This window comes from Tamandua tetradactyla, chromosome 5, assembly GCF_023851605.1.
Source record: "Tamandua tetradactyla isolate mTamTet1 chromosome 5, mTamTet1.pri, whole genome shotgun sequence".
Lineage (NCBI taxonomy): Eukaryota > Metazoa > Chordata > Mammalia > Pilosa > Myrmecophagidae > Tamandua > Tamandua tetradactyla.
The window spans coordinates 21,805,623-21,867,562 of record NC_135331.1 but is presented as its reverse complement, the minus strand read 5'-3'; the positions used below and the strand labels follow the sequence as shown (position 1 = coordinate 21,867,562).

Here is a 61,940-nt window from a genome sequence, read left to right as displayed (position 1 = left end):
ACCAAAAAATATCCCCATAAACACAGTGTCCACCTGGACTAAACGCAATTCTTTAGGGCAGGGAGCCTGAACTGATTTCCTGGTCCAGCAGGGAAAAGCATCATAGTAAATGGCGGGAAATAATAGCCCAACGAAGTTGGCTTCTGGAACTACAGCACTTAGGAAAACCCTCTTGCTGGCAGGGGGAGGGATGGACATACGTGACAGAAGTTGGAGGTGGGGTGGGGGTGGGAGATGTCACATTTCTTACTTGCTTTAATCTTAACTCTGCGTGCTTTAATGTGAAACGTAATTACATATTCTGAATTATGGTGTGAGCGTGTCAGGGCCGACTAATTAATTAGTCAGATTTATAAGCATTTGGTCCTCAGAGATCTGTGACCCTGATATGTCACCTCGAAGCTGCAGAGAAATCCCTCTCCTGCCAGTGTGTTTCCTTGGGGAGCTGCAGGGTTGGGAGGGCTGCTTTAAGGGCTGCTTTGGAAGGACAGTCTGACCACTCTCAGGCAGCCTGGAAGCCATAGCTGACTCCAAAGCACCCACCCCTTTGAGATCTCAGGGGGGTTTTGTCCTAGGGATCCAGAAATGTCAAATGCAACCCACCTGTTCCCCAGCTTCCTCCTGAGGCTGTGGTAGACACGACTAATGGATTACCAAACTCCTTCCTGCTGTATGTGGACCCAGCCTCAGACTCCCCTCTCCACCGGGCCCTCCAGGCAGCCGCTGCCAACCCACTGGAAGGGGCATCTCTTTCTCACCCCGGGGATAAAGCCCTTTTCCCTCCTTTCAGCATAACAGCGGGAACAAAAGCTCGATTTTGATGCAGAAGGCACGGGTTGAGGGCTGGTTTTGCCATTTGCAGACGTGACATCTTGGGCTCATCACTGTATGATTAGAGCACCATTTTTTTTCCAGGTTAAATTACAGTGGTAATCCAGGATGACAATTTAGATAATAAATATGAGAGTCCAACTTCCAAGCCTGTACAAGTTAAAGTTGCAGGAGCCAACAGGGGATAAAGAGTGATACCAACACCCTCGAGAGCTGTGTGAAATGCTGGCACAATTATCCCCTGGGACCCGTCAGTGGGGCCACTGTCATTTCTCTTCCCTCTTCTGGTGCCCTGAAATGGAGGCCAAGCGTCAACATTCAGGCCGCACAGGGGCTGGGCCCCAAGCAGCCAGCTGTGCCCCCCAGAATGAACAGAGTGCATCCCTCCAGGCTACAGGGCTCCAGAGGGTTCCTGGAGCTTTGCTCACTGGAGGGCGCCCTCCCCATGGGCTGGGGAAGGTGAGGGGGTCTCAGTCCATCCCAAGGGAGGTGGATGGTTTATCACAGGCAGAGAAACCAACTGTCAGTCTCTCTTCTCTTTTTCACACTGTTGATTATACAAGTAAGCCTTTGTTAAATCCAACCCCAAAACTGGAGATAAACAAAAATGAAATTAAAACCACCCATATTCTCACAGTGTACCGATAAGTATTACGAACATATGGAATGGAATGGATCCTTGCATTTTTCCTATGGTCTATACACACACACGTTTCTTTTACAGAATTCGGATCTTCCTAGTCATACCATTTTGTAACTTTTTTTTCAATTAGTAGATGGCGTACACTCTTCTATGACAAATGTATAGAAGACACCATCGTTTTCAGTGGCTCCATGACATTTTTTTTTAATAGCCCCTTATGGTTAAACATTTTACTTATTATATAGCTTCCTATTGTCGAACATACATTTCAGTTTTTCATGGTAATGAGCAACACCGCGCTGAAAAAACTCTTATAGCTCCATGTATGTGCCTCTTACAAAACCCCGAGACTGGAATTGCGGGTGGTAAGGGACCTATTCCAGGACTTGAAGGCGCAGTGCGAATCGCCCTCCGGCAGGTGGCACCGATTTCCACAGCCCCCATCAGCGTGGGGTCAGTGTCTCCCCCGCACCGTGGTCTGCGGGTGGAGAGATGCCGGCTGCAGAACTCTCTCCAGCTGCTGGGCTGCCTGGAGATCAAGTTCCTTCTCTCCCACGCTCCAAATCAAAGTGCCTTCGCGCGTCCACTACCGGGAGGGCAGGGCGCCCGAGCCCATCATCCGCCTTCCCCGCGCACCGACCGGCCGCCTGGCTGGGTTTTCTCCCCCAGCGAGGCTGCCCCTCGCGGTTCGTGGCGGGCCGGCGCGCGCCTGAGTTACAGCAAGCTTTATTTCCTCTGCGGCCCCGCGGAGTTAACAGATGTATGCACGGCTGAGGCAGTCATGCGGCAAGAGACTTTGGGGCCAATCCTTCCCGTCCTGACAGTGCGTAATCGAGGCAAAGCCATAAATTTTATAAACAAGAATAAACGACCCTTGGCAACATATGCCTGCTCGACCCTTCCAAGGTGATTGTAAATAAAGGAAACTGCTTGCCGGGAGGGGTCCTGGGTGCTGCAGATGGTCAGTGATGAGGACTGGGCGTCACTGCTGGGGGAGCAGCTGCTGGGAAGCTGTTTCCATGGGGCTGGGTGTGGGGAGAAGTCATCCTGTGATCCTCGTTTATTCATTCGGTTCTTGGGGTATCTTTTGGTCCTGTGCCTGTCTATCACTCTTCCTAGGAGAGACTGCTTGTCGCCAAAGCAACCAGAATGCTGGCAGGAGAAGCCGGGCCTCACTTCATTGTCAGGTTACGTCATGGCCAACTGTCCCAAGAGGATCGCCCTTTGGGAGACCCGCCGCGGGGAGCAACATGCAGAGGTGAGAACGTGAAGGTGGACAGATGCCAGCTCAGTCCGAGTTCAGTCTCCTATTCACTGTGGGACAGCGGCCAAAGTGCCCTCCCCCTGTGCCTCAATTAACAATCAGTGATGCCAAGGTCTGTCTGATGGCCTGTTGTGACTATGGTGTGTAAGAAGAGCTCAACCGGAGCTCAGTAAATGGCAGCTTTTGGTCAGTGTTATAACCATCATCACCTCAATGGCCATCGTGTGACTCTGAGCAAGTGACTTCGCCCCTCTGAACTTGTTTCCTCACTTGTGAAATGGGGAGAGAAACCGTACGCGCCCCATCAGGTTCTGAGAAATAAAACCGAGCAGACCTGGCACTAACTAAGTGTTGAGTGCTAGTCATGGCGTTTGGAGACAAAGAGCCCCGAGTTAAAGCCCAACTCTACCTCTCGGAATCGTGTGACCTTGAGGAAGTTATTCCTCCTCTCGGGGTCTCAGCTGGGGATGACGATGATGATGGTGGTGGTAGTGATGAAGATGATGACGATGTACTACCTTCACTGGCTGTGGAGAGAAGTAAATTAAATGTTGCATGTAAGGTGTTCGGCAAGATGCCTGGACACAATCAATGCTCAATTAGGAGCCATTAATATTTACTTAATTTCTCTTCCCTGGACCTTAGTTTCCTCCTCAGTAAAATGGGATCCCTCTCGGCTCTCACTGTTCTGTGGCCATTCACTCCCACTTCCATTTTGGCAAGGTGTTCCTGGAGCCACGTGACCACCCCCATCCAGAGGCACCTGCGTCTCCCCACCTGGTAGGAAAGGGGAGCAGTACTTGCTCAGCAAATCTAAACCAACCAGGATTGCCAGGCAGTCAGCAGTAATACAACCAGGGCCTGAGCTATTTGAAAAGGAAATACTTGATTTAAATGCAACAGCAGCAGCTCACAGTTCAAGGGTGTGACTATAGGAACCCAACCCCTGCCCCAGAGAGACTGCTGGAAAAGAGCCTCATGAGTGCGGACATAGCTCCCGGAGAGGTAAGAACAGGGATCCTTACCTAGTTCTGCAGACTTCCTAAAACTATGTGCAAGCTTCTAAACATATTTTCATCTGTCTAGGGAGTGTGTGCACATAGCTTTCATCAGAGTTCCAGAGGTGATGAAGCACAGCTTTAGAAGCTTCTGATTCCACAGAGTGGGAGAATATGAGGGACATCCCAGTTCTTTGGGTCTTCCCAACCTGCCCACCCCATCTCTGCTTGGGCTCAAATACCATCTTCCACAAGGAACTTTCACAGAAGAAAAACCATCAGCCAAAGTACATTAAAATTGCTCCCCCAGCTGAGCTGCAAAGGTGAATTTATTCCTCTAGATGATCAGAAAGGACCAGCTTGGGTCCAGAATTGCCAGTGAGATGCCCAGGCCCCACACTGATGGGAAGGACAAGCAACAAATCCTTCCAAAGGTGCTGATTTATGTAGCATTCACATGGAATTTATTATACACAGAATCGTATTCAATTAAACTTGAAGTGTGTCTGGATTCTTAAAGGTTCAGTAGCGATAACTGAGACAAAGTGATCGTAAAACTGGATGGGCTGTTGGAAGAAGGTATCCAGGAGGAGGAAAGGGTGACATTGCAGTTGACAGGGGATTCGGAACCGAGGATGTTTGTCATTGGGATGCATCGCCAGTTCAGGATGCAAAAATTACTTGGTGAAAAATGCACATTAACAATAGCTATGAAGTATCATTTAAGGGAAACTAGGTTGAGAAATGAGACAGCGGGATCTATTAGTGCCTGGGGCTGTTCGCTGCAGCCCAGGTTGTGATGAAAGTCACTGTTAAAGAGCAACGGGGTGTAAGGCAAGGAACGATGGGCCAGGAGTCACGAGTCATGTCTGGAGCCCATGTCTTGCCACTGAATTGCTGGGACAAGGTGGATCTCGTCTCTGAGCCTCAGTTTACCCACCTACAAAGCTGGGAATTTCGAGGGTGCTTCCTTCCAGGGTTGCTGTGAAGTTGAACTGATAAAGGTATGTGGAGCAATTGCTTGGTGCCTAGCACACAGCAAGCACTTACCAAATGCTGGCTGGTGGTATTATTGTGGGATCATCTAAAATGGAGGGTGAGACATCAGCCTGGTTACCGGACCAAGTCTTGATCCAAAGAGTGGGACCCAAGCTAGGGAGAGACAAGCGAGGCACTCACCTTCAAGGGAACACCAAAAAACTCAGTAGGCAAGACAAGTTATATTTTAATACAATACTTTTAAAAGCTCAAAATAATGCAAAAAAAAAAAATACCTCATGATGAACAAGCTATCACAACTTACAGACGGGCTGTTGTTTTGCAACCCTGCATTACTGTACAATGGGGCCATTTGTGAGAACGGACCGAGCAACGCTGGCTTCACGCATTATCATGTTTCTTGACTGCAGAATTTTTACTAAGTTTTCCCACTTGGTTCAGAATATAGGAAGATATTTTGGAAAGTGATATTTGCTATTTTGCCTCGGGCTTCAATATGGCTTGGGGTGGTATTGCCACAGAGCAAATGTTTCAAACCAACTCATCCTCTGGGCCCCCCAAGTGAGGCTTTTTTGTTTTTTCCAAGGCTGGAGAAACACTTCCAGAGGTGCTGAGTCTGCCCTGCATCTGGGCGGCTTCTTAGGAAAATGTTTCCCAGTGAGAAAGAAGAGGGAGGACGTAGGGTCCGAGCGGTGGGAGCCAAGGGTTAATGTCCATCCTGTGACAGCCTGTTCCCAGACAGGGTGTTGTATTTACTTGAAGAGCTTCCCTCATATGCTTCCCTCATTCCCTTTACCATAACTAGGAGTGTGGGACTGTGGTTTCATTACACATATCTGCTCCTCCCAGGGAGATGTAAGGTAATGGCAGATCTGACTGACCCACTGTAAGCTCTTAGGACACACTCCTCCTTGGATGAGCCTTTGGGTGCTTGGATGGAAGAGTTCACAGGAATTAGCCTTTCTGGAATCTACTTGTGCTTTTACTTGCCATTCCCAGTTCTGTTTACAATGAACACCTACTGTGTGCCAGCCCTGGTGGGAGGGACAAATGGATAGGTGGGGAGGGGCAAGGTATCGGACAGGGCCACTTCCCGGGTATATTTCACTCACGGGTCATGGGCACCTCAGCTGCCCTCTCCCAGGTGTAATAGGGCCACAGCAGCCAGCCAGGAACCGAAGGATCCACAGGAGACGAAACCTGCCTATTCCTCACACAAAATCAGCAGGTGAGGTGGTAAGAATGGTGGCAAAAATAGACACATGACTGATATTTTAATGTCTGCTGATTTGCAGGCAAGAACAGTAGAGAGGCTGGCCTTCCTGGGCTTAGCATGGTGCCTTGTGGGAGTTAATAAGGGATCACTGGCCTGAATCCACCACACATTTTCAGCCCTGCAGTCTGCAAGAGCCTCCCCTTCTGAAAATTCACTTCCTGCAATTAGCAGGGTGGAATCTTTAAGTTCTCAGGTTGTGTCTTAGCCCTTCATAAATATCCCCCTTCCCAAGGACACAGCTGGTGCTGTCAGTCCGTTCCTTAGCAGGGGGGAGCAGTAGTGACAACTGAAATAAAATACAGCCGTGGCATGGATTCCAGAGGCAGGAAGCAGCCAAGGGCAACATCAGGAGGGCCTCATCCATATCAGCCTTGTCGGAAAGTGAAGACCTCATCTTCTCAAGGCGGCTGCAACTCCAGCTTGGAGCTCCACTCCCTCTTGCCTAGGCAGGAAAGGCATCTCTCAGGAGACAGAGGTGTCTCTCCCCAGGGTCTCCATCCCTCGAAGGAGGGAGCCCTTTTAGAGAGGATTCTCCAAGGTGAATCCACACCCCCCCGCCACCTTCAATCCAGGACGAGTGTTGCTGAGGCCTCGCCTGTAAATCTGCAGTCGTCCTTCTTCCCGCACTTGGAAGGTGATGGGTGACTCAGAGGTGACTAAACTTCCAAATCCTGTATGCCTTCCCCTTTATAAATGTGACATTTAAAGCCCCTTTGGCACAGGTAAATCACAATTACACTTCCAAAGGCCTCTGGTGTCATTCCAAATCCTGGCAGTGGGAGGGCTGTTCCTCTTTCTTTCTCTCTCTCTCACACACACACACCTTTTCAACTTTCATTCTTTTTGGCACAGCTCCTTCTCATTCCAGCAACCACCTTCCCTTTCTTTTCGGCAATACTGAATTCCCAGTTCCCTAACAAGACCAAGGAGCACCTGGGGCAGAGAGTGATTCTCTACCAGCCACAGATCCTTGAGGGAAGTGTCAGGGGGTCTGGGACAAAGCTGAGTCTGGACAAAAGACCAGCTTCTAGCTCCTTGTGAGAACTTCGGGAATCAGGACACTGGATGGGCAAACCCTTCTCTTCTCCTCTTCACCATCATGATGGAGGGGCTGAAAAAGCTTCCCCAGGCCGTTATTTCCCAGTACCTCAGCTCAGTCGAATCGGTCATTTTTTCTTGTATATCTTTTCTTGATTCCCCTCCGTCATGGCTGTATATCTGGCTAATGTGAAGAGATAGTCGCTGAGTCTGGAGGGGGACAGAGAACCAAATGAAACGATTCTAAACGAGAGATCAGTGCCCCCATGTTGGTCTTCAAGGAGGAAATCTGAGTTACACACCCCCGGAGCAGCAGGCAGTGCTCGGCGGGCCTGGGCTCTTACGGACAGCACCCGAGACGGACCTTCCGTGGGAGCCAAGGTTCGCTGCCCCCGCCCTAGCACACCACCCTGCTTCGCTGCCTCTCCACCTCAGTCCTGCCCCGAGGCCATGCCACGTCCTCCCAAAACCCTCCCAGACGCAGGTGGTGGTGAATTCCCAACCCCCGATTCCTGGCGGCCCCGCCGGCGCCTCTCGGTCACGGTGGCAGAGCTGCCACCCTGGGCACCGTTCCCCGCCGTGGGCTGCATGCACCTGGACGGCCACAACGCGCTGCTTTCCCATTGGCCCCGTGCGGCCTGCTGGGGCGGTGAGCAGCTGGGAAGACAAATGGAACCCCTTCTCACAGGGGGTGGACACCCCCAGCTCCACTCCCCTCGTGCCCGCTCCTCTCCAGGCGGAGGACAGCCACCCAGGGCCTACCAAAGCCCAGGCCAAACCCGATGGGAGGAGAGACGGGCCAGCACCACCATGAGGTCACTTTTTTTTTTAAACTTTTTATTGTAGTAACTGACATAAAGCAAAATTTTCCCTTTCTAACTATATTTAAGTGGCCAATTCAGTAGTATTAATTATAACCACAATATTGTGCTACTGCCGCTAACATTCAATCCTTCTCCTTCCTTATCATCTCAAACAGAAATTACTTTTCCATTAACCTACTGCTCTCTTCCCAATCCTGATAACCTGTAAACCACTGTGAGGTCACTTCCTCACCCCCAGGGCAGCCCCTCCCGCAGTTCACCCGCCTGCCTGCGGCTGGGCCTGGCCTCACCCACACGGGCAATGCATGAGCCAAGACGAGGAGCAGCCAGCAGAGCAGGCCCTGGGGTAGCCGAGGCTGAGGGCTGAGGCTGAGCCGCTGGGCTGGAGGAGCCCTCCCTGGGCCAGCCCAGTGTGCTGGTGGACCCCTCTGCCTGGCTGTCTTCTCTCCTTGGTGCCTTGTGGGGAGGGGAGACCACTGACACAGGGTCTGATTTCCTGGGCTCCCAGGTTAGTCACCATCAAAACACCTTGTGGGGACTTCCCTCATCGTCCCACTTCAAAGAGGTCCTTTCCCCTGCACGATCCCTTTGTATTTATTTGTATATTTTTTGCTGGTTTTCTTTAGAGCCGCCTCTCCCAACAACATCCTATCCTCCCTGGGGACAGGAACAGTGTCTACTTTGTTCACAGCTGCAGGCCCCACACCCAGCGTGCACCCAGCACCCAGCAGACACTGAATATTTAGTGAATGAAGGAACGAACACCACCCCAGCACTGCTCCTCAGGCCCATTCCACTGCTATTCCCACAAAAAGGGCTGTTTCTCCGACTCTCCACCTTCCATCTAAGTACCTGTTTAAGAACTTGGCCACGTTTGCATCCGTCTCTCCCCTCTGGACAAGAGGCACCACGCTGGATGGGGAAGAAGCACACCATCAGGCTGCATACCGGCATCTGACACACCTACTGCCCTGGGCCAGCAGCTTACAACCACGGCCGCGTGGGGGGAGCCTGTGCGAAGCCCACCCCACACTCCAGACGGAAAATCATTCACCCAGGGGCTAAACCTGAACATCCAACCCCCTTCCTGTGAGCCCGAGGAGGACAGAAGTGGTGGGGTGGCAGGTGGTACCACATCCAAGCCGCCTGCCTTTATCTTGCTGGGTGTGGGGGTCCTCTGTGGGGGGAGGGGCTGAGGAGGGTGGGCCCTGGTGCTTATTCTCCAGGAGTTACCACTCTAAGCCCCTTCTAGGTTATGTCTTAGGGTACTTCACAGGGGAGAAAACCACCCAAGCAAACCACAGTCCCAATGCCGTACATGGCCCTGGGTTGCCTGGAGTCCCTGCTAGCCTGCGTGTGCACGCTGCAGTTAGTGAGCTGCGTTCACTGACCCCTCACTATGTGGCAGGCCCGCACTAGGCTCCCCACACACAAGGAGGAATTCTTGCTGGCAGGTACCCCCCACCGTCTAGATGAAAACCGAGGCTTGGGTTTTCTGTCCTGTGCCCAAGGCCACACAGCTGGAAAGTGGCCCGGACAGAATGTGCCCCAGGCCTGCCCCTGAAAGCCCACACCCGCTCCATACCCTCACGCTGCCCTGGGCACACAATGCTCAGCACGGGGCTTTCTGCACACACAGGCACACACACATACACACTTCCATGGGCGATGTGCACACCAGTCACTGTGCTCACCATGTAACCGTCTGGTGCATCTGCTTGGCCAGGCTCTGCTGTTGGGCCTTTAGATCATTTCCATTTTGGCAAGTTAAAGCACTGGCATGACATAAACAGCCATTTTTTCCTTTTGAAGCCAAAGCTCTTTATGTTCACCAGGATCCCTTAAGAAACCACCTGGGACCAAGATCCTTTCGGTGAAGGGCTAACTCCTGGGGGTGTGGGGCCGTGCAAAGGGCTTGGGGTTTGCAGTCAGAGACCTGGGCTCAAATCCTAACTCCACCGTGGACAACCTGGAGAACCCTGACAGTCACCTCTCTGAGCCCTGGTTCCTCATTCCTGTAAAGCAGAGGTCACCCACCTCTCTCCAAGTACCGTGAGAATTCAACAAAATAATGAACCTAAAGTATGTGGTGTGACCCTGTCTCTTGTCCAAAGTAGGGTTTTATTTCCATTTCTCTGTAAAGTTGAAAAATGGTGTAAATGTAGATTTTGCAAGTTCTGTTTTAATATTTCTTTGAAGAGCTATCAATAGCTTTGGGGGTCCCTCCTCTCCCCAACTCTCAGTTGGTGGTTTGTTGATAGCTTCTATCCGGGCCTCCATAGCCATGTTTCCCTCTGGGCCCTTCTCCACCCAGCAACCGATAGGGTCCTTTCAAAACAGAGACTTGCATATGGCCTAGAAGCTGTCAATGGCCTATGAAGCCAGGTCAGGCCTGCCTCTGCTCAGCCCTCAGCCTCACGGTGCCCTAGCTCCCACAATGCGTCCCGACACCCCAGCTCCTTTTTGTTCTTCCAGTGCAGACAGGTACCTTCACCTTTGCTGTTCTCCCCGCCTGGCACTAAACCTGACCCCTATCCTTCAATTCACCCCAGACCCAGACAGCCAGCACCGAGACCTTCCTTGCCCTCCCAGGCCAGGCCACCGCGGCACCTTCCCTCAGGGCCCCCATCCTAGTGTATGGTTCTAGTTGCTCACTTCTGCTCAGCTAGAAGAGCACGTCCTCTGCCAATGGCCTTCCCTGACCACCCATCTAAACTACCCCCACATTCACACCTCAGAACAGGGGACTGGGCACACGGTAGGGGCAACTCTCACCGAATACCCTTTTGAATTTCATACCAAGTGTTATTACAAAGTTCCAATATGTGCATGTTTGGGTATAAACAAACTAGGACCCAGCCCTGTCCTGTTCACCCCAGTTGCCTGGTTCCCCTGTGAAATTACATGGGGAGAGACTGGGTCAGTCCTGGTCCTGCCTGCACAGTGAAGCAGCGCCTGCCTCCCACTCGCAGGAGACTCCCGCTCCCGAGGGCCCCTTACCGTCTCTCAGCTCGGCGGCACACAGCGCGACAGAAATGCAGCGCAGAGCTGCTCTTGCCTCCCGACTGAAACGAGAAAGCGGCCTGGCTGTGAGATGTGGGTGGGGTGCCTCCTGCAGACAGGTAGGCCCTGCCCTGCCACCAGCAGCGCCTGCCTGCAGCAGTGCCTGCAGGTGAACACCTGCCAAGCAGCCTCTTCCAGAGCAGCAGGGCTGGGGAGGGGCCAGCAGGAATCCAGAGGGGACTAAGGAGGTAACTTCCGTCACTCTTGAGAGCTAAAGAGGGGGTCTTAAAGTCCATGGGTTTTTGTCAATTCCCTTGGCCTGCAGCCACTCCTCCAGCCCCCAACCCCCAGCCCCAGGTTCAGGCCACCCAATACCTACTGGCAGGATAAAAGCCGTGAGAGGAGGGAGCTGGCTGGAGTATTTGTCAATCCACTGCTCCAGCTCCAGGATGGAATTCTCCTCGAAGGCAGTGTGCTCTGCGGAGTCAGGGAGCAGAAGGAAACCGCTGTGAGGCCTGTGGCCAAATCAGCAAAGAAAGTGCCCCAGGCCCTTCTGCGCGGTGCTGCACAAACTGCTTCCACCGATGCAGAGGTGCCTCCCCACCGTGCCCGCCTGCGGGTCTATGGGGGACTAGGCTTCCAGGTGGTGCCATCCAGGGGAGAGCCCCACCCCCAGGACCCCGCAGGGTCTCTGAACACACACAGCAGCTTCAAAGAATTACTTAAGTGGGCCTCCCTGGCCGAGGACCTTGGCGTGGCAAGGGCGGCGCCCACATCCTGCAGCAGGCACTGGACCTGGAGGAGACAGGGGGTGCGAGTGAGATCTCTTCCTGGTGGGCGGCAGAGAGACCGTAATTACACACGCAGAGAAGTGTCAGGGGCACAAGCGCTGGTTTTCTGGAGGCTGTCAGAACCTTTAATTAGCTGCCCTTGAAAGACTAATTAGCAAATTCTGCCTGAACCTTCAGCACAATGTGTCTTCCTCTTCCTGGGACCCCAGCCTGCGGGGAGGGGCCTGGCACCGCAGCTCCTTCTGAGGCGGGGGGAGGAAAAGGCTCTCTGCACACAGCCGCGTCAGACACACGGGTGAGAAGTAAGTGTCTTCCACGTGCCTGAGCCCTGTCAGGCATTTTCTTCTCCCGAAACTGATGGCTTGGATTTTTTTTTTTTTTTTTTAACATGGGCAGGCACCGGGAATCGAACCCAGGTCCTCTGGCATGGCAGGCAAGCATTCTTGCCTGCTGAGCCACGGTGGCCCGCCCTGATGACTTGGATTTTCTAGCTCTGTAAAGTTGGACCAAGAGACCAAACACAAGTGTTTTCTACACTGTAGAGGATGAGGAATTGTGAGGACATGCTCTGGGAGAACCTGGCCAGCTGAGGTTTGTGGGGCTAAGGGTGAGGACTGTTCCTGAAACAGGAAGCATACTGGGGCAATGTCTGTGCCCCAAGAAGGGCAGCAGGTTTGCTTGGAACAGAAGTGGCCTGTGTGCTGAAAGGACACGGGGTCCCCACGTGACCAGTGAGCAACGAGCTCCCATAAACGCCTGCCTCTGGCTCTGTGCCCAGCTGAGGCCCATGCAGGCTGGACAGTTACCTGCAGGGAGCAGGAAGGTCTGTGAGCACCGAGAGAACGCCACTGTGAGGGGCGGGCATGGGGGGCAGGTGTAGGCTGCCAACCCAACTGCACTGCAAGAGACCGTGGGCCGTTACTTGAGCTCTTGGTGTCCATGTCTTCGGTGGAAGCGGGAGTAGTACTAATACCCACTTGGTGGCTACCACAACACTGACCTCCAGGGGCTGGAGAGTTGCACCCGTTGGGGAGTCAGGTGGATTCCCAGCTGTGGGGCCCTGGGCACATCCTGCTTTCTAAGCCTCGGTTTTGCACGCTGTAAAATGTGCACACTGCCCTCCCCACATGGGCCTCTGTGAGGATCAAATGAGGTGAGGCAAGGAGAGCACGGGTACGCTGCCTGGTACTTGCTCACTGGCACCACCTGTGGACCAGGTAGGGCACCCAGCTGAGCCACTCACAGGGAGACAGACAAGTGAGGAAACAGTTTAGCACTTTCTTTGACAACTTTCGTTAGAGAGGGACACACAGGAACTGTGGAAACCCAGGAGAGGTGTCTGACACGGGTGGAGAGGCGGGATGGCCAGAGAAGGCCCTGGAGGTGATAGGAAGCTATGACCCAAAGCACAGGGGCCCTGAAGCAGAGGGGCTTTCACCACGTCATCACGTCACCGCCCTTCCCTACTCCCCTGCAAACCCCGACTCAGGTGACCACAGCACATAGCAACAACCGCCATGGATATGGATGCTTCCTTGTTACAAGGAGGAAAACTGTTCTCTATGATACAGGTTTCCACGCATTCATGAGGGGTTCTGGTAGCTGCGGCCTCCCAACCTTCTGCAGCCACAGCTATAGCAGCTCACTCCCCACCATCTGCTCCCGGGAAGCCAGAAGCACCAACAGGGCAAAAAGGCTGGGCCAAAAGCAATAAGCTTCTAAAATTCAGGGTGACCTGTAAACCACCCTGGACCAAGATCTTAGCCATGTGCCCTGGTGTCCTGGGGATGGTGTCCCTGTTTTGGAAGTTCTCTCACGGGTCAGAACTTCCACAGCCTCTTCAGAACAGGACACTAGTACTGGCAACCCTGGTCCCACTGGCTGAGGTGCCGTGCCCGAGCTTTCTCGGCCTCAGTGCCACTGACCAGGCCATTCTTTCTGACGGGGGACTGTGCACCGTCGGACGCTGAGGAACATCACTGGCCTACACCCACGAGGTGTCAGCAGCTCACGGTGATGACCAGAAATGTGATAATGCCCAGTGCTCCCTGGGGGAAGAATCACCCCCAGTTGAAAACAACTGTTCTTTGCATTCCCCTCATTTAATAATGTAGTCCTCGCCACCCACCTGTGAGGAAGGATTGGCCCACTTTACAGAGGAAGGAACCAAGGCTCACAGGGGGAGAAGAACTGGCCCTTGATCACACACAGAGAAAGTAACAGTCAGATGGAGACTCCAGTTATGGCCACCAGGCCTCGGGGTGAAAGACCCCAGCTCGGGCCCAGATGACATTACTCACTTTCTGAAGCTCTTCAACAAATGTGTGGCCTTTCTCGGTGATTAATTCCATAGCAAACCTGTGAGGAAAAGGGGAAAGAATATGCCTCTCATATAGCATCCCCAGGGCTTGTTTTCCTGTAAGACAATAGAATCTCGGCCATAACTTAGCTGTAACAGCCATGGCATTATTCTTCTTGTGACAATAAGAACATCACCATCTTTCATTTGGATAGGGAAATTTTCTTCTCAAAATGCTTTTTTTTATACCCTTCCACCCACTCCACAATTCCTCTGGCCAGGCCCTGGCAATCCAGCGGTAAGCAGAAGCTGATGCAGACTCTGTCCAGGAGAGGGAGAGATACTAGTCAGATATCATAGTGTGGATTGTGAAGTTGCAAACTGAAAGACAGGGAGAGTCCTGTGAAAACTGCCTCGGTGAAGAGTTCAGGGAGGGCTGCCTGGAGGAGGCAATGCTGGCAGGCACTAGGTGCCTGGCACATGAAGATGCTGAATTGCTATTTTTCAAAGAAAGGATGCACAACTGAGGTTCCCCGAACCCCTGCCCCATATTAACTAAGAAAACATGGCTCACTAACTTGCTAATTCTGAATCACTGATGCTGGAACCTGCCTTCTCCCACCTCTTCCCAATTCATCTTATGTGTCTGCCTTCTTCCTTCCCCACCACACCACAGGATTTTGTTTTCTCTACCCTGCCAGTAGACTGTTTTTACCACTGTCCTGAAAATCTTACCCAGTCAGGCCCATCACCAAGAACAATAATAGCTAATGTTATTATTACTTGTGATAGACACTGCCCTGAAGGAATGTGGATTTCTCATTTAATTCGCACAGCAATGCAATGAAGTGGATACTGTTACCACGATCATCTGAAAGAACAGTACACTGAGGCTTGGAGGGGCCAGACAATTTGCCCCTAATTGCAAACCAGTCAGCAGTGGTACAGTATATGAACCCAGGTCTGTCTAATTCCCACATATCTTTAACCACTGGGTCATGTCAGAGCTTGTGAGCCAGACAATGCTTGAGAATATCAAAGCTTACACTGATAACAACTTGCTGAGTGAGGGCATGGACTACTGTTCCCAAATATTTGCTGCCACTCCCACCCCACTGGTATTGTCCCAGACAGAGGCTGCCTTGCCAGAGTCAAGGCCATATTGAACAGAGACAAAGCAAACTGCAATGAGCTCGAAGTAAGAGCATGAAAAACACCTTTGGTGTTGTAAGCCATGAGACTTGGGAGGTTGTTTGTTACACGGCATGATCCAGCCAATCCTGGCTAATTAATTCCCTGAGTTAACCTTCTAAACTTTGGCTGTGTATATGTTTATTTAAAAACACCACTCATATTTTGTTGGTTTGTCCAGAGTGATGCCCGATGAATCCCAGAGTGATTTGATTAGTGACTGGAAAAGTATTTGCAAGCCCCCTTCGGGGAATGGTGAGATCAGGGAGAAATTCAACCTCCCCAAGTCGAATTCTTGATATTCTCACAAGCAGTGTGGACAACCAAAGCTACAGGCTGAGCCCCCAGTCTTGGGGTTTGTTCATATGAAATTTAACCCCACAAAAGATAGGTCAAGTCTACTTAAAATTTAGGCCTAAGAGTCACCCCTAAGAGAGCCTCTTTTGTTGCTCAGATGTGGCCTCTCCCTCCAGCCAACATGACGAGCAGTCTCACCACCCTCCCCATCTACGTGGGACATGACTCCCAGGGGTGTGGACCTTCCTGGCAACGTGGGACAGAGATCCTGGAATAAACTGAGACTCAGCATCAAGGGACTGAGAAAAACCCTAGAATGAGCTGAGAATTAACATCAAGGGATTGAGAGAACCTTCTCGACCAAAAGGGGGAAGAGTGAAATGAGACTGTCAATGGCTGAGAGATTCCAAACAGAGTCAAGAGGTTATCCTGGAGGTTATTCTTACGCATTAAGTAGATATCACCTTGTTGTTCAAGATGTAGTGGAGAGGCTGGAGGGAACTGCCTGAAAATGTAGAGCTGTGTTCCAGTAACCATGTTTCTTGATGATGATTGAACAATGATATAGCTTTCACAATGAGACTCTGTGAATGTGAAAACCTTGTGTCTGATGCTCCTTTTATCTACCATATCAACAAAAGAGTAGAACATATGGAATAAAAATAAATAATACAGGGAACAAATGTTAAAATAAATTTAGTTTGAAATGCTAGTGGTAAATAAAAGTGAGGAGTAAGGGGCATGGTATGTATAACTTTTTTTTCTCTATTATTGTTTTATTTCTTCTCTATTATTGTTTTATTTCTTTTTCTGTTGCCTTTTTATTTCTTTTTCTAAATCGATGCAAATGTTCTAAGAAATGATGAATATGCAACTATGTGATGATATTAAGAATTACTGATTATATATGTAGAATGGAATGATATCTTGTTTTGTTTGTTTGTTGTTAATTTTTTCTTAATAAAAAAATCAATTGGCCATAGATTTGGCGATCTATTTCTGCAAAAAAAAAAAAAAAAAAAACACCACTCATAAAAGTGCTCACATCCGGTGCACCACACACTGTGCTTGACTCACCTCTTTCATTTAATATATGTATCTCAACAGCACAGACATGGAGGGGGAAGGCATATTCACATGGTGTGGGACAGATACCAGCACAGAGATACCAGAAGGAAAAAGCACCTATACCAGGCAGCTTTGTGGTGCAGACCTGTGCTTCCAGGATGAGGCATGTTTATTGAGGGTTGCAACCTCACAGGTGTTTGACATTAATTACATCTACTAATGCCCAAGCCAAAGTTAACCTAAAGGCCAAGCCTGTTTCCCTTACCCAATAGCTGAGCTTAATTCATCTGTAGTTCCCACAGCTTCAAACACCTGGTCATCTTTGGGTCTCCTTTCTCCAGTAAAGGTACTAGAAAATCCTGCGAAAAAATGTATAACCCCTAAAATTAAGATTTATTTTTCCTTTTATGTTCCTTATTAAAAAAAAACATTTAATTTGCAATGTACACACAGAAGAGTTGACAAATTGATGAACTGATACCACTGAACACACCTATGTGATTAGCACTCAGATCGAGAAGGAGCACCTGATCAGCACCCTAGAAGCTCATGCACAGTCTTCCAGTTGCTACACAACCTTCCCCACCGCAAGGGTAACTACTATTCTGACTTCATTCTGGGTATGCTCTCACTTTGAACTTAAAAATTGTATCCCAACCATCCTGTTGAAATAAAACAGGTAACATGTTTATAGTAAGTGTATGTTATAACTATATTTCATATATAATCAAAGCCCTCTGTTCCTGCACATGGGTTGCATTCCCTGCCTTTCTCACTCTGACCACTAAGAAGAAAAAAAGCCACCCCCGACAGGGAGGCCTGGCCAGGCACCAGCAGCCAGGCTTTGGTGTTGCTAGGCACTGGCTGGCTCTCACAGGTAGGCTGGGGCATCCTGTTCAACGTTAATGATTCTGCAGAACACCAACATTGGATAAGGCCACCCTATGACAGCAACGGCTTGAGACTGGAACAAGACCTTTCCATAATCACATCTAAACACAGAACAATGTCCAGAATACAAGGGTGGCCAAACATCTCCCTTTCCTGGCTTATGTGAGTGACTGCTGCTTCCTTGTCAATTACAGCTTTAGCCTCTCTTGGTTCCTCCCACCTTCTGAATAAAAATTATCAAGCTCCCTAATTACAGAATAACCTCTGCTTCCTATCAGCATTCAAACCAGAGCAAAGCCTTGTTTCCTTGAAAATTCCCCCCAAATCTCCTAACATAAGCCCAATTCTCTAATAAGTCCTTTCCAATATCCTCATATTGAGATGCCCCAGGATTTCCCATGGTATGTCATCTCCCTCGTTGCAACAGGCCAATAAACTCAACTTTGACTGAAGATATGTCCCTGGGGGTCTTTGGTTAGAGGTATTGACACCATCATCCTGATATTTACTATTCCTAGGCATGTTTTTAACTTCACTACACACATTTACATCCAAAAACAACACTACTGATCCTCATGGTTTTAAACTTCAGGAATTGGTGTCATGCTGATATATTCTTCCTCATCTTACCTTTTTTTGTACATTGAGTCCTAGTATGCTTTTTTAATTATCAAAGTAATACATACTCACTATAAAAAGGTATCATAATAGAATAAAAGCATGTACAATAAACAAAACCCTTCTGATCATTCCCTCCTCCCACAACCCAATCTGTCTCCTCAGGTAACAGTCTGAGTTTAATTCAAATTGATTTGATTGTATTACTACGCAATTTACTTTTAACACAATATATTTGTGCATTTTCCATTTCAGTATAATGAGCTTTGTCACATAGTTTTGAATAGTTGCAACGAATTCGGAAGAATGTAAAATGGTGTGTCTGATATATATCTTTCTTTGTATTTTTCACCTGACCCAGCCTACCTTTGTCTCCTGTTTTGGTGTAAATCTTGGGGATCTTGGTTGTCTTTGAGGAAGGCTGTGGCCTAATGAGAAAGAAACATCAAGAGGTGTTAAGTGGGCACAACTTACACAGTAGGGTAGCTCCCTGAGTGGGTGTTATGGATTGAATTATGCCCCCCAAAAAAATATGTCCCCCCCAAAATGATAACCCCAGTCATGAATATGACCCTATCTGGAAATAGGATCTTTGCAGACATTATTATTTAAGATGAGGCCAAACTAAATTATAGTGGACCCTAATCCAACATGACTAGTGTTTTTATAAGAAGAAATCTTTCAGACCAAGAGAAAGGAGACAGCCAAGGATGGAGACAGGTGGAGTTATGTTGCCACAAGCCATGGAATGCCAAGGATTGTCAGTAACCACCAAAAGCTAAATGAGGTATGGAACAGTTTCTTCCCTACAGACTTCAAAGGAAACATGGCCCTGTCCACACCTTGATTTCAGACTTTCAACCTCCAGAACTGTGGTAAAAAATTTCTGTTTTAAGCCGCTGCGTCTGTGTCCATGGTCCTTTGTTACAACAAAGGTGTGGAAACTAAACTACAGCTTGCTGCTCATAACCTTGGAGGCAGCACTTACTTCACTCTGCCTTGATGGTAATTTACAGTTAACATTATTTCCCTCCATCCCTCCTAGACTGTAAGCCCTTTGTGGGGAAACTGTGTCTTGCCCATGTCTAGAGCTGCATAGTAGCTGATGTAGTACACTACTCAAAGGAGATGCTCAATAAAGATTAGCTGAATTTATTGCTCACTTCCTATCATCTGTATACTGTCCTAAATGGATTACAAACTCTACCTTCTTGAGTCTTCCCAACAGCCCCAGAGGTAGGCACCTTCCTTTTACCACTGAGGAGACAATAGCTCATGGGGTTAGAGACTCACCTTCCCAGGTCAGGAAGGCTGGAAGAGGTGGGGCTTAGAATCATGCCTAGACCGTCTTATTCCATGGCCCAAATTCTTACCTCTATCCCACCCAGAGGCAGGGCACTCTGGAAGGGAAGAAACCGGGCCTCTTCCATTTGTTGAGGCTTTAAGTAATTCAGAAATGAAGACCTGCAGTCAAAGAGTTCTAAAAACTGGTATTTTCACGTAGCAACAGAACATAACTTTAATACACACCTCAAAATTAAAATGTGACATCATAACGCTATTCAAAGGTGGCATTATAGATCTATGGAATACATTCATTTATGGTGCTTTACAGTTTCTGAGGTCAGGGAATGGGGTGCAAGTTTCAAGCTGCTTGACAACAGACGTCTGTAGATCACGGTAGTGTATCTGTGTTGTAAAACAGAAACTCTTTCGGGGATGAGTCCAAATCTGAATTGCTGCCTCCCCTGACTTTGAGTCCAGGCAAGACGGCCCTCCTGGTCCACGTGGAGTATGCCCTGCCCTGACTGATGACAGCCGGACTTGTGCAATGAAATCCTGCTGTCAGGCTTCCATGTTGTCATGATGACGTCAGGATTAAGACTGGACATCACCTGGCGGTGCTGCGGTGACCTCACTGCGGTGTGACGAACTCATGGCGACGCGCCACGATTCGGGGCAGGTATCCGAGTTACCCTCCCATCCAGGCACTCACCTGTCCCCGTCTTCCACGCCCTGGGGACCGCGGCTCTGGAAACGGGGATACAGCAGCCTGCCTGGACAGAGACACACGCGCAGGCCAAGGCGGCCTCCCAGAACCCACGCAGCCATGCGTCGGGCCGTTGGTCGAGGACTGACCCTGCCAGGCTCCCGTCCGGGTCCCAGGGTCACACCACCTACAATCAGACACGTCACCGCTCAGCCGCCATTTTCCATTGGCCTGTGGCCCTCGCCCAGGGCGGGGCATTCCTAGTGGCTTGCTTCCCATTGGTTCACAGGAAGGACCTGGGCGGGGAAAGCCGTGGCGCTTGGTTACAACGGGTATTGGCTGATACTCAAGCCAATTAGTAAAGGCACTCCCGGCTCGCGCTCTCTGATTGGCTGAACGGGAGGAGGACGTCCTCTACCCCTGGAGCCTGGCGCTCCGGTATGCATGTGTCAGGGAGCAGCTTCGGCTCGGTCTCGGGGCGGCAGGGTCTTCGGCAGGTAAGAGGCGAGGCTGGCGCCCGGGAGCGGGCGGCGTGAGGTCTGAGTCCGAGACACAGGACAACCTCGGACTTGGCGCCCACCTGCTCTTGCCCCAACTATGAACATTTATTCCGGGGGATTCGGTGACCTTGGATGTGACAGGAGTGATTTCAAGCTCAGTTTCCCTCTCTAAGAAACGGAGTCACGATACCACTTGCCTTGGAATGAGATTGAGGTCAATAATAAAGCAATCCACGTGAAGTATTAAGTGGAGGATAATTTTGCATCGTTTATAAAATCATACAGTGCCTGGCGTTGACCCAGCAGTCCCTTTCAGGGATCTGTCTTGCAGAAATCTTTGCTTAAGTATGCAAAAAGTGTATCGGGTGTTTTCTGCAACCTTGTTTATGACTGTAACACATTGGAAAGAGCTTAAATATCCAGGAATGTTCTATCTGGTGCATGATTTCATTTAAATTTTTACCTTCAGTAGTAATATAATAAAAAGTGGAACCAAGAACAGAGGCAGTACTAAGTAACTATCAATAATCGAGTGATTATGAAGTGCCAGGCACTGCTGTTTCCCTTGCATTATTTAACATAATCTTCCCAACAACCTATGGAGGCAGGTACAGTTACATGTAGGAAAACTGAGATTTGTAACCATTAAATAAGTTTCCTAAATTTGCATCACTGGGGAGTGCAAGAGCTGGGATTTAAACTGAGATCTTTCTGATGTATCCTGTAGACTACTGCACTGCACTGCCTTTTAGGCACATAACAAGTGCTGCACGGTAGCTGCCTTTTTGTTACCACCATGGACTTCAGCCAGATCTCTCTAAGATCCCTTCCCACATGTTCTAACATCTGGGGACCTTCTTTCTTCTCTCCTTGACTTTACCTTTCAGGGTTCCCAGGAGCCATGTTGTCAGATGTCCTGCTGGTGTCTGCTCCAGGGAAAGTCATCCTACATGGAGAGCATGCAGTGGTCCATGGAAAGGTAAAGGCCCTAGAGAACTTTGAGGACTGGGCACTACTTTTCACTGGTACTAATCTTGAAAAAGGCAGAAAGGAAGCCATGAGGTATAACCTGGGAGCAAGTTTGAGAGGAGACCACTCTCCCCACTAGCCAGGCAAGGAAAAGACAAATCTTATGTGTACTACTCACACATCTCTGGTCTCACTCATTAAGATAGCAAAAAGTTCATTTATAAAGTCCTGGGAGTGGAACAAGATCATCTAGGAAATGAGCATTGGTAGGGAAAAAAAAGGAGGTTTGAAGACTGAACTGTGGGGCACTCCAGCATTTACAAGTTGGGAAGATGATACAATCCAGAAAGGGAGACTGAAACAGGCATTCTTTCATTTAACTCTTACAACCGCCCCTGAGCTACAAGCTTTTATCTTATTTTACAGATGTGAAAACTGAACCTTAGGAGAGATTTGGTTAACTTAACTAAGGTTCCACACATAAACTTGGCGGAGCTAATAGTGAACCCAGATCTGTCTGAAATCAAAGCCCATGCTTTTTCTACTTATCCATTGCCACTGCTATCCTTGATGTTGCTAACATATTTACTTACCTTTATTTCCTTTTGAAAACTTGGTGATTATGGAGAAGAAACTGTGATGGCTTCCTTGGTATTGAGAACCTTTGAACTAAATGTAGTTTTGCACAGGGAAAGCAGATATGGAACAGATATTAACTCATAATTGATTGCAGTGACTGTGCCCACGCTCCGTGGGAGAGTATACTGAGGTTGATTGGCAATGTCTGTCAGGGGGTTGGGTGGTGACCTGTATGCTAGGCATTTGCTCTCTCTTCACGGCGCATTAATGCTGGTCCCCTGTCTCCTAAAACGAGAGCCATGCTTCTTGCCACCCATCCATGGGCTTATCACATTTGCTTTTACTCTACAGGTAGCACTGGCTGTGGCTTTGAACTTGAGAACCTTCCTCCGGCTTCAACCCCAAAGCAATGGGAGAGTGAGCCTCAGCTTACCAAATATTGGCATCAAGCAGGCCTGGGATGTGGCCAGACTTCAGCTATTGGACACGATCTTTCTGGATAAGTGCAAGGAGGAGAAATCAGGTATGGTTGGAGCCTGGGCCCCAAAAAAGAAGGGGGGAAAAGGGCAGCCTGGTACTTCTTCCTGGCTGTCTCCAAGGGAGCAAGAGGCAAGCCCCTTGGACAGAGGGTTCTTTCCTACCCCTGCAAAATTACTTTTACTTATTTCTTAATTTTTACAATTTACAAGTGCAAAATGATGCACTAGAGCTCTCTGGACTGTTATGCACAGATGATCAAATCATAAGGTTGAGTGGAAAAAACAAGATGCAAAAAAGTATATATAATACAATGAAGAATAATAAATTATGTATAAGGATGTGTATAAATGCATAGAAAAGGCTCTGAGAGGACAGACATGAACTTGACAATGATGTTGTTTTGTTATCTCTGAGGAGGGTCCTAAAGTTAGAAGAGAGGCCAAACGGAACCTTACCTTCTATAATGCTGTCGCTTTTAACAAGGTTTTGTATTTTTATCAAAAATGAAAGTAACTCATGGATATTATTGGGAAAATACCGACAATACTGGCACAGTGCAAGTAAAGAATCATCTGTTCTTCCTTTATTCCCCTCAAGAATTCTAAACATTTATTTTCTGTGGATGGATAATTAGATTAATTGAGATAGGGAGAGATCTCTATTTTTTAACCAAAGATGGGTCAGGCCACATACACCATTCAGAAATATGCGTGCATGTTTCTAGTGTATTAGGAATGTCTTTCCATGCCAACAAATGAAGGCCTACACGATATTTTTTAATAGCATGGGCAATGTTGTGTCCATTCAGCAGCGGGCAAGTTTTTTTTGTTTTTTTTTTTCAATCAGCAGGGTCACACCCATACCAAAGTTGAGTGTGCTTTTCTGTTCTTATTTTGCTATTTCTTCATTGGGGCTGAGGCCTCATTGTTTGGATTGGTGTTACTCAGCCAGGGGTGAGGCAAATAAGATCCTCTAAAGTTCTTTTTCCAAACCGCTGGTTCCCATGGCAAGCCCTCCCTTATACTGAGATGGAGTAAGAATTGAAAACCCCTACTTTATAGCAACCATTTTCAGTTTCGATCCTTCCTTGGAATCACCCCTATGGTTTTGTTTTGTTTTCAACAATATAGATGGATTTCTGGCCCCAGCCCTCTCCTACTGAATCAGAAACGGTGGTACCAGTCGTGCCTGGGCATATGTGTATTTTGAAAGGGAGTCCGTGGGTGATTCTAGGAACACCCTCAATGAAAGGCCCGTGCTTTGGAGGACAGCTTCGAAAACTGACAACCAGAGCAGGCTGGAACTTTCTGTTGTATGCAGGGTCTCTCAGGCAGAGCAGAAATGTTCCCTGGGAACTCATGGCACCAAACGTAGACCTTGGCTCCTTTTAGTACTCAAAGCTGTGCATGAAAATGTTCACCTGTTGGGCAAGCCCTTTCCCAACTGCAGATTCTAAACCAGCTGCTGCTTTTATATGTGAGTAGCATGGGATGGAAGCAGTCTGGTGTGGTGACACATGTCAGACTACTTATGACTCCCTATGTGACCCTGGGGTGGTCACTTGACCCTCTGAACTTCAGTGAGCAGAATTGCATTGCCTGGCTAGGGCTTGCAGTGAGGATCCAACAGGATTGGAGATGGCCCCAGGGGCTGTGGTGCTGAGCCTGTACTTACCCGAGGGGTTCTTACCACTTCTGGAAGGAGACAAAAGGAACTTGGGCCTTTTGAAGACATGCTTTCTACTAGGTTGCCAAGATCCGACATCTTTTTCTCTTAGTGTCTTTTTTGCTCCCTTCTAGATTAATAAACGTTTATTGGGCATTTGTATGTTCCAGGGCCTGTATAAGGTGTGTTACATATGTTAGAATGCCTAGAATTCTCCAGCCTTTCCTGGAGATAGGAAATGTCATTCAACTCCGTATTATGGATGAAGAAATTGAGGTTCAAAGAGGCCAAGTGGCTCCAGCTTGTCCACGTTGAAGAAAAGATTCAGATCCAGGTCTTTCTAAATGCCAGAGCCTAGGCTCTCAACAACACTTCCATCTCCATTGCAGAGCTCTGAAATTTCTGGGCTTTCAAAGGCTTGGCTGCCTGTAATGTATTATTAGTCCACCCAACACATATTTATTGGCCCTTAATAGGTGCCCTAAAGTTTCCTAACCCAGGCAAGCCCAATTCAATGTCATATGCCCTTTAGAATTACTTTTGCAAAGTAAACTAGTCCAACCTGCTCTGCTGAGTCAGCCTCTTGGGAAAGTGGCCCAGCTTCTTACATGTCAGTGGAAGAGGAATTGTCACCTTGCCTTTCCCTTCTGCCCAAGCAAACTTCCATATTTCAGATTCACTGGTTTTATCTGAGTGTCTTAGACTTGCCAGTTATGTTTTGAGAGAGCAAAATATTGGGGGACTTACTTCTTTCCATCCTTGGTTTTGGTTTTGTAAGATGGAAGGTCAAACCCAGCTTTTGAGGGATTGAGTAAGAGTTCACTTTGTGTGTTTATGTCTTAAAACTATTAATGTAGAGCATGCTGGAAGCTAAGGATGCTACATACGTAAATTAACTTGATCTTCACCACATCCCTGCGAGAAGGTACTATTGTTATCTCTGTTTTCTGAAGAGCTGTTCTAGTTTGCTAGCTGCTGGAATGCAACACACCAGAGACAGACTGGCTTTTAATAAAAGGGGATTTATTTCATTAGTTCTTCAGAGGAAAGGCAGCTAACTTTCATCTGAGGTTCTTTCTTGCTTGGGAAGGCACAGAACGATCATTGGCTTTTAATAAAAGGGGATTTATTTCATTAGTTCTTCAGAGGAAAGGCAGCTAACTTTCATCTGAGGTTCTTTCTTACTTGGGAAGGCACAGAACGATCTCTGCTGGCCTTCTCTTCAGGCCTCTGGGTTCCAACAACTTTCCTGGGGTGACTTCTTTCTGAACCTCCAAAGGCCTGGGCGGAGCTGCAAGTGCTGAAATGAGGAATGCTGAGCTGCTTGGGCTGTGCTACGTTGTGCGCTCTCATTTAAGCACCACCCAATTAAGTCAAACATCATTCATTGCAGCAGGCACGCCTCCTAACCGACTGCAGATGTAATCAGCAACAGATGAGGTTCACATGCCATTGGCTTATGTCCACAGCAACAGAACTAGGTGCCTTCACCTGGCCAAGTTGACAACTGAATCTAACTACCACAAGAGGAAAACTGAGGTTCAGAGAGGTTTAAGTCACGTGCTCCATGCCACAAAGGCAGTAAGAGGCATAATCAGGATTCAGGCTCAGGTCTGCCTGTTTCCAGAGCCCAAGGTAGCAGCACAACTGATAGACCATGAGTTCACACCCATCCAGGTTCTAATTCCAGTAACTTCACTGGTCTGTATTCTCTGGTTCATAAAAGCACCTGGCACCAAAGAGATGGAAACAGCCAAAATGTCCATCAACAGACGAGTGGCTAAACAAACTGTGGTATATACATACGATGGAATATTATTTAGCTTTAAGACAGAATAAACTTATGAAGTATGTAACAACATGGATGGACCTTGAGAACATTATGCTGAGTGAGACTAGCCAAAAACAAAAGGGCAAATACTGTATGGTCTCACTGATATGAACTGACATTAGTGAATAAACTTGGAATATTTCATTGGTAACAGAGACCATCAGGAGATACAAATAGGGTAAGATAGTGGGTAATTGGAGCTGAAGGGATACAGATTGTGCAACAGGACTGAATATAAAAACTCAGAAATGGACAGCACAATAATACCTAACTGTAATACAATTATGTTAAAACCTTGAATGCAGCTGCATATGAGAATGATAGAGGGAGGAGGGCTGGGGCATAAATGAAATCAGAAAGAAAGATAGATGTTAAAGATTGAGATGGTATAATCTAGGAATGCCTAGAATGTATAATAAGTGACTAAATGTACAAATTTTGAAAGTGTTTTTGCATGAGGAAGAACAAAGGAATGTCATTATTGCAGGGTGCTGAAAATAGATGTAATTAATATTTTAAAATGTCACCTGATGTGTGAGACTAAAGCAAAAAATGTTTGTTACAAAATTTATATTTTGACTAGTGCATTTCCTGATATAACTTATGTAGATAGTTTGATTGAACACCATAAGTACTTGGAATCTCAGGTAGGACATGAGATTTTGTTGGTTTGTCCAGAGTGATGCCCCGATGAATTCCAGAGTGATTCGATCAGTGAGTGGAAAAGTATCTGCAAAGTCCCCTTCGGGGAATGGTGAGAGTGGGGAGAAATTCAACTTCCCCAAGTTGAATTCTTGATATTCTCACAAGCAGTGTGGACAACCAAAGCTATAGGCTGAGCTTGGGGTTTGTTCATATGAAACTTAACCCCACAAAGGATAGGTCAAGTCTACTTAAAATTTAGGCCTAAGAGTCACCCCCAAGAGAGCCTCTTTTGTTGCTCAGATGTGGCCCCTCTCTCCAGCCAACACAACAAGCAGTCTCACCACCCTCCCCCATCTACTTGGAACATGACTCCCAGGGGTGTGGACCTTCCTGGCAACGCGGGACAGAGATCTTGGAATGAGTTGAGACTCAGCATCAAGGGATTGAGAAAAACCCTAGAATGAGCTGAGACTCAGCATCGAGGGATTGAGAAAAACCTTCTCAACCAAAAGGGGGAAGAGTGAAATGAAACAAAAGAAAGTGTCAATGGCCGAGAGACTCCAAACAGAGTTGAGAGGTTATCCTGGAGGTTATTCTTATGTATTAAAATAGATATCACCTTGTTAGTCAAGATGTAATGGAGAGGCTGGAGGGAACTGCCTGAAAATGTAGAGCTGTGTTCCAGTAGCCATGTTTCTCGAGGATGATTGAATAATGATATAACTGTCACAGTGTGACTGTGTGATTGTGAAAACCTGTGTCTGATGCTCCTTTTATCTACCTTGTCAAGAAACGAGTAGAACATATGGAATAAAAATAAATAATAGGGGGAACAAATGTTGAAATAAATTTAGTTTGAAATGCTAGTAATAAATGAAAGTGAGGGGTAAGGGATATGGTATGTATAATCTTTTTTTTTCCTGTTTTTTATTTCTTTTTCTGTTGTGTTTTTATTTCTTTTTCTGAATTGATACAAATGTTCTAAGAAATGATGAGTATGGAACTATATGATGATATTGAGAATTACTGAATGTATATGTAAAACAGAATTTAAAAAAAAAAGCACCTGGAACCCTCTCACCCATCTGTGTTTGCTTGTTTGCCTGTGCAACAGAGCAAGGGGACATCCCAGTGCCCTCCGCAGAGCAAATGGAGAAGCTGAAGGAGGTGGCAGGCTTCCCCGTAGACTGTGCCATCAACCACCACCTGGCTGTGTTAGCCTTCCTTTACCTGTACCTGTGCATCTGCCGGAAGCAGAGGTGTGTGCGTGGTCTCGGGAAGGAGTCCTGTTCTGCCTCCCGTGGTTAGCTGGGAAGGGTTTCTCTAGTTGTTGCTGGTGGAGGATGCACAAAGCCTACTCCTGCTTATGTTGCTAGCGTAGCAGCTCTCCTTACCTTGGTCAGGCATCTTGCTGGACACTTTGTATATGCTAATCTTTGAACACTCACAACAACCCGATAAGAGAGGTACTATCCTTGTTTTACATGTAGAGAAACTGAGGACCAGCCCTGTACTGCCTCTTCTGGTCTCTGATTTAATAGAATCACAGCCAAATGCCATCCTTGGATTCACTGTGTGGCTTCTCCCCAGTCATGCCTACTGAGGCATTTTTGCTCCACCTTCCCCTGGCTCCCGGAATACTCCCTGATTAGTGCAGTGAAGCCTAGGTCTACTCACACATTACAGTGAGATCTGAGTTACCTACCCTTTGGAGAACCAGCCATAGAGGGGTGTTCTAGCTGCCGGAATGCACCAGAGATGGATTGGCTTTCAATAAAAGGGGACTTATTTAGTTAACATACAGTTCTTCAGAGGAAAGATAACTAACTTGCAACTGAAGTTCTTTCTTACGTGGGAAGGCACAGGGTGACCTCTGCTGGCCTTCTCTCCAGGCCTCTGGGTTCCAACAACTTTCCCCGTGGTGATTTCTTTCTTCATCTCCAAAGGCCTAGGCTGAGCTTCGAGTGCTGAGAGGAGGTGTACTGAGCTGCTTTTGCTGTGCTACGTTGAGTGCTCTCATTTAAGCACCAGCCAATTAAATCAAACAATTTATTGCAGCAGGCACACCTCCTAGCCAATTGCAGATGTATCGAGCAACAGATGAGGTTCACGTACCATTGACTTATGTCCACAGCAACAGAACTAGGCTTACTTCACCTGGCCAAGTTGACAACTGAATCTAACTACCACAAGGGGTGACAGTTATATTGAGGTGGTGTCATATGGAAATAGCATGGGTTCAAAAGATTTCAAACCCCAACTCTGTCACTGACCAGTATGCTTGGGGTCCTTACCCTTTCTGAGCCTCAGTTTCCTCATCTGTAAAATGGAACTAGTAATAGTACCTACCTCATCAGGTTGTGTGGTTAACGGAGTTCATTTATGTAAAGTGCTTAGCACAGTGCCTGACACTGAGTTCAAGGGGTGATCTATCATTACTAACGTCCTCAGAAAACTCTTGAGAGCTTTAGAAATACCGTATATAACAGGCCCAGCATAGTAATGGGCACATGGTCACTATTATTCTTTTGCCCAGAACTCAAAGGGAAAGCCTCAAGGACATCCCTTCGCCCAAGTAGCAGACTCTGAGTACATGGCACCATGGGCCATGCAGTATGTCAGGGGCACGTTTGTGAGTGTCCTGGCACTTGCTGTGTCTAATTCAGGGATCCGCAGCTTAAGAGGGACGTGTGTCCTTCTGCGAGTGGGTGGGAAGCATTTCACAATCTCCTAGTCTGGGGTGGAGTGGACATGTTTAGTTCAGAAAGGCACAGTGTTAAAATGTTATGTTTGGGAAGTGGGGAAAAATATGGGAAATTATCGAACATGAAATGTGACGATTCTCAGTTGGTGAGAATACACATAAGGTGCAGCGATTCTGAATTTGTAGTTACCAAAAGCAGATGTGTGTTACACACAGTTGAGAAACCGTCGGGAAGGAGGCATCCACGTAAACACACAGTCCAGTGAATTGCAGTGGGGGGACAGTGGAGCACGGGTGCAGGCTGGGGTTCCTAGAGGGAGAGCTAGGAATTGCTTTTGTGAGTGGTCAGGGAATGCGTGTCTGAGGAAGCAACATTTGAGAAGGATCTGGGAGGATAGGCAGAAATTTCCTTAGGGATAAAGCAGTGCAAGGTTGTCCCACCCTGTGCTGAGAACAGGCCTGTGGAAGAACCTAGCATGTTCAGGGATCAGGAGGGAGTTAGAGAAAGGGGTTGGCAGCTGGCCAGGTGCTTTCCAGAAGTAATTTGCTTGGACAGTGTCGTGATTTGAATGAATCTGGTACCGTTTTCTAGTTGCCTGATTCCATGTGGGTTCTTGCCATCCAGTTGGGACACTGTTGGGATGGGTAAGTCTGAGAGTTCAGAAAATTAGGTCAGAGCTTCAGAGTCGGGCCCTGTCCATATCCAGTCCTTGGCCTTGACCCTGGGCCGAGTTGGCTCCTCCCTCCCCTTCAGGAGAGTCACGCCTTGTGCCCTGGTGTGTTGCAGGACCCTGCCCAGCCTGGACATCGTGCTGTGGTCAGAACTGCCCACCGGGGCCGGCTTGGGCTCCAGTGCTGCCTACTCAGTGTGCCTGGCAGCTGCCCTCCTGACCTTGTGTGAGGACATCCCAAACCCCCTGAAGGACGGGGATCCCACCAACAGGTAATCATCATCCTTGCCCTGCACGCCAGGAGCTGAGCGGGGAGCCTCGCTTTGAGAACTCGCCACACCCCTTTGAGGCAAGTGGTATCACGGTGGCTGCTTTACAGATAGTTGGGGCTGAGGCACAGAGAGGGCCTGTGGCCAGCCCCGGCTTGCACAGCTGTGAGAGGCAGAGCAGGATTTGAACCCAGGCAGTCTGAATCCAGAGCTCTTCTCTGCCCCTGCACTGAACCACTTCCATCCCCCACCCCTCAGTCCCCATTGCAGCTCTTTTGGGCTCAGGTGCCCGTGGTGTGGGAGAAGGCCCTGAAGCCAAATGTGGAGGCCACAGGGTAGACCAGCTGTTGGATTCAGCCATGCCATTGCCTCGCTGGGAGGCCTCTGCACCCCTCCAAGTGCAGTTTCCTCCTCTGTAAATTGCAATGGTGATGCCATAGGGGCTTGTGCAGCATCATCCCAGACTATTAGGAAGACAGAAGTGCAGCGTGTCAGAACTAAACATAAGGAAGTATGTCTATTATAGTAGGCTGTCTCCCTCCTGAATGCCCCTCTGACCTCCCTACGAAAGGAGTGTCGCCTCTCTGCAGTTTTCTCAGGCAGCCTGGGGTGAGCCTGTGAACCAGTGAAGTGACATCAGGAGCTGGGGGAGCTTCTGGAAACAGCCAGGTGGAGCCCAGCCGTGGCGATTAAGGTGAACCGCTGGTCTCTGGCCAGCAGAAGAGAATGTTTCTCAGACATGCTGAATGCCAGGATGACCAGAGCTACGTGTCACCACCCCGAGCAGCACCCCCGCGTCCCCACAGCCCTCCGCAGGGCCACAGCTGAACAGGCCCCGCACAGGGCACTGGATCTGCAGTAAAGAAGTCTCTTCCTGAGTGCAGTGTTGGATATTGAGCTTGTCTCCCTCTGGTCTGAAATGCTGTGGTTTTCTATTACCCCAGGCCCTGCTGGGTGCCTGGTTTGGGTTTCTGTCACATCCAATAACTCCTTCTCTGAGACACATAAGTTAAAACACAGTTGAATTCAGACTGCATCCAAAGGTTCTTTTGATCCTTGTCGGCCACAGTGGATCTGGAGGCTGTTGAGGTTATCCATTCCCCAAAGTTTCTTTGAAGGGTTCCTATGTATAGAGAGAAATTGGGCAGGGGTAGGGGTGGGGGTGGCTGAATCCAGCAGGTGATGAAAGAGCGTACCTGTCGGTAACACAGTCAGTGGTTTTCCAGAATTCCTGCTAACTTGCTATGGGGCCTTGGGCATCCCCTCCTGTCTGAGCTCCATTTCCTCATCTGAAAGTGAAGGCACTGGACCTGGTGATCCCTTGGGGGCCTTTCCATCCTCTGATGAGACGATGAATCAGGAGAGAGGCTGGGATACAGCTGCTCAGTACTGCAGGCTAATCGCTGCTTATAGCCCAGATTAGCGAAGGCCCGGTTGGCCCGGGTTCATTAAACAGACCCTCACGCTTGGGTCAGCAAACCAGCCCTGCCCTTTGAAAGGGCGAAGGGGAGTGTGTTTGGTCCCCTTCCCATGCTGCATCGCACCCTCCCCGCTTCTCCTTCCCTTGAAGACAGTCGTTCCCTCTCAGAGCCTTCCGGGAGTGCCAGCCCCAACCCGCCCCCTCCCCATTGGCATTTCTAAAACAGAAGGAACCAGGGCCTGGTCTCGAGTGAAGGTGGTTGAAATCTGAGCCCCCTGAAACACAAACTGTGTTCGGAGTAGGTGGAATCTCCCACTTGTCACGAGGGCCGAGCCTGGACTAGGTTCGGTGGCCTGGGTTACTCTTTCCCTCTTGCCCACTCACTTCGTTCCAGGCACACTGCCACTTGCAGAAAGGGCCGAGCGCCTGACCGGGTCCAGGTGGTGCATAGGCGGGTCCCTGTGGCTGGAATGAATGCCCTTCCCCCACGTCACGCCCTGCTGACCCCCACTTGTCCCTCAGGCCCTGCCACTATACCCGCCACTCAACCCTGCATTGCCCTTATGGGGGTGGGGAGGGTAGCTAGATAGAGATGGCTTACTGACACTACTGTCACCACTAGACTCCAAGCCCTAAGGAGATGGGGACTGTGTCTGGTTTGCTCCGTTTTGTGAGCTTAGTCCCATGCCCATAATAGGTGCTCAGGAAGTACTTGTCAAATTAATGAACAAAGGAATGAGTGAGTTTCTCTAGGTTAGGAAGGTTTAGTGGAGTAAGAGCTTGGGCTCCAAAGCAGCAGTGCAATCCTAATGTAGCAGTGAGAAGCACTGTGCTCTCAGGACATTACTTTACCCCTCTGAGCCTCAGTTTCCTTTTCTGTAAGAACAGAGGTAATAACCATAGCTGCTCATATGCTTATTGTGAGGATTACAGGAGCTGGTCCTTTTGAGAAAGCATTTAACACAATGCTTGGCACGTGGTAGTCCATAGTGAAGTGCAGTGTTCAGTTGCACAACCACCGTGTGAGTTGCAGGTCAATAAAATCATCGCTTGGCAGATGAGGAGAGACTCAGAGAGGGTGATTGATTTGGCCAAGGCACCACAGCAAATTAGTGGTTTGTCTAGGTTTTAGGTGAAGCCAGCAGCTGTGATCTCAGGTGGCCTGTTTTCTCGGACAATATATTATCCCTGTGGCACTATTCAAAGCACGTTGTGTTCTTTCTCACAATAGCAGCAGAAACAGAAGGGGAAAGGATGAGGGAATGGGGCTGGTCATTTTTCTTTGGATCTTTTCACTTAAACCATTAATGAGCTCTCACCTACTCTGGAAGATCTCTCGCCAGTGCTGGAGAGAGATCCAAAGATGCCTGCTGCAAGCTTGGCCCCTTAGGAGCCTTGGGCACCTGAAATTCTCATTAAGAAGTTGTGCTTTTGATCTACCTGCAGGGCTCTACTGGCTTTTAAAAAAAAAATGTCTAAAGAATCCACATGGAGTTTATTTTTAATTTAATTTTTTCAAATACTTTTATTAATAAAATAACATATAAACTTACAAACATTCCATGCATGGTATACAATCAGCGGCCCACAATATCATCACACAGTTGCACATTCATCTCCATGATCCTCTTCTTGAAAATTTGCATCACTCCAGAAAAAGAAGTAAAAACGAAAAAAGACACGCACTACACTGTTCACCTCTCCCTCCCACCGATCACCGGTATTTCCATCTACCCAGTTTATTTTAACCTCTGTTTCCATGAGTTGTCCATTCCCCATCCACATTTTTTACTCATCTGTCCGTACCCTAGTCAAAAGGGGCATCAGACACTAGACTCTCACAATCACACAGTCACACTGTAAAAGCTGTATCATTATACCATCTTCAAGAAACGAGGCTACTGGAACAGAGCTCTACAGTTCTGGTACTTCTCTCCAGCCACTCCAATACGCCATAAACTAAAAAGGGGATATCTCTATAATGCATAAGAATAACCTCCAGGACAACCCTTCAGCTCTGCCCAAAATCCATCGTCACTTCACTTTGCCTCATTTTCTCCTCCCCACTTCGGTCAAAAAGGTTTTCTCAACTCCCCTGATGCCAGGTCCTGTCCCATCCCAGGATTTCTGTCCCACGCTGTACTGGGTCTTCTTAAAGGCAGGTTTGGTTCAGGAGCAGGTGCATATGAGAGGTTTGTCATAATAACCAGCACCTGCTGTTTGTGGAGCCCTTGCAAAGGTGATCTCACAGCACTCGCTACACATGTGGCTAGGCTTTGAGGAGGGTGGAGTCAGCATTTTACAGCTGAGGAGAGTGAGGTAAGAGAGGTTAGGTAACATGCCAGAAACACTCAGCTAGTAAGAAGCAAGGGAGAATAGGACTGTGTGACTGCGGGGTGCTTGCTCTTTCCACTGAGCCAGGCAGTAGGGTTTCGGGGGGAAAGGGAAAGCCCTACACAGTCTTAGCCAGAGAGGCCAAGGGGGTCTCAGCACCACAGTGACAACACATTTCTGTATCTCCTCCAGGTGGACTGAGAAGGATTTGGAATTAATTAACAGGTGGGCCTTCCAAGGGGAGAGGGTGATTCATGGGAACCCTTCCGGAGTGGACAATGCTGTCAGCACCTGGGGTATGTATTGCCTTGGCTTTATTTTTTTATTTTAATTATATCATCATTAAAAAATCTTTATTGTAGTTTAGATGCTCAGGCTCTGGTGATTTGGGATGGATAAGACTCATGCACTCTGAGGAAACTAGCATTTCCTGTTTTGGGGGGAATGGGAGAAATCTATGGGGCCTGGGAATTCACAGGTTCGGTCAGTTCCCCAGGGATCCCCTGTGTTGAAGCTACAGAACCACCGCTGTGGGGTTTGCAAACCACACAATGGCAGGCCTCCCCGCTTCAGTGGGCCGCTTGCCTGATGGGCCAAACCCCACCTGGCCTGCGGAAGGGAAGTGGGGAGCCCAGAGGAGAGCGTCCTGTCCTTCTGGACCTGTTGTAACTGAAGCTGAGATGACTAGGCCTGCTTAGCCTCCTCCCTGGATGGGACAAAACTCTAACCCCAACCCAGAATCTGACCTTGCTCCAAAGATGCAGAGATGCACGGTTTTTCCTACTGCATTGACCTGCTTTGTCTTTCTCTAGGAGGAGCCCTCCGATACCAACAAGGGAAAATTACGTCTTTAAAGAGGTAATTGTGGGGTGGGGCAGCACTTCCCAGCCAGGCTGCTTCAACTTGTCCGGTGGGAATCACTGATGTGCGGCCAGTGCCCCTGGGCTTCCCACTCCCCCAGCGCAGCCCTCACAGTCTGCGGACCAGGAGGAAGTAAGGGGCAGGGAGGATCGTGTGGCCACTGCTCTCTTCTCCTCCAGTGCCACTCTTAAATTGCCAGGAGATCAGAGGGGGAAGTCATGCGTGGCTCTCCCATTCACCTTCCAGAAAGTGGCTATTCCCCATTCATTTCTTCATCCATTCATCTACCCATTTAGTGAACAAGAGTTGATATCTTCTAGGGTTCCTGACAACATGGTAATAGGACCTAGGAATATACAGATGACTCCCAGACCCAGTTCTTCCAAGAGCTCTCAGTCTGGTGGGGGGCAGGGGGCAGGCCTGCACGCACAGCCTGTGCAATGAGAGAGTTGCCGTAATGGAGGCAAACAAGGCAGAGGTGGGACTAAAGTCAGTGGGGGGGCTTAGGAAAGGCATAGAGCAGGGGTGACACATGGCAACTTCCAGCCTTTACCCCATCCCTCTGCAGAATTGTAAATACAAACATGCATGTTAAATGTCCCCTTCCTCTGTTTGCAGCCACAGTAGAAATATCAGGTGCAGGGAATTAATACATGGCCAGGTGCCTTTTGGCCTTATCCCTGAGCTTGTAACTAGGTTGGGTGGTGCTGTTTGTCATGGGGCACTTTGCTGCCTCAGTGGTTCTTTCTGTGCCTGTGAGAGCCTGGGGCCTCTCTTGCTTCCCTGTACACAGAGGAGTCTTCTTCACAGCTGAGTGTCAAGTTCCAGCCTCCTGCCTTTGTCTGCACCTCTGGATCTTTCTGTCCCAGCTCTGTGGCTTCCAGGAACCAAATCTGTCTTTTCGGAGGCTCTGCACTAGGGTTTCGTAACCTCAGTATTACTGACATTTGGGTTGGATAATTCTTTGGGTGTGAGGCTGTCCTGTGCATCATAGGGTGTTAGCAGCCTCCCTGGCCTCTACCCACTAGATGCCGATAGGGCTGCCCTCCCCGCTGAGTCAGAGCCAAGATTTGTCTGCACACATTGCCACATGTGCCCGAAGGACCAATCACCCTTGTTGACAACCACTATCTACCTACATAAGGAGTCATAGCCATTTAATGGCATGGAGCAGCTTCCTCTGGCTGCCCATGGAATCAGCAGAGCCTTGGAGCCCAGATTGGCATCAGCTCGGCCAGCTGGGCTGAATCTGTGCTAAGCCAGGGCAGGAGTGAGTGCAGGACCCTGTGAGGCCTGGGCCTGCCCACTGGAGGAGGCAGTCATGACTGTGAGCCTTGGAGAGAAGACCCAAGGGGAGCTGTGCCATCAGAAAGGTGGTGAAGCTGCTGTGGATGAGAGCAAAGGGTCATGGGGGCAGTGGTGTTCATTCATTCAGGGTTTCCTGAGAGCAGAGGCTCTGGAGTCAGCAGGCCTGGGTTTGAGCCCAACTCTCTTGCTTTCCAGCCTCCTGGTGTTGGCCAAATCATTTATCCTGAGGCCTCTGTCTTACCTAACCTGTGCTTATCTAGCGGGAATCCTGAAAGTGAAGTCAGAAACAGTAGTTGTTAAATGCTTAACTCTATGCTAACCAAGCATACTCATTCATTCCACAGATACTGAGCATGTACTCTGTGCTAGGCACAGGGGTCTCTGCAGGGAACATATCCGCATGGAATCCAGTCTCTTGTGGGAGGAGACAGCCCACACGTAGATGGCTTTGTGAGAGCATATCAGGCTTTCATAAGTGCCTTTACAAAACGTAAAGCAGGGCGAGGGGTAGAAAGTGAAGGAGAGAGCTAGTTGGATGGGGTGACTTTTGAGCAGAGACCTAAGTGAGGTAAAAGAGTGAGTCATGTAGCTGTTGGGAGCAGGGGGTATCCTGGCAGAGGAAACAGAAAGTGCAAAGTCCCTGGGGCAGGAGTGTGTCTGATGCTTTGAGGAGCAGCTAGGAGGCCAGGTGGCTGAATGAAGCTCACCAGCAGGGTAGGGAGGAGATGAAGCTGGGGAGGCAGGCAGGGCCAGACCCCACTGAGCCACTTGGTGGGGGTGGCAGGGCTGATGGTGGGCCCATTTGCAGAGCACTTGTCTTAGAAAGATGAAGATGCTGCATGATCTCCACCCTTGGTGGTGGATAGGAATGGAGAGCAGAGCGACCTTGGCTGTCTGCCATAGGGCACTGCCGTGAGCGCATGGTGGCTTCTCTGAGAAGCCAGGAGGCCACACTCCGCATGGTTCCTTCAGGTGGCTTCAAGGGGAGCCCTTTCCCCCAAACCCCACATGTTGCTTCTCCATAATCAAATGCATGGTTTGTGAAGTGGACCACGATATGGCCTCCCAGAATGTGCCTTTTTGAGGAATGGCTTGGTTTTTAAAGGAAGGAAAAAAAAAATGGAATGTCCGTCTTTCGTAAAGTGAGGGGGAAAAAAAATCACAAGCTGAGAATCGATATTAATTTCATGGGCTTATGGCCAGTGAGATAAGGCAGGTTTCTGACAGCCTTTGCCAGCCCCGTTGGATTTTATAGCCTCAAACTCTGAAAAGAAAAGCAAATAAAGGGAGCAGGCATTAGCTGTCTCCATTCTCTGGCCAGAGCTCATCCAGATTCTCCACCCTCCATGCCTGACCTGCAGCACTCTGGAAGGTGGGTTGAAATGACAAAAAAAGCGGTGGCTTGCCCTAAGACAGCTAGGCACAAGGACATTTGGGGTTGGTGCTTTAGAGGGGGTTATCAAGCTCCTGGGAGGGCAGGTGAGGACCATGGTGTCCTGCTGCAGAGTGGGCTGCTGTGGCTGCTCTGGGCTCAGCAGGGCACTGGCCGGGTTGGTTTGATTTTGGCTCCCTGTGACCAAAATCTACTTCCATGCGGGACCACTGTTCAGGTGTCCAAAGGCAGCGTGAGAATTGCCCAGGTGCACAGGCAGCTGGGCTCCTTTGCACTCGTCTTGGGAAGCAGTACCACCTGCACAGCTAACTGGGACATCCTCTCTCCCTGTAACCCCACCATGTGGTCCAGCCCATCCTGTTGGGTTTGTAATAAAACTCCAGCACCTTTCCATCCCAGCTCCTTAACATGGCTGACACAACTGAACCTCCAGTCCCTCCTGTTGCTTGGTCCCCCTCTGTTCCCCTCCCTTTTCCTAGTCCCCTCTGGCTTTCCCTCTTGCTGCAGCTCCTCCTTGCACACTTTGCTGAAGCCAATTTGGGCTTTTCTAATTCCGTGATCATTCTCCCTTCAGGCTTTGCAAAGGCTATTCCCCCTGTTGGAAATACTTGCCTTTCCTGCCTATGCCCGGGTTAGTTCTTTCCCTTCCTGCAGTTCTCAGCTTACAGAGCACACCAGGGAAAGCTTTCCTGGACCTTTACCCCTGTACCCTCACCATCCCTGGCCTCCAGGCTGAGCTAGGTCCCCTCATATGGGCCCAGCACATAGAGGTGCTCAATCAGAGCTGAAGGAATGCACGAGGAAATGCACACAGAGCCCCGGGGAGGGCCCACCCACCCAGGGGCTGCAGGGGACAGGCAGTTGGGGTTTGGCGCCAGGCATACGGCTGGGTGTCAGGTCCACCCTGCTCCGTGGCCCCATGTCCTGCTCTCTGTGCTCCCTCCTGTGTCACTGGGTGGTTGGGGTCCAGGATTGCCCCACACCTCATCCCAGCTCCTCCGCCTCGAGGTTCCATGTGGGCCATGTCTCTTTTTCACCCCCCAGGCCCCCAGCTTTGAAGATTCTGCTGACCAGCACCAGAGTCCCTCGCAGCACCAAGACCCTTGTGGCCAGCGTCAGGAACCGGCTGGTGAAGGTGCTTCTCATTCGGCTCCTGGGGAGTTTGGACAGGGCCGGGTGCAGAGGCAGTCAGCTTTCTTCACTCTCCCTCTGGCTGCGGGGGGTGGGGTTGGGACGGGTTAGGGGCCAGCAGACTTGGAGAGGCAGTTTAGGCCGTGAAGGAGGTCCTGTCTGTGTCCACACACCGGCCAGGAGGCAGGATAGATTCCACAGACAATGGTGGACTGACTCCTTCCCTGTGCTGGCTGTGCTGCCAAGACTGTAGCTCCTGAAGTCGGGGGTGCCAGGGCAGGCAAAACCGGGCCAGAAGGAGAGGAGGTTACCGCACAGGGTAGGCAGAGAGTATGCGGACGGCACCCCGTAACCCCCCTGACCCCACCCCACTGCTGGAGCAGCTGTCCAGTGTCTGCCCACCCTGAGCTCACAGATCCTTCCTGTCTCCCCAGTACCCAGAGATCGTGACCCCCCTCCTGACCTCAATAGACGCGATTTCCCTGGAGTGCGAGCGCGTGCTGGCAGCGATGGCAGCTGACCCGGCCCCAGAGCAGTACCTCGCGCTGGAAGTAAGAGCCCATGCGCGGTGGCCCCTGAACACTGTGCTCTGAGTCCCCGGGAATGGAAACAGGCCAGGATCCTGCCTCTGCCCCACGAGGGCAGCATCCCCGGGCCTGGGCACCACGTGTGTGTGGCCCGCCAAGCCAGCGTGTTGTGTTTTTAAGCCTCTTCTCAGGTGATTCTGGGTTATTGAATGAGGGACCCCACGGGGTGTACTTCGGGCAGTTGCCCACCCGTGGTAAGTGCAATGGGCCAGGTTTGGGGAGCCCCAGGCTATGGGGGTGGGCGGGGCTACTGCTGCCAGAGCCTTCCCATCCCCCTAGGAGTGATTGCTGACCTGGCTTTCTCTCTCCTGCTGTTCTTGGCTATTTATTCAACAAATACTTATCAACTGCCTGCTTTGTTCTGATGCATTCTGACCTGGCTGTTTCATGGCCAGGACCCTGCCCCCTGCTATTTGTAGCGTTTGGAGCTCAGTTTCCAGCCCTGAGGCTTTGGAGTTCCAGGTGGGTCAGACTCCCAGCTTCACCCACTCCTGCTAGCTGGGCAGCCCCAGGGACCGTCTCAAGGATCAACAGGCTCCCATGGGTGGCACGCTGAGCCGGGCATGCCACCAGCTCAGGAAGCCAAAGTCTGCCATGTTGGCCTCAGACACGGTCCATTTGGCCTGGTGAATGTGGACTGACGTTAGAGAGCCATCTGGCTTCCCTTAAAGAGTGGGAAAGTTAGGCAGCCTCAAGCTGCCCTAGGCCATCGTGGGCCTCTCTGGCTCTTAGGCTGTGCTTGGCCGGAGCTGCAGAAGGGCTTGTCCCCCTCGAGACGCCCTGCAGCCTCCTGCTTGCAGCAGTCCCGACCACTGCCTGTTTCTTACCCACAGCCTGCTGCAGTCATCACCTGGCGCGCCCCCGCCCCATGGGCATCTGAATTGGCAGTCCCTTTAAGGGATGAAACGCTACTATACCAAGCCTTTCCACCAACGGTTCCACACTTGACCCTCAGCAGTCTCCCTGTGAAGCAGGCATGTCGTCCCCATTCTGCAGATGGCAAAACTGAGGCCTAAAGCAAGTGACTTCTTCCAAGGTTATCCAGCTAGTTGTGAGTGACTGAGCCAGGAGTCAAACTGACCTATTTGTTTATTCCTTCGTTTAACAGTTCTTTAATGAGCACCTGCTACAGGCCAGAAGCAAGATCTCCTTCTAATTCATGGGCTTTTGCCGGCCCCCAGCCACTGCCTCCACTCCCCCAGCCTTTGCCTTTCTGGTTCTTGATTCCTTTCACGTAGAGAGGCGGCCACACAGTCCTCCTCCTCCTGAGCAGGAAATTAATAATGATAGAGCACTGCCTAAAATACACCCTGTTGAGCCCCCCAGAGAATGCCGCAGAACAGCACGTTGATTATATATTGTGTATATTTTTGGCTGTGGCAGCCGCTGAAATGTGCCACCCAGCTCCTGGACAGCTTTGCGCTCAAACCAGCGAGCTGTTCTCCTGTGTCACAGCCTGTCATCTGATTCTTGACAGATTTTGGATCAGAATGTGACAGGTGTCTGGAACCTGCCTCAGCAGCGTGACACCTGGCGCTTGGGCCCAGCGCAAGGCCCCAGAAGTTTCCTCTCACATCCAGCCCACAAGGCGGATGAAAGGCACCTGGGGCTGCCACTGGGCCGTCGCTCCTGCCTGCTCATATGTCAAAAGTGCCAGAGCAGGGTCGGCAGGGCTGGGGTGGAGGGAGGTGACTCTGCCCGATGGGCCGTCCCCAGGGCAGGAGAAGCAGGTGGGCCTCAGCAGCCATGTCTCTGTGATTGGCAGCCCTTGCATCACCCAGGGGCTCACAGCAGCCTCAAGCCGAGCTGCACCGCTGAGCTGTGCATTGTACGCCCACCCGCTCTCCACAGGAGGGGTGGAAGCCGGGGCCCACGGCACTCTCAGGGGTGGGCAGACCTGGCTTCCAGGGTCAGCTTGGTATCTCACCAGCCTAGGGACCTTGGGCAAGTCACTGTCCCCTCTGAGCCTCAGGTTCCCCCTTTGTAAAATGGGGGTTATGGCAGTATAGCCTTAAAAATACTAAGAGCCAGGCTGGCCACGGTGGCTCAACAGGCAAGAATGCTTGCCTGCCATGCCAGAGGACCCAGGTTCGATTCCCGGTGCCTGCCCATGTAAAAAAAATAAATTAATTAAAAAAAAAAAACTAAGAGCCGCCTGTGTTTGCAGAGCACTTAAGTAAAGCAGGTGTTGTGCAGAAGCCTGGTTTCATCTTCGTGGCAATAAGGCAGATGCTGTTATGATCCCTGCTGTATGAGGAGAAAGACTGAGGCTTTAAGAGGAGACCTCACCCCAGGACATGGCTGAGGACTGACAGCACCAGCACTAGACCTGCCTGACTCCAGATCCCCTGTCCTTAGTCAGGGCTAGGTGGTCGAGGCACGGGGTCATTAAGGCGTCCCATGTGGCACTGGCAATCAGTGCTGAGTTTGGTACCTGGCACTGTAGAGGTCCTGGAGTGAAGTGGCCATTTTCTCCAATTAAGCAGCAGGGAGCCAGGGGGTGGTTGACAGAGGCCTCTGCAATCCTCCAGGTGGCCTTTGTCCTTTGTTCTCCCAGCCTGAGCAGCAGGTGGCTGGAGACCCCGAAATCCTTGTTCACAGGGAGGCCCCAGGACAGCACAGTGGTGTCCGCAGGGGCATTCCCCAGAGGCCAGCTCACAGCCACCTTGGACCCTGGGAGTGTGACAGGACAGAAAGCAGCGCTGAGCCCTAAGACGGAAACGCCTGCCCACTTGGAGCCAGAGGCCTGACTCTTGCCCACAGCCTCTGCCCTCCCGAGCTGCCTTGCTCACTTAGCTGGCCCCCGAGGGGTATACCGGGCTTCTGACAGGCCAGCTGAGAGGGAAGTCCTGTCTCTGCCTGAGTACTGTGCATGCCAGATGGAGGTTTGAGTTAGTCCAAGATGTCGTCCCCCTTTCCTGCCCACTCCCACCCTCTCTGTCAGAAGGGTTTTTCCATGTCCCTACAGGTCTTTTTCCCTTTGCATACATTTCTACAAGTGTATATGAAAGAATCTTGGAGCCGGTTTGGAGTACCTCCTAGAATGCTCAAGCCAGTCTGACCCTGAGACATGACCTTTAATTTAACCTGCTGATTTGCAGTGGATTGTAGGGAAACTGAGTCCCAGAGCAAAGAGAAGACTGGGCCATCCACTGGGTCACTGTATCACTGGGCAAAACCCTGTCACCTCTTTCCCTGGTGTCCAGGATGGAGGCTGGGGTGGGGGGTGGCCCTTGGCTAGCCTGTTCCCTGACCTCATAGTGCCTACTAGACGCTCTCTCTGGGCCATTACATGGTATCTCATTTCTTTCTCCACTCAGTGCTGGGAGACAGGTGATGGGAGAAGGCAGGCCCAGAGTGCATGATCACTGCGGGCAAGAGTGGGACCCAGAGCCCGTGCTCTCAGCCACTCTATCCTGTGATGGCGTCCCTTCCTTGACCACCCCTCTCAGCTGACCCTTCTCCAGCAGGCTTGCTGAAGCAGCCTCTGCAACCAGTCAGCCATTCCTCCTTTTTAAAACAGCTCCAATGCTGCCATTCCCTCACTTAAGTACCTCCCTGCCTCCTCTACCCCTGTTCTCTCCAGGATGCAGCCCCAAATCCCTAGATGCAGGCAAGGCTCTTCCAGGTACATGCAGTCCCTATGCCCCCTCGGGCTGGCTGGTCTTCAGTTATCTGTCACCTGCTCAGTCATCTGAGCACCCCTTTCTGGGCCTGCTGTGCAGTGCCCAGCAAACCAGGTGGCAGAGGTGCCAGCATGTGTCTCACACATGTGCTCAGTGTCTCAGCATATCCTGGCCCCTTGCTGGAATGCCTTGTCCTGCTTTTCCATGTGACAGTCCCCTCCTTCAAACCCCAGTGCAGCCATTAGAGTGTGACCTCCTGGAGGCTGGTCTTGGTGGCCTGGTTCTCACCCAGTATTTGCTGAGTGACTTAACTGCCAGGCTGTCCTGCTGCTGGCTGGCCATTAACGCACTCCCCCGGTCTGAGCTGATGCTCCTTCTTCTTCATTTGGGGCTATTTTGCTCAGCGGTTAGAACCCCTAGAGTATTCACATTGCTACAACTGTTGGGTCTTACTGCTAATTAACACATTGGTTTGCAGATAGGGAAACTGAGATGAGCGGCTTCTGGACATTCTTTTCTGTGGTTAGTGGGTGTGGTCCCTAGAGCCAGTTTTTGACACTTCTATCATCAGACAGAAAATTATGTGTCTGTAAGATGCTTTATACTTCAAGAGGGTGTTTCAGCAGAAACCAGGCTCCGAATCGGAGTCCTGCCAACTGACATGTGACTCAGCTTCCTTGAGCCTGTTTTTCTTCATCTGTAAAATGGAATGGGCATCACGTATGCATCAGTAATCTAATGATAATGGCAGATGACAGAGTGCCTGTGGTGTGCACTTGGGCACCTCTCAGAGCGAGACTGGGTGTAAATGGTGCCTTTCCCACCAGCTGAGTACTGGCCACTGTGACCTCCCAATGACAGGGACTGTGGCTGGGTGCTTGTCCTTAAAGCCCCAGTATTTATCTTGGTCCCTGACCCATGGTGGGGTTTGGCAAACCCTGATGGAGGAAGATGTAAGTAGAGGATTCTTGGGCAGTAGTAGCTGTTAGCTTTATTATTTCATCCTCTTGCATCTCATTTGATCCTCAGGAGAGCAGGAATTGTGTGATACAGAGTTAAACCTAGACAGACACTTAGCTCTTTTTCCCACCTGTGACCTTACTTGGTACCACACCCCAGTTCTTATTCCGAAAACTAGTCTCTGAGGCAGCTGTAGGATGACATATTATTTAAGACTTTTTCTCTTGCAAATGACAGAAATCCAACTCTATGAAGCTCTTAGCAGAAAGACACATAACTGAGAAGACCAGGGTTAGTGATTCAGTTAGCGCTGGATCCAGGAAGTTATATGGTTGGGAATCTCTCCATCTACCATGTAATCTCTGACCCTGTGGCAGGGAGGATGACTCTGGCAGCCTGTGTCTGAAGTCTAACCATATTTGACTGCCCCAGTGGAAAGAGCAGAGAAAACCCTGGGAGGGGACCAGGGTGGTTTGCGTGCCCACCCCCAACCAGTCGCCCTGGCCAGGCATGCCACATGTGCTCACCACCATGGGAGGCAGGTGGGTTTAGCTCCATCCAGGTCCATGGGGTGTCCTGCAGGAAGCGGGGGCCCTTCTCCCTCTGCAGAAGGATGCTGTGCCAGGTGGTCCAGGCCATGAGCTGTCCCACACCAGCAGCCATCCCAACAGTTGTGGTGGGTATGTGGGTGGCCCCAGGACCTCCCCTTCAGGCAGACCAAGAGGGAACTTACCGGACCTTCTCCTCCAGGAGCTCATCGACATGAACCAGCACCATCTGAATGCCCTCGGCGTGGGCCATGCCTCGCTGGACCGGCTGTGCCAGGTGACCGCCGCCCATGGACTGCATAGCAAGCTCACTGGCGCAGGTGGCGGCGGCTGTGGCATCACACTCCTCAAGCCAGGTACCCAGGGGATGTGCAGGGCTGCCAGTCTAGGCTCATTCGCCTATGGGAGAGTTCCGCCGGGAAGAGGAAGAGGCTTGGGAACAAGTCTCAGTTCCGCTGCAAGCTAAATTAACTTGAACAAGTTAATGAGCCTCTCCGGGCCTTCGTTTTCCCATTGGTGAAAATAAGGAAAAATGGGTCACCTTGGTTAGATTCCTCATTTGTGCAAGATTGTTGGCCAGATTCAAGAGGATAGACACATTTTAAAGGACCTGATGTGGGGCTGCGTCACAGTAGGGTCTCATTTCGTGGTGGCTCTTCCTACCACTTCCGTGCCGGCCATGCCTCCCACAAGCCTGAGAAAGGAGCAGGGCACGGGAGCTGTCATGCCGGCCTCAGCGCCTGCTCTCCCCTCTCGATGTGGTCCCCATGGGGTTGATCTTGCTACAAAATGAGGGGGCCTCTTTCCCCTTGCCTTTGGGGAAAGTGCAAGACTGAGCTAGGGGCTTATAGAGGCCTCCTACGCTGGGGCCGAGGGGCTGGGAAGGGGCCCTTGGGGTGTCTCACTTCCCGACACCCCGCTCTCAAGACTGTTTAGGGCATCCGGTGAGCACAAAACGCTGCGATCTGCCCCTTCCCTCCTTTCTCTTTGTTCACACTTCTATGGTTCCCTTCTCTTCTCTGTGTCCGCCTCCCCCTCTTGATCTCCTCCTCCTCCCTGTTTTCACCTTCCTTTCCCCCCTTACTTTACATCGAGCCCACCAGTAGCCCCAGAGACGTCCCCTTAACCCTCAGTGGTGACTCCCTGCCCCAGGAGATTGCTGTGTCCAACTTCAACAGACCTTGACCATTGGTTCCTAGTTCAGAGGTGATGACAGTGACAAGTGTTCGCATGTCTGGAGTGTGTATGATAGGCCAGGCACTGCGCATTATCTCATTTCAGCCCTCAGTACCCCTGAGGAGGAAGTGTCATTACTGGCTCCATATTCAAGATGGCCAGACTGAGACTCAGAGAAGTGAAATCACTTGTCTCAGGCCACACAGCCAGTAAGTGGTGAGGCTGGCTGTGCACCTAGAGCCCATGGCTTTTAACCACTGCTCCATAAACCCCCAGGGAGGGTGCACGGCCCAGGTTGGTGTGTGTGTTTGTGATGTGAGTAGGCTCAGACAGCCTCCTCGAGCCTCACTGCCCTGTCGTGGGGGTGGGGTTGGCAGCAGGAAGCTACCGTGGTCCCAGGGCCTTTGCCTTGATGCAGGTGAATGGTCTCTGAGGGAGCTGACAGCTGTCAGTGGTGACCTGCTGCTTTCCCTCCCCCAGACCTGGAGCGGCCAGAAGTGGAGGCCACCAAGCAGGCTCTGGCCAACTGTGGATTTGACTGCTGGGAAACCTGCATCGGTGCCCCTGGAGTCTCTGTCCACTCAGCTGCCTCCCTGGACCCCCACGTCCAGCAGGCCTTGGATGGCCTCTGAGATGTGTCTAAGCTGCTGCAGCCCCTCCGAGAAGCCCTTCCTGGATTCTGGGGACTGACCGGTGGGAACCCAGCTCCTAGTATTACCAGAGAGGCCCCAGCCCCACTGTGATGCCGCTCCTGTGGCTGTACCCTTTCGGTCCCAGTGGTGGGACCCGAGAGCCCATGGCAGACTGGGCCACCAGGGGGGCAGTCTGTGTTCTGCATTTTCTCCAAGCTGGCCAGGCAGTGGGGCCATGAGGGGGGCCTCTGAGACTCCAGTTCTGGGAGGGATTTCCTTCCCAGCCTCCTTGGAGCTTCCTTGGAGCTCCCACAGACCCATCTACTGTAGACCTTCACCGTCAAACTTTCTGGTCGACTTGGTTGGTGCTTGGATGCGGGAAGTTTCATTTCGGAAACAGCGTGCCTTCTTTATCCCCTCTGCCTCTACGTTTCCAGCTGTCTCTTGCAGCCAGGCACCCTCTACCAGGAAGTAGACCCCAAGCAGGGCAGCTCTTGTCCCACCTCCTTCCATTGTACCTCCAGGTGTTGACTTGCTTGGCACGGTACAGGCCTGCCTAGCACTTTCCCGTGCCCCTCCCTGTGGGCCTGCCATTCTGCCCTTCAGGGAGCTCCATCGCTGGCAGGCCCGAGGGTTGCCCAAAGGCAGGGCCCCGTGGTAGTTTCTTCCAGTCTGTACAAGGAGGGAAATAAAAAGATCTTGCTTCGCTCCGTGTGCAGAAGGATGTGACTGCTGACTGCAGACACCCCAAACCTTGCCCTGGTGTCCCCATCCCTTCTCCAGCCATATTCTCAGGTCACTTGGCTTTGTGTCTTGGGGACATCAGCTGCTCTGTCCTCCCAGCAGGACTCCAGGCTGCTTTTCCTGAAATTGCAAGCTTTTGTGAGCCATGGAAACAAACCTGCAGTTGCTCCTGGGACATTCCTTTCTTTCTGAAATTCGCTGATTGGATGGAGAAAACAGACTCAAGGAAAGTACTCTAAGCCCTGTGCCCTGGCACTCTCTTGCTCCTATTTGAACTTTATATTACCAGACCACTTGGCTCTTCCTGAAATGGCAGACTCCATCAGAAGACCCTCATGGCTGGCACACCACTAACAGAAGCTCTGAGAGCCGTGGGTCTGCAAGGGGCAGGACAGAAAGTTGGGTTCCACGGGCAAGGATTTAGATTTAAGGATTCATCCCTGTGCTTCTGCCCTTCACCACTAGGGGGCAGCGGACGCCTTTCCCAGCGTTTTCCCCAGGAGGGTGACTTGGAGGTGGCCAGTCGCTGGCCTGAGAAGCAGATATTAAGCCCTGACCCCCATGTCAGGCCACTCCCAGGGCTCTTCCTAAAGTCATTGCAGACTCCGGAAGTCTAAGCGACAGGATGACTGCAGTGGCTCAGCTGGTGAAAATAGGCCCAGCATCACTGATGGGGGTTCCCCACCCTTCAAAACATAAATAATGCATAAAACAGCAATGATAATGTTGTGCATTTGCTGTATGCCAAGTACTGTTCTACACATGACTTGCACATCATCTCTTTTATTATGTACCCCAGACTTCAAAGGATTTGCTCATTTTAGCCCTATTTCGCAGATCGGGAAACAGGCTTAGAGAGGTTGAGTAACTTGTCTGGTACCACACAGCTGATCAGTGTCAGATGCAAGAATCAAACTCCAGAGCCTGCCTTCCGCCTCTCCGTGCTATTCCCAGGCACAGCTCTGCACAAGTTTTGTGCTATTCTTACTGCCTTGCCTTCTGTCCTCTGAATTATTTCCTCTAAATTCTGATGTGCTTGGTCAGGGGTGGGTCTTGAGCCTGGGTCTTTGTCTAGAGCTCTCCAGGTGGTTTTAACGAGCAGCCCAGCACTGTTCTCAGGGAAGCTGCTGGTAACAGCTCAGCCTGCAGGAGGTGGTCCTGGGGGGCTCTCCAGGGCTCCCATAGATGCCCATGGCAGCTGCAGAGTCAGGTGGGCATGGGCTGAAGCCCCCGGTGGGCATGGGCTGAAGCCCCCAGAACCTATTGGCTCTTTAGGGCCCACCCTCTTTCTCTCTCCCTGGGGACAGGATGTCATTCCCAGAGCAGAGGACAACCCGTTACTTCTGTCTCAGTGAAGCAGTTCCATACTTGGCAGGGGCAGCTTCTCACAGGGGCCTGCCACCCTGAGACCACCCACCTTTGAAATTCCATGTGTGGACAATTTGCATTTCCTGCAGTCACCCCTTCTCATTGCCTGCTTCAGCCACGCTTCAGAATCATCTGGGGAGCTTTAAAATATTCTACTGCCGCCTGGCCCCACCTCCAGAGAATCTGATTTATTTGGCCTCAGAGGGCCGGTCACTGGTGTTTCTAAAAAAGCCCCCGGGGGGGGTTGGTGTGCCACCAGCGCCGAGAACCCTGAACGGATAATCTTCTAAGGTCCTTTATGAATGGAGGCCCACCAGTCCTGGTCTCCACCTGCCATCACATCTGAGAGCTCAACTCTGCCTAGGTAACAGCACCCACTTTAGAGAGGTGTCATGAAGATTGAATGAGAAAGTGCACGTAAAGCCTTTGGCACAGAGCCTGGCACATAGTGTTTGGCAAGTGCTCATTATTATCACTGCCTCGTGTCAGAAGGGAGGGTGACTCTCAAAGCACGGAAACTGCAGAACAGCGCCCCGAGCTGGTTGAAAGGGCCCAGCCCAGTTTGTGCAAATTCCCTAGGGTAGGACCCCTAGGTCGCTGTTTGAGAAACACAGCAAGTGCCAGCATGCTCACGTGCCTCCTGGCGCCCTCTCAGCATGGCCACCTTGCCCCATGGCCTCCCTGCCAACCACAGGACAGCCACTTTGCAAGTCAGCCTTTGGAGCCACACCCAGCCTCGCCAGCCTGCTGTGGATTTAACACCCACCCTCACAGCCTGAAGTTCGCAGAAAAATTTCCCCAGTTCTGGCAGAGGTCTCATGCTGGGAGGCAGACAGCAAATATTGTGATTCACGCCAGAGAGTAGCTGCGCCTTGGTGCGGATGTTCTTTCTGCAATGAGGAATTTATCGCCCCCAAGGACATTTCCCACAGATGCCAGCAGCCTGTCGCGTGCAGCACCAGCCCCAGGTTGGCAGGTGGCCTGAGGGCCAGGCCCTGCCCTCCCAGTGTGCCCAGGCCGTCCTTGGCCCCCTGGGCTCCATGCTTTCATTTTCTTTCCTCGGCAGGAGCTTTCTGTAAGGTGCCAGATTTGGTGCCTGGCCCCCAGCAGGTGCTTCCTTGCCCAGCCCTTCCTGGCTTCCAGCTGACCTGGGACCAGCCCCTTGGCTATTACTTAGTGCCTGCTGCACGCCAGGCCCAGTCATGGTCCTCTTAAATGAGGAAACTGAGGCTCAGAGAGGTTAAGCAACTTGTCTGCTGCCCCCCAGCCTAGGAGCAGCAGAGAATTGGATTTGAGTTCCAAAGCCTGGGCTCTGTTGCTTTAGTTTAAAAAATATTTTTTATTTTTTCTGTTACAAAAATGATGTATATGTACTGTACAAAGAAAAATACAGAAGAGCAAAAATAAGAAACACTGACACTTTTTTTTACCATTCAGAGATTACTCCTGTTAACAACTTAGTCTGCACCTCTCTCCCTTTCCTGGTGTAGGTGTGCGTACTTGCTTTTGAAATAAAAAGAGATTGTACTGTGACTGCTTTTTGTCCTGCTAGCAAGCAGTTTTCTTTGTCACTTAAGTTTTCATCTCCAGTACCCAGACCATCATCACATTTCCCCCAGGTGTCCCCCAAATGTACAGAATCCCATTCAGGACAGACATATACTTTGCAGTCAAAACCCTAAATTCTCTTTTAATCCGGTGCAGTTACATCAAACATGCTCCCTCACCCCCAGCACACACGCTCACCTTTTCCTCTCCACCACGCAACTTGCTCAGGAGGCTGGCCCTGTGGTCCTGCAGAAAGACCAGTTCTTGTTGCCTTGTCCCTTCAGAGTTTGAGCCCCTCCCAGGGGCTCCAGCTAATGCCCCCCCCCCCTTTACTGATCACCTGTGTGCCCAGCAAGGTGCTGAGTGCTGAGTGTCCCCTTCCTTGAACCCCCAGGACAGTGAGATATGTTCTTAACCTCCAGGGAGGGGGCGTGGCTTGCCTAGGACCCCTTGCTCCCAAGTGGCAAAGCTGGCATCTGATCTCAGATCTGTGCTGCAACTCCAGAGCCCTGATCTCAGCCACCGCTCTCCTCGGGGAGAGCACACATGACCTCCCAGAGCCCTCTCTCCACTCACTGTCTCGCCCGATGTAATCAAACTGCCCCATCTGGCCCAGCAGCACTGGCCCAGTGGCATACCTCACAACCCCCTGCAGCTCAGAACAAGAAGGACAAACTTGCCGGACTGTGAGGCATTGTGTTCTGTAAAGGAAGTGTGCCTGGAGCCGTCTTTCCAGGTGGGAGGCTCGGGATTGAACGAACACCTTGTATGGTCTCAGAAGTGAAACAGACAAGGGCAGTCGTCTCAGTCAACCACACAGATGTTTCACTCACTTGTCATTGGCCCCACAAACTGTGCAGGTCTGGAGCGCCCCTGCAGATCACATGGAGCTCTCATTTGCTGCTGATAGGGAAACCAAGGCCCAGAGAGGGCAAGAGACCGGCATAAGGTCACACAGCAAGTGCCTTGGCCTCTTTCCTGCCTTTTGGTTTTCTCCTGGCCTCCCCTTCTCTGCTTCCTGCTCACCTCCCTCTTTGTACAAAGGCTCATGCACCTACCCAGCACAAGACAGCTGGGGAGTACAGGATCCAGCTTGTTCTCCAGCTGACCGCATAGCTTGGAGCACTGACAACCCCTCCGGGCCTCAGTCTCCTCAAGTGTAAAGTGAAGACTTGTTACCTGCCAGGCAATGTACTAACGTAGCAGCATTATCCCATTTAATCTCCACACAACCCCTTGGGGCAGGTAGACAGGTCCCAGCCCTGGGCCAGATGTGATTCAGAATTCAGAATTTTTCAGGTTTTAGGAACAGGCACTGTTATGTTTCATGTCCAGTGGTGTCTGGGGAAGCACCCTGATACCAGTCCATTAATGTTTCTGCAGAGAAAGGCTGGAAGATCATAAATAACGGCATGTCAGTTCATGTCCCGTTTGCTGCAAAATGAGTTTTGTTGCCAGGCTTCTGAGTTCCAAGGTGTTTTAATGTGGACCTGAATTACTCTCCCTTTTTGCAGACAAGCAGAGATGCCCCCTCCCAGAGATTCAGTGACCCGCCCAAGGCGTGTGCATCAAGAGCAGAGTGGGGGAGCCCTACCTGGGCACCAGGGTCTGATGGGGCCACCTGTGCCCGTTGGGCTGAAAGGGCTCTGTGCCCACCAAGAAGCTGTCCTGCCCAGTCACTGGGCCCCTGCTGTGCTGGCTCAAGCTATTAAGTCAAACCAGAGTCATTGGTCTTATTTTTTTTCCCCACCATAGAGCTTGTAATGTGATAAACAAGGCTGAAGAAAAATGGCCCAGTGATGGGCTCACACTTTCAGCCGCTGGTGCTCTTGGGACTCTGTTTCCTTCTGCAAAAGCCAGGACAAGAATGGGCCCCCCATCTCCTCCTGGGCCACCCCACTTCCCTCCTAGCAGCAGGAAGGGGTGGGGGAGGCCTGAATGCGTGGGCTGATTGGGTAGGAACTGCCTCATCAGGCACGCAAGGCTGGGCAGGAGAATAGAGAACTGGGACTTTTTAACAGGCTGCTCCTAGGTCTGTTCTCAGTACAGTGTTTTAAATCTGATAAGGGAAACATGCACTCCGAGGCATTTACATAATGCCTTGGCTGAGACTGAGTCCCAAGTTCCTGCCTGAATTGACAGGGCGCCCAAGGCTTCTTTGAGGCCTCCTGGGCATCCTCTGCCGGAGAGGAGGCAGCTGCCTCTTCCCCAGGGCTACCGGCAGCTCATGGCCCCTCGGTCACAGTCACTGCTCATTTGACACATCTTAAGTATACACCTACTACATAGCCCCAGGTGACCAGACGGAGCCCTCTGGGGTGCTCTGGCCCTGTGGCTCTGGACACTTGCAAGTCGGTTCTCTCCACTGGGATCCACATCAAGCCCCTGGGGAAAGTGTGGTGAACCCCACTTGACATTCAAGGAGACTGAGGCCTGGAAGGGTTGTCACTGCTCTGAGCCATGTGGTTGGCAGGTGAAGGAGCTGGGACCTACCTGGACTCCAAGTACAGTGCTCGTCCTGCACTCCCCCAGCTGTCTTTGCTCCGGGTAGGCGCATGAGCCTTTGTGGGAGGAGGGAGGTGAGCAGGAAGTAGAGAAGGAGAGGCCAGGAGAAAACCAAAAGGCAGGAAAGAGGCCATGGCAGCTTGCTGTATGACCTTAAGACGATGTCTTGCCCTCTCTGGGCCTTGGTTTCCCCATGCATAGAAATAGTAGTGCCCATTCATTGTGCCAGGAGCTTGGTTTTGAGCCTCATTTAATCCTCCAACCATTGCTATTTGGTAGGCTCTGGGGTCAGATCTAGCCTTGTTCTTGCAGCTGTGAGTCCTTGGGCAGCCCACCTCACCTCTCTGGGCCTCAGGGTCTTCGTCTATAGAATGGAAAACATCATAGCAACCACCCCACGGTGGTGATACAAGGCTAGTAGGACCTAAGTCACATCGAACACTTAGCCTGGAGCCCTTGTACCCAGCGAGCATCCGGTCAACGGAAGCTATTGTTATCAGAGATGGGGAAACTGAGGTTCAGAGAGGTGAAGTAACAGCCCAGAGGTGGCCAAGGCAGGCTTTGTACCCAGACACATCTGGCCCCAAAACCCGAGGCCCCAGTTTGGTTACCAGGCGAGGCCTGGTTGTGCTGCCCTGCGCTGGTGCCGGAAGAAGATCGGATGGGAAGGACCTACCCTCTCTGCCCCGTGGGACTCGGGAGGACTTGGGATTCCAGATGGTTCCGGACTCCAGACAAGGCTGGCTTGGCTGATTGTGGTGCCAGCCAGTGATTAGCATGAATCCCTCGAAAGCCCATGGGTCTGGGAGCGGGAGGACATGACCTTGGTGGAAGTGGCTCCCCACGAACCGAGCACCTGCCTTCTGCTGCCAGACGGCCGCATCTGTTGTGTGCCCCCTTTGACTTTCACGGGGCTGGGGGGGGGCTGGGGCTGGGGCGTTCCTGCACCCTAGCCAGGCAGCCAGGCAGGCGGGAGTGTGGGGAGCGCCATGGAATGGCCTTCTCCTCGGCCACATCAGCTACACGCCACCTCCCCTCCCACGCACAGGTACACACATGGCCTTGTCCTTGGCGGGCATCCAGACCAGCTCTCACTCACCCCCAGGTTACCCCTCCTGCCATCTGCTGCAGAGAGATGTATCTGCCATTTGTGAGGGGAATTCAACCCATCAGGAGTTTTCCCATTAAAGCCACAAGGACCCACACTCTCTGGCTGAGGAAACTGAGGCCCAGGAGGGCAGTGGCCTGCCCAAGGTCACACAGCATGTTTGTGCTTAGAGCTGGGACTCAAACCCAGGCCTTCTGACAGGCTGAGAGTGCTGGGTTGCAACTGGACATTCCAAGGCCAGGAAAGGAGGCAGAGAGGGCTGCTGGCACAGCCCTGCTGCCCTAAGAAGTGGCCAGTGTCTCTGCTGAAAACCAGACCCTGCTCCCAGGAAGGCCAAGGGTTCGTGGAGGCAGGAGATGGGGAGTGAGAGAGCATGGTGAGGCCAGAGGTCAGGAGCCCACCCTCCCACTTGCTTCCTGTGATTGAGGAAATCTCTGTCCAGGAGTTCAGGAGATTTCTGAAATTCTCTGTGACTTAGGCCAGTCACTTCCCTTCTCTGGGTTTCTGTCTCATCGTTTCTGGCATCATTTCCAGCTCCCAGCCCTGGGTGAGGAGCAGGAAGTGCCCTGCGGCTACGGCCCACCCCCATGTCCCACCCGCCCCTTGGGACCATTCCGCGCCACTCTTCCAACCTGGGGATCTCAAACTCATGAGTCTCCACGGGCCAAGCAGGAGACACAAATGAGCCAGGTGGAAGGACGCAGCCCCTGCAACTCCGGCCACTTGTTGCGTTGTGAGACTGAAGACCCACTCTCTACAAACCCTTTGATCCAGTTTTTAAAGAGAATTTCAAAATCTGGATGTTCTGGTAAAATCCTCTGGTTTTTAAATACATTCAACTGAAAATGAAAAACACATTGAAAATATTAACCAATGATCGAGTCAAATCCATCTGCAGCTGAAAGCATCAGGGGACTCCGATCTGAGGCCTCTTTCAGAGACCACTCCCCCGGCTCCAGAGAGCTGAGCTCGGGAGCTCAGGAAGCACGCCGCCCCCAGTGGAATCTGCTTACCCCCCCCCCATGCCCCCATTGACAGGGCAGGCAGGAGGGGGCGGGCGGGGGCGCCAGCGGTCGCATTGAGAGCGCTTTCCCCGGAGAGGCACAGATGGTTTTTTTTGTTGTTGTTGTTTTTTTATCAGTGTCAGCATTGGCTTCTTTCTGCTCTGATGAATAGATTCTAAAGAGGCAGTGACATTATTCGAGATAACAGAGGGAACAGAAAAAGGGTTAGCGATGGAGAGAAAATGGCAGAGCCAGCAGATAAAGGGGAGGCCAGAGGGGGCGGGGCATCCTGGCGGGGGTGCCCTCTGCAGTTGCAAGCCACCCCACCCAAGCCTGGCTCCCTGCAGCGGGAGCTGAAATGCCGCCCCGGCCGAGGGGCAGGGGGCAGCCAGGACAGCTGTGCCAAGCTGCCGCTCCCCCAGCCTCCAGCCTTCGGCCCGGCAGCCCATTCCGCCTTTTCAATTCGATTCAATTAGGCCTCCCCGTACGGAAGCTTGTCTCCTCTGATATCCAGTTTAACTGACAGGGGATTAGTGCTGTTTGTATTACATGCACACTCTCAGGCTGCTAAACCGCAGGCATGGCCCGGGGACCCGGTTATTTATGGAGCCTGCCTCACAGCCCCTGTCGGGCCAGCTGCCTTTGGAGGAGGGGATTGGAAACCCGTCTGTCTACTTTGTCGCCTCATGATTGCTGGGCCTTAGGCATGGGCAGCGAAGTGTTAGGAGTCCGACTAGAACTGAGTTCAAATGCCTTCTCTGCCACTCACTGGCTGTGTGACCTTCAGCCAGCGACTGCACCTCTCTGAGCTGCCGTTCTGGAAATCACAACAATTAACCAACTCTTAAGCTGGTGGTGGGGATAGATGAAGTACTGTTGTAGTGCATTCAACACTGAGCCAGCGTGCCCACTTTGCATAGTCACTCGACAGCTGTCGAGGGACAACTCTGCACAGGGTGATTCATCATAAGCAGGCAACGGTAGATGAGCAGACGTTGTGCCTGCCCAAGGGAAGCTTATACTCCAGGGCATGGGACGGAAAGGAGACATGTCCCCATCGCTACGTTGCTACATGAGCACACATGGGAAGTGCTAGAAAGATGAGAGTGATGGTGGTGGTGGTGTGGCAGCAATAGCACTGGGGCCCTCAGGACCTTTGCTCGGCTGTTCCCTCTGCCTGGACCATTTTACACCCCACCTCATCCCTACCAACCACACATACACACACACACACACACACACACACACACACACCTGGCTCATGGTAATCACCTGCTCAGAGGGGCCCTCCCTGACCAGCCCTCTCTCTAAAGTGTTTCTCCTCTAATGCTCTCTCCCTCAATCATTTGTCCACTTGTTTTATTGCCTCTCCCCTCAGTGCCTCACCAGCTCCCCCAGGGCAGGGTATGGCTGTCTTGCTCACTGCTGCCTCCCCCAAGTCTAACACTGTAGCTAAATGCTACGAAAAGAGCTTGAACTTTTCGGAATGAATGAATGAATGAATGAGTAGAAAGGTGGACACAGTGTGGCCCCCTCATTGGCAATGTGGTCCCCCGGCTCCCTCAGGAAACCTGGCTGCCCTGAGCCCACCTCCCAGCCACCAGGGAGTCCAGCAGGGTCTAAGCAGAGGTGGGGTGTGGGTCTTCCTCAGAGGGGATGGGCACTTCCCTTCTTATCCCTTCTCCACTCAAAGTCGCCTCCACTGAACCTCAATCCTCGCTCCCTCCTCAGCCAAGGGGCTGTCGAGACCAATAGGATTTCTAAAGTCCTTTGAAGTGCTGGGCTGGGGGGCCCCAGGCCTAGGAAATGTCCGCATTGTTGAGGATCTTTAGGATGGGACTCAGGATGCTGCCCGGCACCCATCAGCATCCCCTCCCTACTCCATTTATTAGACCCTGGCTGTGTGGGGGTGGGGTGGGTTGCCCAGGTCAGGACACTTAGACAACTCAGTGCAGTGAAACAGCAGCCACCACTTAAGGAGCACACCCCGCAGTGAGGAACTTGACATGCATGACCTTCTTTAAGTCTTACAACAGCCCTCAGAGGTGGCTGGTGGTGTATCCATTCTCCAGAGGAGAAAACTGAGGGTCAGAGTGGTGGCAGGCAGAGGGTGGAGCTGGGATCTGAACCCAGGACATTGGGGTTAAGTAGCTGCTCGTTCTTCTACCCCATGCAGCAGGCCAGGAACCTTGATGTCCATTGCCACTTGAGATACTTGGGGGCGGCTATTCTGCCCTGCACTATGTAAAAGGGAAAACCAAGGCTTGGAGGGGAAAAGTGGTTGACTCACAGACTCACAGCTTGAAAGACGCAGGCCTAGGGGCAAGTACAGGTCTGCCTTACTCCAAATGCAGTGTGCAATCTCTACCTGCAATTTCTTCCTCATTCAAGTCCCCAGATTGCTTCAGGTTTGTTTTCAGTCCTGGGTAGAGGGTAAGGGGTAAAACCAACTAGCACTTATTGAGTGCCATAAGTATGACACAGTCGCTTATGGTAAGGAACATGTTCTCCAGTTGGGAGGATGACACATTAATATGTACAGAGTTACAAGAATTAAATAACAGAAAGGTTTGGGCAATATCACAGGGTGCACGTATGGTTTGTGCCTCTGAGCAATTGGTTAAGGAAGCTGACCTTGAAAGGCAAATGGATTTTGGATATGAGTCCACATAATGATCAGCACAATTGCAATGAATTGGTGATCATTAAAATTACAGTCATCATCAGTAATCAACATAGTGCAGCCCCATCTTGGTGGAGTTGCTTTCCCATTTCAGAGATGAGGATGCTGAGGCTCAGAGCAATGAAGCAGCATGCCCCAGACCAGCCAGCTGATCAGTGGGATTTAAGCCCAGGTCCTCTAACTCCACAGTTTCTCTTCTCCAGCCTTAGAACAGCTCACAGTCTCATGAGCAGGAGGCTGTCTGGCGCATGACCTGATGGTTGAGCCAGCATTTGTTCCCAGGGCCAGCTTCTTGGCCAAGCCTGAGTTTGGCTGGGGCCAAGGCCAAGGCTGCAAGCAGCTCTATTGCCTGACCTTGTGCGATGTGCTAGGGGGGCACTGGGGTGCCGGGGTTGAATAGATTCAGGTCTGCCCTCCCGGGTGCCCAGGGGTGAGAGCCTGCCAAGCAAACTGATAATGGCAATGAAGAGTGGCAGTTCCAAGTCATCATGGGAGCCCAGCCTGGAGGGTGGGGAGCACATCAAGGAAGGCTTTCTGGAGGAGGAGGTGCCTGGGCTCAGAGGCTGAGGGAGGGTGTTCTAGGCAGAGTAGATGGGTCATCAAAGGCCCTGAGGTGAGCAATGCTAAGGAAGGTACGGGAAGCCACAGACGGTTTGGCCTTTAGGTGGGACCTATAACTTGAGGCTGGGCCCGGGTCTAGCCCAAGGGCCCTGGGAGACAGGGCGGGTGTTAGGCAGGGGAGGACAGGGGCACAGCTGTGCTTTAGGAAGTAGTCAGACTGGGGTGTGGTAGAAGGAGTAGGGCAAGGGGGCAGGAGTTAGGAGGGGAGAGGTGGCCACGGCTAGATGGCAGTGTTTTAGGGAGACAGAAAGGAGCAAACAGATTAGAAGGTACATGGGTGCCTGGGGAGTCTTTCAGTTCTGGAGACCAACTTGTCTCTGTCTTAAGGCAGCTGTTCACCCATTTCTTTATATATATATATATATTTTTTTTTTCATAAATCTTCACATACATACATTCCATACATGATATACAATCACTAGCTTACAAAATCATCACATAGTTGTGTATTCAACAACATGATCATTTTTAGAACATTTGCATCACTCCAGAAAAAAGAAATAAAAGGAAAAAAGAAAAAACTCGTACATCCGAAACCCCTTACCCCTCCCTCTCATTGACCCCCAGTATTTCCATCTACCCAATTTATTTTACCCCTTATCCTCCCTATTATTTATTTTTAATCCATATTTTTACTCATCTGTCCATACCCTGGATAAAAGCAGCATCAGACACAAGGTTTGCACAACCACACGGCCACATTGTAAAAACTATATTGTTATACAGTCATCAAGAATCAAGGCTACTGGAACGCAGCTCAACAGTTTCAGGTACTTCCTTCCAGCCACTCTAATATACCATAAACTAAAAAGGTATATTTATATAATACGTAAAAATAACCTCCAGGATAACCTCTCGACTCTGTTTGAAATCTCTCAGCCACTGAAACTTTATTTTGTCTCATTTCTCTCTTCCCTCTTTTGGTCAAGAAGATTTTCTCATTCCCTTGATGCCAGGTCCCAGCTCATCCCTGGAGTTCTGTCCTATGTTGCCAGGGAGGTTTACACCCCTGGGAGTCAGGTCCCACGTAGTGGGGTGGGGAGTGAGTTCATCTGCCAAGTTGGCTTTGAGAGAGAGGCCACATGTGAGCAACCATAGAGGTTCCCTGGGGGTGACTCTTAGGCATAATTACAAATAGGCTTAGCTTCTTCTTTGCAGGAATAAGTTTCATAGGGGTGAACCCCAAGACCGAGGGCTCAGCCTCTTGATTTGGTTGTCTCCACTGCTTGTGACAATATCAGGAATTTTCCAAAAGAGGAAGTTGAATATTTCCTCCTTTCTCCCTAGTCCCCCATGGGGGCTTTGCAAATACTTCTTTATTTACTGTCCAAATTACTCTGGAATATATCAGGTCATTACACTAACCTGGACAAACCAACAAAATCTCATGCCCTATTCACGATGCCATGTACTTATGGTATTCAACTAAGCTGACCATACAAGTTAAATTAGGTAACGTGTTACCCAAAATACAAATTTTGCACCAAATAAACCTCTCTCCTTTGGTCTGACACAGAAGTTGAAATTTTTAAATATGAACCATATCATCCTTTGCCCTGTATTCTGATTTACCTTAGTCCTTATCCAGATCGGCTTCACTCATATCTCTACTTGACATCTGATCCCTTTTTCTACTTGTTAAATAGTTTCTGTGTGGCGTAGTGCTGACCTTCGTAGCTTCACAGCTCTAACTCTGAGTCTCATGTCCAACCCCTTTCTTAATTTTTTTTATTTTTTTATTCTTTTATTTTTTTTTACATGGGCAGGCACCGGGAACCGAACCCGGGTCCTCTGGCATGGCAGGCAAGCGTTCTTGCCGCTGAGCCACCGTGGCCCGCCTCAACCCCTTTCTTGATAGTCTTTCGCTAAGGGTTGGACCTCTTAGCTGATTCCCCCTTGGCATGGAAGCCCCTGAAGGACAAGGGGTTATCAGCTCCATTTTTGCATCCACTGTCCCCGGCACAGAGCCTGGGATAGTCCATGACTGGGGGCGGTGGGGGGGGGGGGAGCCAAGCAGTGGGCGAATGAGCAGATCAAATCAGGACATCTCCTCCACAACTGACCCCGAGCCCCTCTGGTGACATCTGGGCAGCCAGGTCTCCTGGGGCCACCTCTCCTATGGGCGGTTCTCCAAAAGAAGTGGTGATGATGTAAGCAGACGCCTGTCACTTTCCTTCCCCAGCAAAGCGTCAACTGTCAGAGCAAATGAAATAGTCATTGCTTATCACGGCGTTTGAGATTTTATTGGCAACTTCATTGTCACCCAAAATACCTCCTTTTCTCTGTTGGCATTTTCGTCGGGAGAGTCTGGGGCAGCAGGCAGGTGGGACACGGGGCTGGCTTCTGGGGAATGGGGCTCGGCAGGTGGTGGAAGCTGGCTCCATTGGTGTGGGGTCAGCAGGGGCAGAAGAGCCCCCTTGTCGGGTCCGCTATGCCTGGGCTCCAACCAGAGGTGCTGGGCATCCCCACTGCAGGGCAGATGGGAAATGAGGGGCAGGAGAAGAAGGTCCCCAAGGACGCCCTGGAAATAGTCATGGTGGCCAGGTAGGGCAGCCCAGACCCACAGAGTGTCCTCACGCCCTTCTTGTTGGGTACTAGGGAGGCATCAGGGTGCCAGAGGGAGAGCATGGCCATAGGGTCAGATTACAGGGCAAGTACTTCCCCTTGCAGAGCCTCAGCGTGCCCATCTGTCAACTGGGGTAGTAACAGGTACCTTCCATTGGCTGAAGGCTCAGTCTGGACCAAACACCATCATCTGGTTCAATCCTCACCCGGAACCGGATCCTTAATTTAATGATGTAGAAGCCCAGGTGGAGAGGAGAGGTGAGGCAGCCCTGGACAAGGACTCCACAGCAGGGAGGTGACAGAGGCTGGGTTGAAACCCAGGTAGTGACACTCCAAGCCTGCCTGTGAACCCACCCCGTGGGCTGGTGGGAGGCGAGCAGATAATAAAGTGTCAACCCAGCGCAAGGCACATAGGATCGGGGCCTCTGTGGTTGTTAGCACAGGGTGGAATCCCAGTCCCTGCAGCTGTCCTCTGTCCTGACAGCCCTCTGGACCTCGCCGGGTGGTGGTGTCAAGGAACCTCCCGGAGTATGTATTGAGCTCAGGGGCTGCACTTGGGGTGGTCAGGGGCTCAGCCTCTATCTACACCTGCTGGGCTGCGGCGATGGTAGTCAGTTACCAAGTGGGAATGAGCAAGTCATCTATAGTGTCAGATCACCAGGAAAGCCGCTTCACTGTGTCCAAGCCGCATAGGTGGGAAATTGAGGCCCAGAGAGCAGCCACCTGCTCAGGGCTGCCATGCTAGGGAGGCAGACCGTGGGCTCTGGAGCCCACGAGACCTGAATTTGAGTCCTGGTGTGGCCACCTGCTAGCCAGTGACAAGTCACAGCGTTGTGTTGAAGCTCGGTTTTATCCTCTGTAAAATGGGGTGATAATAGATCCTACTCCCCAACCCCCGCCCCCAAACCTTGTAGGGTTGAGAGGTAATGATAATGCATGGAAAGCACTCGGCACAAGGTCTGACACAGCTCCTCAAAGATCTTACCCTCCAAACCCTTTCCCCACACAGAGAAGGAACCGGAGGCCCAGAGAGGGCAAGGGTTTCCCACACTGGGACCTCTAGACTCCCGGTGCAGTGCTCCTGTCACCTCTCCACTCAGTGGCATCAGCCGAGCTGCACACACACACACACACACACACACATTCTGTCTCTCCGACCCCTGGGGCTCCGAGAACCCAAGCCACAGGCCTGCAGCGAGAAATGCCATTCTGCTCTCCCCGCACACTGAAGGTTTTGAAAGTTAAAGTGTTGCCGTCGGCTTTGTTGTTGCCTGACTACGACAGACAAATTGAGAACCAGTTGTCAAAATGTCACTGCACAACAAATCAACATGCAGAACGAGTCGCAGCGCTCTGCGGTGTATAATTAAACAAAAAATCCCTTTTAGAAATTTCAGCGAGCGTTGGTTCCACTTTATATTTGTCTGTGTGATTAATAAAGGCAGCTAATTTTCAGACTTTAAAAACAGCTAGAAAATAGCTCC

The 61,940-nt window shown here is 50.9% G+C and overlaps 2 protein-coding genes across 9 annotated transcripts; one reads left to right on the top strand and one right to left on the bottom strand.

Moving 5' to 3' along the window:
* Positions 1 to 1,538: 1,538 nt before the first annotated feature.
* Positions 1,539 to 20,229, bottom strand: MMAB (metabolism of cobalamin associated B). Of its 8 annotated transcripts, none has more exons than XR_013175637.1 (13): positions 20,028 to 20,229; positions 18,398 to 18,459; positions 16,788 to 16,881; positions 13,968 to 14,025; positions 11,599 to 11,671; positions 11,256 to 11,353; positions 10,874 to 10,938; positions 8,726 to 8,785; positions 6,573 to 7,259; positions 5,848 to 6,453; positions 4,787 to 4,888; positions 3,148 to 3,265; positions 1,539 to 2,696 (listed from the first exon to the last, which is right to left on the bottom strand). XR_013175637.1 is itself a non-coding variant. In XM_077160078.1 (10 exons), the coding sequence occupies exons 1-9, from the start codon at positions 20,141 to 20,143 to the stop codon at positions 7,178 to 7,180; spliced, it is 708 nt and encodes a 235-aa protein (XP_077016193.1). In that variant the 5' UTR covers positions 20,144 to 20,229; the 3' UTR covers positions 1,539 to 3,265; positions 7,159 to 7,177. The 8 variants fall into 8 exon arrangements, 1 of the variants encoding a protein (XP_077016193.1); XR_013175639.1 differs by having other exon boundaries at positions 1,539 to 3,265; positions 6,573 to 6,696; positions 7,159 to 7,259; XR_013175636.1 differs by having other exon boundaries at positions 1,539 to 3,265.
* A 160-nt stretch (positions 20,230 to 20,389) lies between these two features.
* Positions 20,390 to 47,274, top strand: MVK (mevalonate kinase). Its single transcript, XM_077160077.1, is given in 12 exon segments — positions 20,390 to 20,518; positions 21,409 to 21,500; positions 22,421 to 22,592; positions 27,805 to 27,949; positions 30,182 to 30,337; positions 34,281 to 34,384; positions 34,901 to 34,946; positions 38,695 to 38,785; positions 39,216 to 39,332; positions 44,705 to 44,858; positions 46,159 to 46,256; positions 46,258 to 47,274. Coding segments are annotated over 11 exon segments (1,272 nt in total). The 5' UTR covers positions 20,390 to 20,518; positions 21,409 to 21,422; the 3' UTR covers positions 46,369 to 47,274.
* Positions 47,275 to 61,940: the final 14,666 nt, after the last annotated feature.

Excerpts from the sequence above, each read along its gene's own strand:
- MMAB (XM_077160078.1), bottom strand. The coding sequence starts at position 20,143 with ATGGCTGCGTGGGTTCTGGGAGGCCGCCTTGGCCTGCGCGTGTGTCTC. Across the intron at positions 14,026-16,787 it reads GAATTAAGCTCAGCTATTGG|GTTTGCTATGGAATTAATCA; the intron begins GTAAGGGAAACA and ends TTTTCCTCACAG. Across the intron at positions 11,354-11,598 it reads GGCCAGGGAGGCCCACTTAA|AGCACACTGCCTTCGAGGAG; the intron begins GTAATTCTTTGA and ends CTGACTCCGCAG.